The 72,089-nt window shown below is 40.9% G+C and overlaps 1 protein-coding gene across 1 annotated transcript; it reads right to left on the bottom strand.

The window, feature by feature from the left end:
* Window positions 1-25,425: 25,425 nt before the first annotated feature.
* Vsx1 (Visual system homeobox 1) lies at window positions 25,426-52,383 on the bottom strand. The gene is made up of 3 exons (XM_089473842.1): window positions 51,018-52,383; window positions 33,879-34,648; window positions 25,426-27,386 (listed from the first exon to the last, which is right to left on the bottom strand). The coding sequence occupies exons 1-3, from the start codon at window positions 51,613-51,615 to the stop codon at window positions 26,205-26,207; spliced, it is 2,550 nt and encodes an 849-aa protein (XP_089329968.1). The 5' UTR covers window positions 51,616-52,383; the 3' UTR covers window positions 25,426-26,204.
* Window positions 52,384-72,089: the final 19,706 nt, after the last annotated feature.

Below are 72,089 nucleotides of genomic sequence, written 5' to 3'. Positions count from 1 at the left end.
ATGGGATTATTAAATATGTATGAGTATGCGAGCAGTAAAAATAAAAAAATATCTATAGAATGTAAAATATTTTGTATAGAAAATCTAAACTTTTTAAATATTTGTATTGACGTATACTTTTTTTAATGTTTGCAATTTAGAAAAAAAAAAAAAATGATTCAATTCGGATATTTACCATATTTACTAGATTTGACATATATATTGTTTCCTTAGTCATATAATCTGTTCTATTAATCAATCTATCAATCTTTTGTTTTATACTATACATATACTTCTACAATTCCAAGTTATGTGATACATGCTTTATAGTTTGGTTTATATGCCTATATATATAGTTATATTTAGTTGGGACAGTATCTCTCTGATAAGTTGAGTGTAATTGCTGACTGTTGGATGGGTTTAGCCAGTTAAGAGTTCGTGTTGTATCACAGGGTATCAATGAGCTTTGTGGGTCGCCTTTGATGCGCCTAACAGTAGGCAGTAGTGGCAGCGCTCCCTCTCACACCCCCCTCCCTGCCTGCAGCACATGATGAGACCCGCTCGCCCCACGCTCTCTGCGCTCCCAAGCAAGCGTTCGCTAAATAGGCGGCTATAATTTTTAATAGCTTTTGTTACTCATACGCCTGGTTGGACAGCGAACAAAAATCAACCCAGCCCCTGCCCCTGCCCCTTCCCCTGCCCATCGTGCAATTTGCTGCGTTTCACTGCAATAAATTTTCAGCTATATATATATATATATATATATATATATATATATATATATATGTTTATATATATAGACATATATATTTATAGGTATATATTCTATCGGTATATGTGTATATCTGTTTCTGTTTCGGTTTCTGTTTGACTTTGTGGGCAATAATTAGTTACAAATTGAAATAGTGTCACATAAAATGCAAAAAAAGAGAGAGAGAGAGGGAGAAAAAATACAACTATGCAATAATAATAATAATATATTACCATGAATTTGCATTCGCATTTGCATATAGATCTATTCGCTTCGCTTAGGTCAAAACTAGTGGCGCAGTCGATTCACCGCGCTGTAGGGCATGAGCGCATCCGGAAATGCCGAGTGATCTAATTGAAGTAGCGATCAGCAACGAACAGATTCTATCTATATATATGCTAACTGCAGAGTTGGAGGATCTATTCTAAAGAAGGTGTCTGATCGATTCCTAGTTGCGCCTTGAGTGGAGCAAGTGATCATGATGATGATCCTGATCTTGATCATGGATGCTCAATCTTTTATAAAAGAGACTCCATAACATTTCTCTTGCACAAATTGTGTAATAGAGTTGAGTGAACATACTTTAGTTACATATGATTGATGGAGTGATCTTGAAGTCTACCTATTTAACTTCTTTTTTATCCTACATCCAAGCTCAATTTTTTTTTTTTTTTAGATAAGCCAGCTTATTATATCTATTGCACAATTTATATTCCATTTCAAGTTATGTTATGGTTGCATATGATTGATAGGTTGGTTTATGCATTACTGATCCATCAGTATACAATCTTAGGCTTTTACAAGAGGAGCACTTTTATCAAAACTTTACTAGATCTGAACTTGAGTTCCAATCAAAGCTTCTCTAGATCTGAGCTACGGCGCCCTTTGAACTAGTTTAACGATTTAGATTATATATATCTATCTATTAATAGACAGATATATTTGCATTTTAAAAATGAAATATTTAATATGACTGAGCTGAGATTTATCTAGTCAAGTCTTCTCTTCTGTCTCTCTCCATCTCCCGTTCTTTGGAATGAACAATTATCTAGAAAACGCTTAGGTGAGCTAAAACTGATCTACATGCGAAATGATCAAAATGCAAAATCTGATCTACATATATACATATATAGTACTAAATACTAAATATAAACATATATGTTTAAGTGGATCTCGATAAAATTCACTTCAAGTTTAAATTGCCTACAAAATGAGCTACAACAAGTTCACATAAAGATGGCTTAGCCCTAAAAATTTTCCACAAACTAGTCCATGGCTCGATCGGCCCTCGCTTAAGACCATATATTGGAATGTTTCCAATTTGTTTGCCATGTAGCGCTCAATGCCAAATGTTGTGACCCAACCCAGGCTAGTGTCTGAACCAAGTGCCGCCCAGCTGGATAGTTAATGAATGGGACAGACAGTGAGTGGGAGAGGAAGAGAAAGAGGGCGAAGGAGAGAGAACCACACACGTAGTTCAACTATTGAGCAAGGGGTGAAGGTGGGTCACATTACGTATGCGCACTGTGGACAGTGCCGAAATTTTTGACAGATCGCCGTGTCAACAGTTGTCGTTGTCATTGTTGCCGTTGTTGCTGTTGCTGTTGTTGCTGCTGCTCGAACTGAGCTTGTTGTTTACATTGGAAACGTATTTGTTGCTTGTTCATGGCACAAAGAATCAAGCGATCTGCACCGCTACCAAATTGCGCCGTCCGCACGCTCAAGCCCGATTCGAAAACAATGCCAGATTCTTGTCCAATATATATGTATATATATAAGTAAACAATGTATATACAGTCACTCTTCTCATACATTATGTCTCGCATATTTCGACTATTTTCTATGATCGAGAGCTTAAGTGATTTTGTCACGGTTGTCTGCTGACCCGCTAGCTACTGGACTTTAAGTGTTTGTCACGGCAATACCCTGTACGGATTGCACTGCTGAAATGGTGTTGATTGATGTTAATATATAAATGAACGACAAATTTGGGGCTATTCCTATGACTAGAAGCTAACTAACTATGTGAACTCGGCGAGTGGCGCAGTTGAAGCGATCAAATTAGGTATATAACTCATAGATTATATAAATCGACTAATTTTATTATATTTAAGTCATTGGCTATTCCAGTTTGTATCATATGCAGACATATATGTATAATATGTAGTAGTATCATGTCTAAAGGATTAATTCTGAATAACTTACAATCTAACAGCAAAGAAAATGGTGTATGTAAAGAAGTATAGCGAGCAGGGTCAATATAAGTCTTTCAGTTTTGTTATATCTCCCTATATCATGCTGTACTATAGGAACCCGGCAAGTAGAGTAGTTGGAGCTCTGAAATTTGGTGTAAACCTTCCTTAGACAAATTGAAGTAATCTGATAAAGTTACAGTCTTTGGCTATTCCAATTTCAGCCTATGTGAAATTTTATTATATATGTCATATATGATATCAGCGATTCCTACTGTAAGCAAACTTGGGAGAGATACTATTATATTAGTATTATAGTACATAGATAATGAATCTATCATGTAACTACTAGTTAACTATATGTATATCTAAAACTCTTAAAGATGACTTTCCGTTTTCCACAGGGTATATTCCAGCTGGACAACTTGTTATCAGTTGGCACACACATTAGCTTGTTTTTCGTTTGGTGTTTGTTTTTGTTTGTCGTTTCTTTTGTCGTTTTCCGCATGCCAATCGAGCATTGGGAGTCGATCTGCTAGCCAGCTGTAGAAATTGAAAAGCTATGTTCGATAGATTAACACATTGAAAGGGAGACAAGAGACAAGTGACAAACGACAAACGATAAACGAGGCCTGGCTGCGGGGCCAAATTTGCTTGTCAAATGACTCGCAGCGGGTTGGCCCGGGTTAAATGCCACGGCCGACGGTCAACCTGTCTCAGTATATATATGTATACATATGTATATATGTATATGTATATGTATATGTATATGTATATGCTGCTGCTAGAATGGTCAAATCAAATTCTAAGGTGGCAAAGGCATTAATCACCCCGATTAGCTTGTCAATGCGTCCAATCATCCGATCAAGCCATTTGTTATGCAAATCTCAACAAATATCGCGTATACGACGCGTTAACAGCTAAGCCAGCATAGGCAAAGCTGAGGCCAGTTCAAAGGTTATCTGCTGTGATATCTCAGATCTCTGCCCCCCGTTGTGTGCCACGCACACGCACACACACACACACACACACACATTGTGCCACATTGTAAGTGAAATTGAAAATTGTATTCGCTCAACACCCAACTCCCAACACACACACATACACGCCCATCTTTATGGTGGCCATGCAAAAGATGCACGCGACGTTTTTATGGCACATGCAAAGCCATAAAATTTCAAAATTGTTCGAAAGCTATGCGAAATGACTATGCCGAACTATGTATAGAATATCTATTAGGAATGGCCAGGAAATTGCTGTGACCCGCCATACAATGTTGAGTCGCCCCGTGCCAAATGCTCAGCTCAAAGCGCCACCTGTCGACATGTGTGCGCAGCTGGCCACGCCATGCATACTGCATGCTAGCATAGTATTTATAACATCTATTTATATATAGAAGAACTGCTCGACTTCTGCTCAGATAGTGCATGGGAAATGCTCTGACCTAAGCACAAGCAAACGCTTTAATCAAATGAGCTTGTCGATTCTGCGAAACAGTAGGCAGTATTATAATGACATGCACTTTCATATATGTATATACTTAACTCATGGGCTATATATACTCGAGAGATTCATTTCGCTTACCCAGGCAATCGAAACGCCTTCTTTTCTATAGTCTATGGGCTGCTAGCTGAGCTGGGAGATTTGAGCTCAGCTAAATTGACCTCCTAATTTTACGCTAATCTTGATTAGTCATCGCTCTTGGGCACTCGTTACTCTTTGCCACTCTTTACTGTATACTAATATTGATTAATCTTGATCAGTTAGCTTGAATACCTTTCACTCTGGATTACTCTATAGTCTGGACTACTATCAACTCTTGATTACTTGCTACTCGTTACAATATCAATAGCCTAAAATAGTTCTATATTTATTTAGTTACTAATTTCTAGTCACGTTCGTCCTGTCACTCTGACTATCTCTCGCTACCTCTCGCTATCGTTGCCTCCCATCTATCTTTCTCTATCTCTGTCTCTTTCTCGTCATCTCTTGTCATCTCTCGTCATCTCTTGCTCTCGCTATCTCTCTCTTTCTCTCTCCATATATTTCTTGGGCTTATAAGATTGCAGTCGCTCGTTAGCTCTACCATTAGATACTCCTGAGCTCTACTTGCTATCAGTACTTAATTAGCTTACTCGCTAGTTCTAACTAATCGCTACCCTTAGATATTCCTGAGCTCTACTTGCTATCAGTACTTAATTAGCTTACTCGCTAGTTCTAACTAATCGCTACACTTTCCAATTTTTGCTTTACTCACTCTCAACTTCCAGGTATATTTCCAGGCCCAGTCGCCCCCATACTCCACCCACTTGGGCTATTTTTGTCAAACTTTCCTAAATTTACTTCTGTTTAACTTTCCTTCTGTAACTGTCTTTAGCTACCTCATTCTCTTCTGTTTTTAACAAGCTTCTCTGGGGTTTTCACTACATTTAAAAAGCTGATATAGCTATTCCAGTTGCTAAGACTGCTCACTCGTTGCATTCACTCGGTGCTTGATGTGATGCTTCTCTTCTGATTAATTTCTTCTGCTTAGCTCTTACGTCAGCCTAACTACTCTCTAGCTTCCTCAAGGCGTCACCGACATTTGCAATTAGAAGTCAACGAGTGGGAGCTACCCTCTACACTATCTTCTCACACTCGCCGTTCTTGTTCCTTCCTTTTTTTCACCTACTTCAAGCGCAAAGTGGTGTCGCTTCCCACACGTAGCCACAGCGATAAGAGCTACTTGTGCAGTTGTGGCTCTGCGGTGGTTTTCGATGGTGCAGATATCAGCCGCAGTTGCAGCAACAAATTGTAATCGTTGAGCATTTCCATTCATAACGAGCGCTGCTCGATAGCTGCTGCGGCCCTATCGCTGCTGTTGCCAACTGCTTTATATGTTTGAAGCCGCCATTCAGCAGCGGAAGAGTCAAAAGTTGCTAATGCAATTGCAACTGCCGCTGCAGCGTTACGAATCGCTGTGCTATGCAAACACTATTGGCTGTGGACAGACGGAAAGAGAGACAGACGGACAAACGGACGGACAGGCAAACGGATAGCAATACGCAACTAAAAAGCTTCCGGCCTTGCACACACAGCTAGCTCTACTCTGTGTATGTGTGTGTGTGTGTGTGTGTTACTTCAACTGGATCAATAACACGAAGGCGCCAGCAAAAATATATCGAGTCAGACGCCAGAGGAGCCGCCAAGGGCGCATGTCAAACAGCCAAGCAGTCAGCCAGTCAGTCAGTCAGTCGCCCTGTATAAACTACAATTACAATTTAAGCGCCACGAAGCCCAACAGACAAACAACAACAGCAACAACAGCCACAACAATTGAAACAACAAGACAAGCTGCAACTAGTGACCCATTTCCCTTCATTCTTTTCTTTTCTTTACTTTTTTTTTGGCAATCGCACTTTCTCAGCGCGCGCTATCTATCTCTCTCTTTCTCCTTCTCTCTCTCTCTCTCTCTCTCTCTGAGTTGAACTTTGTTAGGGGTTAACTCGTTCCCAAGTAAAGCACTTATAATAGTCGAGTTCATTGCCCAAAAACAAATGAAACAGCTGAGCCGTAGGTGCCTAGGCAAATGCGCTGTATCATTCGGAAAATGAAGCAATTTACTATCGACTCTTTAAGCTTGCATTAAACATTCAAATGAAGCTCGAATTAGTGACTTTATATGTGCTGGGGCAGCAATATACTTATATTGGTATAAGAGTTATACATTATGTGTAATGGAACATTACTCTACTCGCTCATGCACTTTAACTGCAATCATAGCAGAGTTATAGGCATACTAACATTGAATCCATGCTCCATTCGTTCTATTTTTGTAGCAGTTGAGCCAGAGTTAGCCGTTAGCTAATCTTAAAGTGAACGAAATCTTACTTTACTTAAGTAAAATATTCGTTAGATTGTGGTGGAGTTACTTGTCGCAATTCGTTACTCGTTAGTTATAAAGAGAGCTCGCTTGATTCGATAGGCAATCTCGCTACTCTCGTGCCTTGTAGCTCGTACCATTTACCTACTCTCAACTCTCAACTAGTCATGGCTTTCATCTATCGTTAGTCGTTAGTCGTTACTAATCGTTGCTTTTGCCTTCTCGCTACTTTGAACTAGTCGTAACATACTCTTTACACTCTACCACTCGTTGTTTTCATCTACTCGTTACTAGTCGTTGCTTTCATTTACTCGTTGCTTTTACTTATTCGCTACTCCCAGCTGCTCGTAGCTTTTACCAACTCACTACTTTTTACTACTCATAACTCATTGCTTTCATCTATTCCGTACCCTTAGTTACTCGCTGCTCTTAGACGGTCTCAATTATTGTTAGCTATTCGTTACTCTTTATGAATGGTTGCCTTCCGGCACTCGTTACTCTTAGCTACTCGGTACTTTAGGTGAGTGTTCACCCAGCTACTAATCGCTCTTACTTACTTACCCAGCCGTTATTTCGTTACTTTCTAGCATTCATTACTCGTTGCTCTTAGTTGTTTGTTGCTCTAGGTTTTCGCCTTTTTAGCCCTCCCATCACTCTTCACTCCTACATTCTCTCTGATTGATCCTTGCTTTCGGCTACTCCCAACTGCATGCGCTACAAATGATCTTAAATTATGGTACAATATGTTGGCTCTGTTTGGAGCTTCTGGCCTTTCCATTTCTGCTGGAACTCACCCGCATTTTCAATGCTTTCAGCTGAAGCGTTAAACGAATCCTTGCCATACAGCTACGTATATATTTAATGAATCTAAACGCTGTTGATTAACGCCTCGAATCGTTCAATCTGTTCGTATCGAATGTTTAACAAGTCTCTGCTTTGCCTCCCCAAAAACCCTGGGCCGTCTCTGCTGGGCGCAAGTCGAGGGAGAGAGAGAGAGAGAGAGAGAGAGAGTGGGAGAGAGTAGGTGGAGACGAAGGCGGGAACGGGCATGGACAGCGACTGAGGTCCTGCACGCAACACGAAAACTTTCTTCGGCATTTTTTTGCCTCCCGCTTTTACGATACGAAATTACGATTGTATAATAAAGCGGCAGGCGGTTGCGTGGCAGGGCGAGACGGGTCGGTACGGGCCGGGCCGATGGGTTAGCAGGAGCAGCGGGAACTGCCTAAGCGCTGGCTCTGACTGTGGCTCTGGCTCTGGCTGTATTGCTCCCCATCCCGGCCAAGTGGTCCGCCATTTTGTGTGCAGACTTGTGGCGCCAGTTTTATGTACTCGAAAAGCAACACGCGTTTCAACGAACGCCGAGCACTCTGTGTGGATGGCAAGGACTCGGGACTAGGGCGCACAGGCCAACGGGACGGATGTGCCAGCGGCGACGCCAGCGCTGGACTAGGACATAAAATCATTTATTGTGTGGAGCGTAGGTAGTTGGCAATGGACAGGCGTTGCTCTAAAGAGCGCGAGAGAGTGAGAGAGAACGAGAGAGAGATAGAGAGAGAGAGAGTGGGCGCTAGATAGGGGGTGCTGGCAGGCCGGGGGACTGGGCCTGGGAGGGGGAGGTCGCCAGCCGGGCGTGCGCTACGCAATTAATTCAAACACTCGAAGGACGGCACAGGACATCCATTCCACATCCACACGCCTTTTTATTAAAGGTGAACCGAAAGGAAGAAACCAAAATGAAAATGAAAGAAAACTTTTCCTTTTCGTTTTTATCGCTTGACGATTTGCGAGGGCTGCTCAAACGTTAAAGGGATAGGGATAGGGAGAGGCAGAGGAAGAGGGAGTGGGAGTGGGTCCGAGACTGGGCCTGGTCTATTGCATATTTGCGTATGTGATTTGGCCCTCGGCATGTGGCTAATGGCGTCAACAAATGCGTGGGATGCCACTTAAAAGCCAAGCAACTCCTGCCGACCCACACCCGCTCTACCCGCTCTACCCGTACTACCCAAGCTCAGTTCTTTTTTTCACGAAACGTCCAAGCCGATCGGCTCGTTTGATATTCGCACACACATCCATATAGTATGTATGTGCGTATGTGTGTGTGTGTGCATTTAATACTTACGCGCTTCTGTGTGCTGTGCTTATAGCAGCTGATAAGGCTTGAAGTGCCACGCGGCCAGAGGCGTAGTCCAAGACGGGGCACAGCCGTAGAAACAGCTCTGCATAGACTTCAGCAATTTCGAGAGGTTTTTAAAGTGAACAAAATTTGTGAATATCTTAAATATGACTTGACAGCTCTGTCAAGTCTTAGTTGTATTTTTGAATGGTATTTTGGAAATACGAAAGGCTTCCAATTTGATTAGTTAGCTAACTAGATTATCTATAGAGCTTACTGATTTTATATATGTATAGTTCTTTATTTTGTACTACATATACTACTACTACAATATAAATTGTTTATTCTAGTATAAAACTCAATCAGATAGTCTTGCTAGACTATCTATATATATAATTTGCTTCGATTCATTGCTTCAATCTCAATCGACCCCCTTTTGGTCAAGTGAGCCACAGCCAGTTGTTGTTTCAGTTGTTGCTGTTGTTGCAGCAGTTCTGAAAATGCTCTGGAATGTTCTCAATTAAAATGAATCATATCCTCAACCTATAAGTGAACTTTAAATTAAATAAAGATTACATTTTGTGTGCACGGCAACAACAACAACAACAACAACAACAGCAACGACAACGCTGGCAACATTGAATGACAGGGCATGCAGTTCCACATAAACAGAGAGAGAGAGAGAGAGAGGGATAGAGAGTGGGGGACTCGCGCGGAGGGGGCGAGCGAGAAAGCAGCTGAGTCAATTAGACAGCAACAATAAGGCCATAAATTGGAGTTGCTAAAAGGATTTATGTAATACGAAGCTTCGTTTCAGGTTGGATAGATTAATTTAGTTTAATTAAAGGATGCCGATGTAAGTAGTACAGATGCTAAGGCAACCGAAGGATACTTGATACTTTATTCAACTACATAATAGATACAAGATTGGGATAAAGATAGAGAGGCCAAATTCTTGACTTGAGTTCACTTGTGGCTAATTTTGCAACTGAAAGATACAAGCTGCACTAAGAGATACATTTGTATCTTAAAGAAACTGCAGATAGCATGATGCTTGATATCGCTATTATAGTTTCTGAAATATATAGATAGATAAGTTATTTGAGTTGCTCTGAGATAGTTAAGTATCAAATACTAGAGTAACTCAAAGATACATTTATATCTACTTTAAGGGAAAAATGTCAGCCCAAAGATACATACATAGTTAACTAAAACATGAATTGAACATGGCCCAAAGATACTTGACTCTTTTCATATGAACAAAGATGCTTATTGCATTGTTCTGTGTTGCCAACTAAGATACTAAGATATAATATACTTGAGACTCTTTAATCTTAAAGCTATGCCTAGTTAGAAGCTACTTTAGTATCCCAGAGATACTTTACCATTTAAAAAACGAATGAGCATCTGCTGATAGATTGATTAGGCAGCTAAACGATAATGTCTATCATTTGGCATATAACTTTAAGAATACTTCATCATTTGATTGTTAAAATGTACCTTGATTATGTTAGAGATAGATGTCAAAGCTTTGTTTTATTTCAAAGATACAAATCGTAATGTTCTTAGAAAAACTGGCTTTAAGAGATAAATAGCTGAAATACACTCATTAAAAAGATAATATCTATATCAATACCTGAGCAGCGTTAATATACTCGTAATATACTTGAGTATCTGCCCGATAGTTGTAGTTGAGTATCTATCTAGTTGGAGTAACTGACTCTCCATTTAGTAAATACCTATAGCTTACATATGGATATTAATACGGAAGACTTTCTAAAGGTGTCGCTATAGAATTTCTCGTCTCCATTACCTCACACTTATCGATTCGATTTAATTATGACAACTTTGCCCAGCTTCTTGAGCAACCTACTTCCAGAGTGTTGACTAAGAGATATGTAAATGACGTCTTATGACTAGATAAATGCTTACAAGGCTGACAGCTTGATGAGTCTGAGATTGCCTATAGCACATGAAGTCAGGGTCCACATCAATTGCGCTAGATAAACTCTGCAATTGCAGTGAGTCAGCTATGTGTGCAAACTAGTTCATGGTGGAATCGAATACTACGAAAGGCAAGGATCTTTATGCTATGTAAATTAACCTTAAATGATGCTAAAATGATCATAATAAATCAAGGATCGGCATCTGGTACTAACATCTTCTAAGACCAATGATTAAAGAACTTCAAGGATGACATTTTTTAGGAAATGCGCAATTTAGCAAATCAAATCTTGGTAGTAAAGGTGAACTGTATCATATAATAGAAAATTTATATTTTGAAGATTTTGCTCAACTAATAACATTTTTATTAGTAGTATTAAAGCTTGCTAAAAAATAAAGAAAATGATCATATAATAATGGCAGTGATCAAGACATAACATAAATGTCTTTCATAGATCACTCCGAAAGGAAAAAAACAGCTCATAATCTAGTTTTGTGATCAGCAAAAAGATTTGACTGCAAAACAGAATATAATTTTAATAATGATCTAGTTTCGTGATCGGCACAAACATAATATTAATAATAACAAAAGCAGATCGTAGCACGCTGATACGCTGATCTAGCTGAGCATATTTATGGATCTGTGAGTCAGATCATGTCAGTGATTTATTTGTAGGATCAACTACGTTTTATCGATGCATGAGAGTTACTATGGACTGAGTCACAGCGATCAGTTGGCTCCACCCACCGCAAATGCTAGTTGGCCAATGGGATTGACAGCGATCGGTCAAGCGGAGCGATCGACGAGCTTCATGCGGCTGGCGCTCGGCTAACGATGTTGTGAAGTCATTTGTTGAAAATAGCCATAATTACTTAATTCAATTAACTAATAAATTCAAGATACTTGCTCGCGATCGCCAGCACTACTTGGGGGCAATAAATTAAAAGCGCCCCATGTAGAGATAACGGAAATCAATGTCGGCGCCGTTGGCAAATAAAAACTTGTAATTGCTAATAATAACAGTGCGATAAACTGGCCAAGTGCCCACCCAAACAGAGCCCTCTAAAGCCCTATTGTAGCGACTCACCCGCTCTCCCCTTTGCCGCCCCAGCGCCCCCACTTTGCGCTGCTCGGCTATCGGGCTCACAGCATTGGCTGTGGCACGGCTTATCGCCGGCCAATGGCAATTGGGCCTCTACATATTTGCGATTCACTCGTTGACAATCGCACCGCTGGAATGGGCCCTATTCAAGGGACGGGGGACTGCGTGCGAAAGTCCATGTTGATTAGATTGCATTCGCATTAAATCATGATCTTTTTTAATAATAGTTCCGTTTGTTTGGGCATTTTCCATGCCGCGTCATATCAGCGTCGGTCAAACGCGTCGTATGCGCGATAAACGATCGACTCGAAGTCTAGATCGATAAAGGCATGCAGAGCTTCTGTTTATCTGCCGATTTTACAGTCCATTTATGGGATAAGCCATCTTTATGGGATCTATAAAATGAGCAGTATATTAATAATGGACAAGACGCCACAATTGACATGAGTTCATTGGATTCTGATCGGTATTAAAGAGTCGGGAATGGCCATTGAGATAGAGAAAGAGAGAGAGCGAGAGAGAGAGAGGGAGAGAGAGACCTAAAATAATACAATAAGTAAGACTATAAATCCTATATTTAGTAATAACTGAGAATCACAGAGAAGGACAGCATCGAAACAGAAAATTAGCTCTGCATAAAGCTAATAATTTTGCATGTGAGTTACATGAAATATCATATAATATCATATTATATGTGTGTATATACACACACACATATACATTAACCAGTGATAAATGTTGAAATTTATGAGAATCGCATAGTAGGGTTTTATAGCACAAGACAAGTTTGACTGCATTTGAGTTGTTTCTTTTAATATGTATAAAAGAGATTATCCATGAATAAATACATATGTGCACTCATGCATATTTGTAGTCATAAATACATACATTCATTCATACATTCCAGCATTCATACATATTTATATTCACACATGCAAAACAAATTTGTTAAATTTGTATTCATGGGAATCGCAGAGTAGGGCAATATTCCTAATAAAATTTGAATTTAGCACAAATAGAATTTTAAATTCTAGAATATACATATGTGGAAATACGAGAAATATACGTAAATACATATGTATATATATTTATATATATTTTATGATTTAGACTAATATAAGTACTATTAAGCACTCATCTGTTTGTATATGTCAAGGCGTATAAGAGTGTCTTATAATAAATGTATAAATATATATATTGTTTAATTTATACTAATATATTTAAGTACTACTAAATTCTCATCCGTTTGTATAAGTCAAAGCGTATAAGAGTGTCTTATAATGCCCGCTAAGCCCACATTTAGAGTCTGCGCTTCAATTCATTAAGTTTTTACGTATATTGAAACAAAATCTAGAAACTTTCACGCCAACTAATGCACAAACACGTTTGCTTAGGTGAAATTTAAGTAGATACATAAATCTACGTGTGTATAAACGTATATGTAGAGAGAGACACATACATATGTATTCATGTATTTCGAGCTTCTGCAACGCCCACGCCTCGGAAGTTTGCCTTAAAGGCGATGCAAATGAGCTGCGACTTTTGTTTTTATGAATTTTGTGCGCAAATTAAAGAAAAAAAAAATAAAACAATTTTTGGCAGTGTACAAAATAAAAAATCAATTTTTTCAACAAATAAAAATCTAAGCTGATTATTATTGTTTTTGTTTTTTTTTTTGTTTTTTTTTTTCTCTCTTAATTTATTTGTATTTTTTGGGTTTTGGGTTTTGGGTCTTGTTTTTGCTGTGCACATAGAAATTGTTGAAAGGCAACAAAAACGAATGATAATTTATATGCAAATGCAAATGTTTTGTGATTAAACTGTTTTGCTTTTTTCATTAGCACCCCGCCACGCCCCGAACGAGTGGCCCCCTTGGAGCCGTCAGCCGCTGCCCTCCAGCCTCGCTGCTTTCGTGTGCTGTGGCCTGGTCTTGGCTAAAAGCCGTTCAACAGTTGGCAGCTCTGTTTTTGATTAAGCTCATTTGCATGTGAATGGTCCCTGGCCGGCGACAGACCCCTGCATCCTCGGCCCCCGTCGAAGGCCCTACCCCTGCGCAGTGAGCACAGTGCCTGGTCGAGGGGCAGCCGAAAACTGACGCAGGTTTCATGTTACTCCAAGCCTTCGAAGCGTGGGACAGGGGCGAAGGGAGGGGGCGCTTGCCTACTGGAGGTTATGTGAAGGTGCGACAGAGGCTTTTCTGAGGGGCAAAGGGGGTGCGGTTCGCGTTTAGAGGCGAACAGCTTTGAATTTCTAATAAGCCAAGTTATTTGCGCATGAGTCAACGCCGCGTCGTCAATAATATCCATGACAGCCGGTTAGTTGGACAAATATTTATAGAAGCACTGGCTAGCTGCCTCTATCGGTCTGTCCGACTGACTGTCTGACTGTCTGACTGCCTCTCTGTCTCAGTGTGTCCGCGTTGGTGTGTGTGTGTGTGTGTGCACACTTGTTTGATCTTTCAGTTAGTGCGACAGCCAATTGCCATTTCAATTACAACAGCCAAATGAAAAAACAAGAATAGATATATAAATAAATAGCTATTCCCGCCATCTATGCAACTATTGTCGACTCTGTCGATGGGGCCACACGGGGCTCTATCCATGCATGCGCCCCCCCCCCCCCCCCCCAAGCACCTCTCCAGTGCCTTGGCCCGCGCCCATTTAGCTGGCAGCTATTAATAGCCGCTGAATCTCCAGCCAATCAGTCTGGCAGCGTCGCGCGCTTGGCCCGAGCCACTCTGCGACTGCGACTGCGACTGCCTCTCTTTTGCCCAATGGCCGATGCTAATGGCAATGTTAATGCTAATGCTCTCGCATGCTCGCCGCATTAGTCACTTTATGCTAAGTGTGCTCTCGCTGAGGTTACACCAGCTGCAGCTGACTCAATTAGCTAGATGTGAACTGCAATGGGTCTATTGATCGATCTATTGATAAATATACCGATAGATCTTACGATTTTTATTTTCAAAGTACTCTTTATGAAGATCTCTGATCTGTTGTCAGATAGTTTAATAGTGTTCTTGTTGGATAGCTTAATTATTTGGTTGACAAATCTCGGGTGTGCCTCGATATAAGTAATAGACATCTCTTGATGGATCTCTTGATGTCATTCTTATTAGAATTCTCAACTGATCTCTTGATAGATCTATCGATAGTTTTTTTTTTATAGACTACTTGATAAATCTTTTGGCGCGAGTCTACACAGATCCATCGACTGAGTTCTATAACTCTCGATCTTTCGATAAATCTCTTCAAAGAGTTCTCTATGAATCTCTTCATAGCTCTCTTTATATATCTCTCAATAGATATCTTCATATATCTCCTTATGTATCTCTTCATAGATCTCTCATTTGAGCTCTTCATAGATCTCTTTATAGATCTTTGAAGAGATCCTTTTATAGATCTTTGAAGAGATCTCTTTATAGATCTTTGAAGAGATCTCTCGACAGATCTTTAGATAAATCGCTCGACAGTTCTCTCGATAGATATCTGTTACGATCCCGTGGAAATATATAGCAGGGGTATGTGAGTCATTTCAGCTACCATATTTACTCTTTATTAGGATTACTGATTGACTGACTGACTGACTGACTGATTGAGCTTTACCTTGATCAGTTGGAAGACTTTACTTTGCCATACAAACATCTATATCTCTATACAGCCTTCCCGTTCCGCTTCGCCTTCAGCCATCCCCCTCTCTCTCACTGAAATGTATTTGCTCTCTAACAATATGTAGCCTAGTGATTAGCGGATTGTTCTACAAAACAAACAACGTAAGCTATGGATACGTCTTTCACACATGAGTTTCGTCAAGCGCTCTCACTTTTGTTAGATGCCACGCCTCCCCCTTGACCACCGCCCACCTTCAGCCCCTTGCTGGAAGCACATGATTGTTAATAACCTTTACGCATTAGCCCACCCCACGCATTTCAGATGTTTTTATGGCCACTAATGAAGTTACTTAGAGCTCAGAAAAAAACAAAAATAAATATATGTATGTATACACTGCGCGTCATCAGGTTAGCGCCCCCCTTTACACTCAACCTCAAAGCTAAATAAAATCTAAACTATCAGAGCTCCATCTTTGAAATTTTTTTACATTATACTCCATTTATTTATCTTTAAAATACAAAAAGAATGGCTACTGTAACAATAAGGATTATTTTTAAATAATTTTTTTTTGTAAAATGTACAAAAAACATGTAACAAAAATTTGGTCATCAGATTAGCGCCCCCTGCGCTAAATTCAATTTATTTAAGTTAATGACCAAAAATAACACCGTATTTTAAGATATTATTATTTTTAAGTAATATTAGTAGTGCGTAGTGCCGTTTTTTGTTTGAAATTACTTCAAAAATTCGATTAGGAGTGGAATTATAAAGTTGTTCAATATTATTCAAGGATATGGTTGGCCAAGCGTGTTCAGTACCTTCGATTAACTCTGTCTTTGAACTATAATGCTTTCCGGACTCATATACTTTCCTGACCAACCATCCCCAGACGTTTCCAATGATATTAAGGTCGAGTGAATATGGTGGCCAGTCCATGAGATAAATTTTTTGGCCCTGAATCCAGGACTTCAGGGATTTGGATTTGGATTTGGAGCATTATCATGCTGGGAAATCTAATGCCGGTTTTCAGACAGGTTATAGAAATGCGGAACAGCAGTTTTAAACACGGTGTTGTAGTCCTATGCGTTCATGCGCGATGTCAAAAATTGAAGCTTACAAGCGCTGTAGTAAGATATTGCACCCTACATCAATGCCACACCACCCCCCCGCCGCAACGGCTTGGAAACCGTTCCAAATTATGTTCTTCTATGCGTAGGTCATGGATATAATAAATTTAGCCATCAGTTCATTCCAAATTCAATTTTTCTCATCAGAAAAGCCAACATGCTGCCATTGGATAGACCACGTCATGTTCGCCCGGCCAAAATTAATGCGTATTTCTTTTCTCAGCATATCGACTGGTGTCTTTTTTTTTACATTCTGTTTCTTTAGGTAATTAACTTTCCTTATTGCTCTTTGGACCGTTGATAAGCTCGTCTTAACACCGATTTTATCCCTAATCTTGGTGGTCGATTCATGGAAATTCGAAGCTTCCCGAACTAATGCTCTTCTATTTCCTTCTGAAATCGCTTGATTATTGCCGCTTATATAGTTTTTTTCCATAGTTTTCCCTATTTGTAAGAAAATTGCCACTTAGTTTTCTGTTTTTTCCTGTTTTTTCAGCTATTTTATGGTTGCATAGTCTAGATTCGAAGTATGCCTCAATCTTTGATTTTCAACCAAAGATAAAACTGTTTCTTTACCCATACTATAAATATATTGAATGCTTTGAGCTTCACAAAAAATTTGGTGAGTGTAATTGCCAAAATAAGCAAGATAATTACAATTGCATTTGGGGGCGCTAATCTGATGACGCAAAATAAGTGCACACATTTTTTGCGAAAATAGAAAAGAATAGAAAATAAAACATAACGGGTTTTCACTCGCGCTTTTTTTTGGTATGAGAGACATCTCATATGATGATAATGAAATAAAAAAAAAACCAAGAAGTTGCGTGCAATAGGCAAAGAGAAAAACGTAAAAGAAAATGAGTGTAAGGGGGGGCGCTAACCTGATGACGCGAAGTGTATATAAATATAATGAAAAAAAAAAATTGCTTTTTGCTGTGAATTTCGTGAAACGCAAAATGCCAAAAACCTAAAAATGCGAATCGCCATAGAAAACATTTTGCAATTTATTCGCGATTCTCTCGCGCTTTTTCTCTCCGTCTCTCTTTCGCCTATAGAGTATGCCATATCTGCTGGTCTCTTCTCTCTAAACTTTTTTTTTTTTTTTTTTTGCACATTTGCGGCTCCAGCGAGTCGCGAATTGTGCAGGAATTAGTCAGGAAATTAATTAATCAAAACTATAGCGAGAGCAACAACAACAACAACAACAACAATGAGTGCCAGCATCACGAGCAGTGCTCTATATAAGCCATGCTCGATACACAGATACCCTGTACATTGTCCAGATATATAATGAACTGCATAGAAGCAGTCACATAAGTCAGTATAGGGTATGCCACAAGACATATACCCATTCAATCTACATATGTGAATCGAGATATTTATATAAATACATATATATGTAGATCTTAAGCCACCTGTTCTGTTACATACATAGTCACACGTCGTGCACACCCCATGGCAGATATTTGATTTACAGGGTACAACGAGAACAACAGACAGAGCACAAAACAAATGACGATGCTCTACAATTTGTTGCCTGTCATTTGTTTAGTTTTGTCTCTGAGAGCCCCTAGCCTCCAGAGACGGCCCCTCCATGGACAGCCGCCCACCGCCCCCCGCCCTAGCCCGAGAGTTTGCCCTGACCCAGGCAGCTTTTTATTATTGTTTAATTTGTTGCGCTCGTTGTTGTTGTTACTGTTGCTTTTGCTTTTGTTGTTCTCTGTTCGTGTAGCTCGGACTCCAGTTATGGTCATTGTAGCGCATTTGTCTGCCAGCCATAGCCAACCAGCCAACCAACCACCCACCCACCCGGCACGCCCACAATTAGCAGCGCTCCTCAGCCCACTTGAACCCCCCTTTGACTTGACTGGTCAGCCTTGAGAGGCGCTTAAAATGTTTTGATTATTGTTTCATTATATTTTTATTTCATTCTCATACCCTACATTGCACAGGTGGACATGGGTAATTAGGAATCAATGTAGAAAATTTCATGGAAATCCGTTAAAAAATACCGAAGCTATTAAAGAAAATGTTTAGTCAATAGGCTGCAAAGCTGCCAAAGCCTTCACATTATCCCATCGCTAAGCGCGTGCTCACATTTACTCTCACCTCACAGATGCATTCAAATGGGAACACTTAGTTTTTGGAATTCTATAAATAGAATCACAATGCGTTTCAATTGTGTTTACATTTCAGCTGCTGTTGTAGCTTAGCACTTAACAGTGGCGGGATAGTAGAGATGTTGATCGCGGTGCTTGTGTGCTCGGGTTCAAATACAGGCGGGGACGGGTTTTTTTTTTCTTCAATTTTGCAATAATTTTATTTTATTATTTATTTTTATTTTTAATTTATTATACATATTAAATTTAGAATTAATTTTATAACAATACTAAATATTAATATATGTATACATTTGATTGTTTATGGCATCTGCTAGTCGTGCATGCTCGACCAGAGCATTTGCATTGGTTTCTTCATTCCGTTTACCAATTTCTGTCCCGCGATAATTACAGTGACCTAGCCGAAGTGCCAAAATAAATTCAATAGAGAAAAAATTCGGAATTTGGGCTTACAAAAACCGATGAAAAATGCTCATAAAATCAGGAAACAGGCTTGGAATACCCTAGAAATATGGCATTTGTGTGACAGAGTTGTCGAGAGCGGTGCTGATGGATGGACAGGTTCAATGGGCGCAGCGTTGCCACCCGATGCGAACTGACAGCTGACAGATGTCAGATGCCATATGGCGGCATTTCCTTCAAATTGCTCGATAATCGAGCCCATTTAAATGCATTAAATGACTCCTTGACGGGCAGATCGAAACCCCCCACACCTCACACCCAGTACCATACACCACACACATCCCTCCCCTGCCACACGTCTCAAGTGTCCTTAGCCAATGCACTTGCCAGCTGTGTGTGTGTGTGTGTGTGTGTGTGTGCATTGGAGCGTCAAGTGCCAAGGCAAACGTACAAAGACAACAGCTAACCACGTGTGTGTGTGTGTGTGTGTGTGTGGGGCTGGTGGGAGGTGCGGTGAAAGCATTTCACTTTTGAAGGAAGCTTGCGTGTGTGTGTGTGTGTGTATGCTTCTGCATCGGACATATGGCAACAGCAGGCAGCAAAGATTTCTTGCACAAACACAAATTGCAAATTTGTAAGAAAACCAAAAAAGAAAAAATCGAAACAAATAACATGAATATTAAAGACGAATTCAAAATATCCTAACCATCTCCATGCAACATTGTCACAATTTATTTAAAGCGGATTTCTGTTCGTCTTTTTTATTCCAATTAATTTTTTTGTTATAATATAATTTATAATGTTATATTTTAGTATTTTTTAAAATTTTTGTAATACATAAATATTATCTTAAATAGATCGACAGTAAAAATTAATATAATATAAAAAAGATAATATACATAAAAAGATAATAAAATAAAGGATATACCAAAAATAAAATAATTAAATATTATACATATAAATGAAAAGAAAAAAAATATATATATGAAAAAATATATAAAATATTAAATAAAAATAAAAAAATATAAAAATATAAAAAAATTAAAAGTAGAAAATAAAATAAATATTATAAAAAAAAGTTACATAATAATATTAAATTAAAATAAAATATAAAAAAAAAAAATAAATTAAGTAAAATGAAATGACTCAAATTTCTAAAGAGTTAAAAAATGCTGCAAATTTGTCGATAATTTCATTGAACGTTGCTCAAAGCAACATTTTGAATCAACCAGGGAATTATAATTGTTGATGATGTTTAGATAACAAAATTACATTTTATAATTTAAAGGAGGCAAAACATTAATTGCGTGCAAAGAAATTCTTTGAATTAACGAGTATGGAAATCAAATGAATTAACGAATGACTCGACGGCACTTAAAATAAAATGTAAAAAATAAATAGGTAAATTAAATATAGATAATAATAAGAGTGAAAATCGTATGAAATTATTGATTTGCTTGCTTTGGCCTCAAAGAGCAAAGACCCAAGCGAGAAGCTTGAGCATGAAAATGTGAGCGTAGTGGCAAGCATATGTGAAATAGGTTGGGTGTTACCGACTGCAGCATACCCATTCAAGTGTCAGCTAGATTCCCTTTCCGAGTTGCCACGCCTACATGCACCCATATACCCGCCATATCTTTAAAGCCTTCAGACGGCAGGACAGACGGACGGAGAGCAATATGGACATTGCACAAAACCAATATACTCATTTCCCAAACATGAATGAGCATGGATATATGGTGTGCGCGTGTGTTTGTGTGTATGGCCAATTTATCGTTGCATTTGCCAACTGGCGGTGAAATTTGTAGCTCGCTTTGATCTTGACGCATTTTTTGACACTTTGCGGGGCATTTTGTCGATTTTGCTCGGTTTTTGGTTTTGGTTTTTGCTTTTGATTTTTTTTTCGATTTTCGATGAATTTTTGGCTTTTATTTTTATGAGCGGTTTCTTGTACTATTTGGCGTGAATAAGCGGCATGTGCCGCGCATTTTTCATTTCATTTTTGCTCTGCTCTAAAATGTTTTCATTTCTTTTTAAGAAAAAAGCGATTTTTCTCACATTTCGGCGCATTAGTCAGCCTGCAGCAGCAGCAGCAGCCGCACCAGTCGTTGCAAGTGTCGAGCGTTGATGGCTCAAATCGCATTTTATTTTTAGGCAATTCGAATAGCGCAATTGTGTTCAACACATGTTCGAGATTTGTCCAACTCTCGACGCCCCGCTGCGAATTGAACTGGGAGCTGTGTTGTTCCGAACGAATTAGTGACATGATTTTGCCTAAACAATTAACATAAAAGTCAGTCGAACGGGCATGCGTGCGCAGATATGCCCGATTGACCCATAAACAAGCTGAAGTTATAATCTGGTTGGAAACTGAACTAAGGCAGTCGTATAAGACAGTGTAATACAAATCTTATATGTAGTTTGAATCACTCTTTAAATTTATGAATTGGTTGGAAACCTGACTACTAAGGAGCACATAATTATAACACAGTCTTATAAGATAAACTTATGCATATGTATGTAAGAGTCTTCTGTCCTCTGTCTGCTGATTGACTGCTCTGTTTATTTTTATTCCCCCTCACAACATACTATGTAGACTTATAAAAGCGTTTTTGCCGACTGACCCAATGGTTGCATGGTGTTTCTGCTCTAACACAAGCTGAGGCTATGAGTCGCGTTTGGTGGTTCAAAACTTGACTAAGCACCGCACAAATACAACATTTTTATTAACATAGCACAGAGATTATGCACAAGTATAAGTGTACGCGTAGACGGTTTGCAGCTGCTCTGCTGTGGGCTGTCATGAGACAGCGCCTGCAAAGCTCTCATATAAAATTACACATATATTAATTAAATGATTACTGGTCTTCCTCCCCAATCCACAGTGGTTGAAAGCTTGACTAAGCTGCGCATTATGTGGTTGTGTAAGCTGATGTTATATTAACATCAAATGCAAATGCAAATGTGTGGCTCTATGTATATAATTCTGAAAAGAACAGTATGAGCTAGCTATTTGATTCTGCACACAAGCTGAACTCTGCAGTGGTTTGAAACTTGACTAACTCACGCATAATGCGGCTGTTATATTAAGACACTGACCTAACTCTACTACACATGTGCCGAAGATCTTATATACGAGTTTCTGCATATCATACATACATATGTATATAACAGCTTAAATAAGAGTTTATACAGAGCTCTTTTAGTTGGTGATCAAACCAAACGCATTTTCAGGCCTGTAAATCATAAGTATAAGACTTCAGCTAACATATGCTGGATTTATTTTATAAAAGTATCTAAATTTATATACATCATATCATATATCATATATGTATGTACGCAGTGAGTGTTTGTGAAATGTTTTCATTTCGATTTCAAACCAATTATGAAATATTTCAAGTTCGTTTTCGCGTATTGTTTTTCACTTGCTTTGCCCTTGCCCTCCAAACTGGCGTATAAATTATGGCACGCAACCAAATCGGTTCAATTTATAATGCCGCCCAGATTAGCGACACACGGCCGCAGACAGACAGACACCCTGCCCGCCCACCTCCCTCGCCGCCCTGTCTCTCTCTCTCTCTCTCTCTCTCCCACTCTGCATTCGAATTGGCAGCTGGCCAAAGAGGTCCAGGCCCACGCACTTGACTCTTGGCGCACGCACGCATCTGTGTCACAGGAGAGAGCGAGAGAGCCTTCCCTGTCCCCCCTCTCTCTCGCTCTTTATAAATATAGGTTTGTATAGTGCGTCAGCAGCACGGAAGTATCCCACGTCCCATCGTTTTTTGATTTATGCCTCGTTTTCCCAAAGTCAACAAATGGAAATGACATTCGCTTTTTTATTTAATTTTTTAATTTTTAATTCTTAATTTGTTTTTACTAACTTATCGCCGCAGTCTTTTCGCATTCAAGGCTGCTTTCGGCCATCGCAACGCTCGTCTGACAAACGTATGAAAATAAATACATGAAAATGCATGTATATTTCAAAAATATTATAATAATAAAGATTTAACAATATGAATATGAATGAATTTTCACTTTACAAAACAAACAAAAAAAAAAAAAGAGGAAAAATATATGTGCCTACATATTAAAAAAAAAAAAAAAAATTAAATAAAAAAAAAATAAATTAAAAAAAATATATATATACTTGGCGTCTTACTTACTAATTTTAAACATATATTTTAAAATAAAAAATTATTTCTTATTTTATTATTATTACTTTTCTAACAGGCTTTTGCAAATTTCGAAATTATTATAATCATTAAAAAAAAAAAAAAAAAAAAAAAACGAAATAGATTTAATTTTAAAAGTTTCATTTTACATAACAAATAAATAAATAAATAATAATAATAATAAATTGTATGAAATACAAATTTATAAAAATATTTTTGAAATAATTGTATATGATTATATTATATATTTTTAACTATTAATAATATTAATAAAACAAAAAAAAATTAAAAAAAAAAAACGAAAAAGATTTTAAAATTGTTTCTCAGACTTTTGGCACCGGAAGTCTAGAAATGAAATTCAACGACATTTACCGGCTTCCTGCGGAGAAGAAACTCTTAATATCCCCCCTACAATGTATATTTTATACACTGGCACGCTCATTTTGCAATTGATGAACAAACGGCGCGTGGCGATGGGGGTTTTGTTTTAAAGGCAAAGTGCGTGGTGGTGAGAGTGAGAAGAGGCAAATACAAGAGAACAGAGAGGATAGAAGAAACAACACACACCTCTTACACCATAACACAGTCTAACCAAACACATCTTACAACAAACTCGGGTGGGATTAGAACTCGAAGCTATACAGCCGCGCTAACATGTCTGTATAAATATGACATTGGCACTATACACGCAGTCTAACGTTCAGCACCAAAGTCAGCTTCAGGTTTGGGGCAACAACTGCAGTACCTCATTCAACAAATGCTGTTTGGGGTTGTGGTTCGAACCTCAGCGTAGACAAGTCAAATGGTTCATTATCAAATATTTTAATTTATGTAGTATTTTGTTTAATTTTTTTTTTTTTAATTTCGTACAGCAAATTAGTCTATTTTTATTATCAAAATAATTACAGATAAGTTAAATTGACTAGTTTGTTTATTAATGAGGCACAACTGGCGACAGCTGTGCGTCACTTTGTTTGCCTTTAGGGCGCCATCTATGTCTTATAAATGCCAAATGTGTCAAGTGCTGCCAGCATTTCTAAAGCAAGCTAACACATAGATGGCGCTGTAAAACTGTTATACTCGCGCCAAACACCAATTTCAAATGCAAAATTCAAATTTATGTTTAAAAAATAATAATAATAGAGTATAGGAAATGTCAAAACAATAATACAAATATCATTCGACATATTTGTCCATTACATGCTTGTAAGAGCTCAGCATATTTTAGCCATTTTTACTGGGCATTTATTATGTATTCCATGAAGTGAAACCAATTTTTTATGTTTTTAATTAAATTGCATTTATTTTCTTCAAACTTTCATATATATATTTATCATTTGTATTTTATGTGTTTGCTTGTTATTGCTGTTTATAATTGATAAAAAGGATAAGAATTCAAAACTCGGCTAATTTGGTTCTCCAATTTCCGTTTTCTCTGTTTCTCTGTTGCCTGATTCAGACTCAGAATCAAATGATATATGGTATTAATTTAATGGATGTGTTTTTCTCAATTTCTTTCACACTCACGAAATAGCTGAAAGAACTGTTTTGAAATATTTCAAGAGATGAGCGAAGAAATTGTTTCAATATTTATGACATTTTTGGAGCTAAAAACAAGTCCAAATTTTAACTATTTAACATTATTGTAGAATCCATAAGCCGACGATTTTCGAAGATGAATCAGATTGAAGAGGAAAAGAAAAACTAGTCTAGGGATCGATAACTATCGATCGATAAATATGAATTAAAGAAGATGCAGAAAGTGGTGTATACATTGATAATTATCGACACCATTTGAAGAAGGCAGAAGCAGTAGTATATCGATATAATCGATAACAATCGATAAATCGTAAATGCTGGCATTTCTTGCAGCAAAAACATGTAACTATGCGTTGCTTATTGACGTATCCCATATACATATATGTATTCATATATACATACATACATACACACCATACATACATATACATATTCTCAATTCGATCAGGACTCGCGCTGAGTTCACTCGACTCGCCTTTGGGTGCAATGAAAAATGCGTTGATCGATGATCGATTCTAATTTGATTCAATTTAATTTCATTTAATTTGAGTTTTAATTTCTCTGAACTACATTTTACATTTTGGACACATTTTAATAATTACAAAAAAAAAAAAAAAAAATTGAATAATAATAATATTATTTACTTTAATACTAATTTTGTGCAAAAAAAAAATAAAGATTTCGTTTTTCTTTTCGTTTTTGCTTAAATAATAAAAAGCCTTGTTTGTTCTTCCTCGTCCCCTTCCGCCCTTGCCACGCCTGCGTCTGGTGCATTTGCAATCGATTCGAAAACTAAATTAAATCACATTTAGCATATTTTTGTGTTGTTTTTTTTTTCTCTCTTTTTTGTGTAACTTTTGCTTAAATTTACTTTTTTGCTTTTTCTTTTTCGATTCCTTTTTTTTTTTTTGTTGAATAATTTAATATTTACATGATGTCAAAAAAAAATTAATTTATTAATAATATTTTTATGTATATTTGTTAGATGAATGTATTTTTTTTTATTATTTTGTCTTTTTTTGTTTTTAATTTTTTTTTAGTTGTTGCGTTTCTTAGGTATATGAAAAAAATTTGTTATCGAGTTAAATATATCGATATACATATGTATATATATAGATTTAATTAAATTATTTAGATTTATGCTTAGAAAATTAACATTGCCGACTGCTCCTGCGCCTCCTCCTGCTGCTCAATAAATACTTCTCGCTCTCCCTCTCCTTCTCCCTTTCTCGCTTTCTCTCTCGCCGTTTCTCGCTTTAGAACAAGACATCGATGTACATATTTCATCTGCTGCCGCCCTCCATGCCACCTGCCCCGCCCACCGCGCCGCCGCCGCCGCCGCTCAGGTGCTCCTGCTTGACCTTGAGCAGCAGCTGCTGATGCGCCAGCGTCTGCGCCTCGTCCTCGTCGTCGCAGATGTCGATTTCGCCATCGGCGTCCGCATCCCCATCGACATCCGCATCGTTGTCGGCCTCCGCATCCACATCCGCATCGACATCCGCGTCGCAGTCCTTCTCCATGTCCTCGTCCTCGTCGATCTCCTCGTCCGGCTCCGACTCGGCCACAGCAACGGCAGCAACAGCAGCAGCGGCCGCCGCATTGCGAGCGTTCGCGGCAGCAGCAACGGCCGCAGCAGCAGCAGCCGCAGCCACGGCCGCCTCGGCATAGCCAGCGGTGCCATGGTGGTGCATGTGCATCGCATGCTGCACCACCGCCGCCTGCTGCTGCTGCTCGGCCATCTGCTGCTGCTGCTGCTGCTGTTGCTGTTGCTGCTGTTGCTGCTGCTGCTGTTGCTGCTGCTGCTGCTGTAGCTGCTGCAGATGGTGCAGATGCTGCTGCTGGTTGTATGGATGGTGCTGCTGCCCAGTGGCTGCTGCGGCGGCCACTGCCGCCTGCCCATGGTGATGATGGTGATGGTGCATGCCCGCGTGCATTGCTGCTGCGGCGGCGGCAGCGGCTGCTGCATCGCCGTGGTGCTGGTGGGCCGCGGCGGCGGCCGCTGCAGCCGCGTTCGCCGCTGCGATGTGGGCGTGTGCGTGGGCATGGGCGTGCGCATGGGCAGCGGCCGCATGGGCGTGGGCATGGGCGTGCTTCGACTGCTTGTTGCCGCCCGCTGACGGCGGCGGCGGCGCATCGAACAGCAGACGCGATATCGAGAAGCTGGAGATGGGCGAGTTATGGGTGCTGCCCGCCGAGTAGGAGGTGTTCGTATCATCCGAGGTGGGCGTCTCCCTGTCGCTCTCGTCGCTCTTCAGCAGCTCGGCGGCCTCCAGCGACTTCTTGTGCATGCCCAGCAGCCAGGGCGCCACGGACTCGTCCTCCTTGGCCGACTTGATGATTGTCTCCGGCAGCGGCAGCGAATGCCTCACCATCGCCCCGTACAGCCCATACTCGGCCATCTTTGTGCTGTGGCCCCAGCACTTCTCGGTCTTGCGCCACTTGGCCCGACGGTTCTGGTACCACACCTGCAATGATGAAAGAGAGAGAAGAGCAAAGTGAATTTATTAGCAAACGGATTCTCCAGTGTGTGAAAGAGATGCAAGACTATAGCTTGAAACATACGAGACTTATCGAGTTGATTTAGGTATGAGCTAGGCTAAGAGCCACGGCTGAGAATGGATTTTAAGTTGATGCGTCAATCAGTCAATCATTAGTCAAGAACGTAATGAATCTGATAAAGACATTCAGTCAGTTGATCAGTCTGTCTATGAACTAGCTAGTGAATTAGTCAATCAATCAGTCGATCGGTCAATCATGCATCAATCAGTATGAGTTGATCAATTAGCTAGTCAATCACTGTCAATCAATCAGTCGATCGGTCAATCATGCATCAATCAGTGTGAGTTAATCAATTAGCTAGTCAATCACTGTCAATCAATCAGTCGATCGGTCAATCATGCATCAATCAGTGTGAGTTGATCAATTAGCTAGTCCATCACTGTCAATCAATCAGTCATGTATTTAATGTGCTAGTCAATTAGCTCGTCAATTACATGTAGTTTGTCAATCAATTCAGTCAGTCAACCACATAGTAGCTCAATCACAGTCAGTCAACCAAACTTTTAGGCCGTTTAACAGTTACGCATAGTCAACTCATCAATCTAGCAGCATATCAATCACAGTCAGCCAATCAATTAAATAGGAAGTATGTCAATCAGTGAGTACTTCAATCTTTCAGCCAGTCAATCAATCTATTAATCAATAAATCTCAATAAGCTGTTTAATCAGTCATTAGCTAACCAGATGGCATTTAAATCACAGTCAATCCGTAGAGAGTTCATCAATCACATTCAAATAGTTAAGCAGTCAACCAATTAAAGTCACTTAAGCAATCTTGTAGAACATCAATCAGAGTCCTTCAATCAATTGTTCTGGTAGTCTATCAATCACAGTCAGTCAATCAGTCAATCAGCCAATTTATGGCATGTCAATAATAACCATTCGAGCAGTTCAGTCCATCAGTCAATCCGTTGGCTACCTAGCCAACTTTGACTCTATCAATCAGTCAGTCTGTGCTTCAATCATTCCCATTGCACATTGCGCGCTCTGCTCAACTGCGAACTTCAGCTAATCCTTTCTGGGATTATCCCAACTCTCAGCCAAACAAATAGCAAAAATTTCATTAGTGCAAATGCGATAATTAAGCATAAATAGCAAGAGCTAAGCCGCTCTCACAAATGCTGATATATATGTATATACTTTATATATATACACACACACACTACAACTCGCTCGCTCGCTGGCTAAAGTGCAGCAAAGCAGCCAAAACTAATTAAATTAAATGTAACAACAACTAGAACAACATCTATTAGCTCTCGAGGGCTGCCAGGGGAGGTGGCTGGGCAGTTAGATGGGGAGCGGGGGCAGGGGGCGTGGCAGTGTCTATTTTGTTGTTTGTTTGCGCGCAACTGTAACGAGGCCTCCAGCCTGAGTGTGAGCCGCTGCCACTTGTCACGCAGCAGCTCGCTCAGCCCTCGCTGGGGCGTGGCACCAGCAGCAACACGCGCTGATTTTATCCACTCTGCTCCTGCTGCTGCTGCTGCTGCTGCTGCTGCTCCTGCTCAAGTACTTATTAGTGCCACGAAATGTTGCAAGCAGCTTTGCTTTCGTTTTGCTTTGCTGCTGTTAAACGGTCAATTTTCAATTTTCACAGACAACTTGTAAAGTGGGCGTGTGTGCTGTGTGTATGTGAGCTGCGTGTGTATATGTGTGTGTGTGTGTGTGTGTCCCTTGGGACAACTTAATCTTCTGTTGTGAAATGTTCAAGCTTTCCCAGGGTAGATAGCAACGCTCTAACTCTTGTACACTCTCTCTCTCTCTCCATCCCCCTCCACCCCCCTCTCTCCCTCACCCTCTCTCTGTCTGTGTCCTGCTGCAATTCTCTGTGGACCATAAAAATAGAAGTCGACGGCGGTCGCATTAAATCCGCCTGCCACGCGGCTCGCTGTCTAACCGAAAGCGAGGGTATTCCTATTTCAATTGCTACAGTTGTTGTTGTTGTTGTTATTGTTGTTCTTGCTGTTGCTGTTGGTGTGATGTCAACATTTGCATTTACAGTTGTTTAGCCGTGTTTGCCGGCTGCACTTGAGAGTTCGGGCAGCAGCGGCAAACATGGCAAATTAAATCTGCTTGAGTTGACAACACTTAACACCAAACCGAACCCAAACTGAGCCCAGCCAACCAACCCCACCGCCCGCCGCCCTCAGCCTGTGGGCGGGGTGGAACTCAATCAGTGTGGCTAATGCGCTGATAAATGTCTTTTTAAAATGCGCCTAGTTCGCGCAACTTGTTTTTGTGTTGCCACAATGTAAAAAGAGGAGAACAAAACAGTGGAATAAGTGGGCGGGGGGCGGGGGCGGGGTTGGTCGATTGGTAATGATATAATGCGTTTGGGATTGGGACAAATGCTAACAAGTGCGGCAAGCTTTTTATTTAATCATCTGTTAGTTTTGCCATGCAATGAGATACCCTGTAAAGGGCGCAGCTGGGGTAGCTTGAAATGAAACTGGGCGGGGGCAAAGGAAATGAATGGAAATGAGCTATACTGAAACTATTCTATTTACTGATTGAATAATTGTATTACACAAACTATTTGTAATACCCTGTAATTTATGCATATATATATATGCATATGCATATGCATACTTACAGAGAGTTTCACCCACTTTTAGTTCAATAATAGCCTACATATATAATTCGAATCTTGTCTATAAGCACATTTCACATATTCGAAGCAGTTACGCAGTATCTGTTAGTCGTGCTGCCGTTTCAATGGAACGCGCGCAAACTGAGAGGGACAACAAATAAGGGAATGCAAATAGCAATTTGTGTAATGCTTTTGTTTCACAGCCATAACCTCCTTTGTTTAAATGTTAATTACATAATTATGCATAATCATTTTTAGCACACACTATTTCGCGCAGTGTATGTGCGAGAGGGTGTGTATTAACAGCTCATTAAAAACGCAGCGAAAATGCAAAAATTACGGGACGGACAGTGTAAAGTGTATAATTAATGTACAAACGCGGCTGAGCACTGCAAATTATGCAAAAAATCTACAACAGCAGAAATAGGAGCAAGAAAAAAAAAAAATAAATGAAATGCAAAACATTTGTAACACTTTTGATTGGAAAGGGCGACAGCATAATCAAGGAAAGCCAGCAGCAGCAGCAGCCAAATGAAGGGAAAGCCAATGCAAATGTGAAATGAGAGAGCGAGCTTTGCTCTCTTATCGATCATAACAGATCGATAACTGCTTGAACAGCTCATTTCTTAATCAATAGAGCTGCAAGGAGTGCGTGCTTCTCTCTGTGTGTGTGTGTGTGTATTTATTAGAGTAGGCGAAATTGTTGGTGCTTGAGCGATTTGTTTTGAGAGTTGCCTCATTGTGCCTCAGCTGGGCAATTGCAACAGGCGGTTGAGTGCATGGCTGAATGCAATTTGCGGCTTTAATGCATTTGCAATTTGTTTGCATTGTTGTATTTTTTTTTTTTTTTTGGTTTTTGTTTTAATGTTTTTCATACGCTTCTGCTAAAGTGTACTTAAAACTGTGGACGAGAGCGTGTTGAAATTAGCAAAAAGAAACAATGAGCCAGCCAGTCAGCTAGCCAGCCAGCAACGGCACAAATGGAGCAGTCGAACGGAACTGAGTCACTGAGCCTGAGAGCCAATTGCAGAGTATGTGTGCGTGTGTGTGTGAAACAATGATGTGGTGTCATGCATCTGCCATCCTTGTCGTGCCATCCATTTCGTGCACACACGCTGACACTAGCCGAGCGAGCAGGCGACGAGCGAGGCGCAGACGAACTGAGCGCTGCACCCGGACAGAGTGGCTAATCGACGATGCAAAGCTCATTAGCAGCAGTTAGCTAAAAACATTCTCGCCACTATTGTCGCCTGTCAGTTTCGTTCACTTTTGACAGCGCGCAAATTTCGTTAATTCCCGTTACACACAGGCAGAGGCCAGCCGGCCATTGCCGAAACGAGGGCCAGACAGAGAGAGGCTGAGTGCGAGAGAGCAATGAGAGAGGCGAGAGATTGCATGCGAGCGAGCGAGAAAGCATGCTTCGCTCGGCCATGCTTCTTGCTTTTTTACAGCTATGAGCAAAAATAAGCTGACAGCGACACAGAAAGGCAGAAAAAGAAAACAACAGCAACAGCAACAGCAACAACAAGAACAAGCACAGGGGCGAAAATGCACACACGCATAGTGAGAGTGGCAGCGGAACGCACATACAAAATGGAATGCAATTAAAAACGGCAGGCAAAAAAACAAAAACAATCCACAACGAGGACGAGAACGAGAACGAGAACGAGCGCCGCGAAAGCGAAGCGAACTTTTAATGGTGGCTTCGATTTGTTGTTGTTGCTGTTGTTGCTGCTGCAGTTGTCTGCATGTATTTGCATGGCTGCCATTGTCGACATTGTGAGCCGCGCCTCCCTCCCGCCTCGCCGTCACAGCAGCCCCTTCAAAATTGCACTCATCGTGAGTCGCATTTCGCATTTCGCATTCGTATCCTTGGCTCTTGTCGTCGTGTCGTCGCGCTGTTGCTAATGATTGCCTCGCCGCTGAGTGCCAAAGACCCAAAAATCCCCTCTCCCTCGCTCTTCCTATCTTTCGGCTCTCTCTCTCCCTCACTCTCCTCGCTCGCACACATTGTGCTTGCAGCGGCAGTCACTCAACAATCTCCCGTTGCCATTCCCGAACGCTTTTTTTTTCAAGCTGTGCGCAGACTGCGCCATATTTGCACTTAATTGAAGTGCGTATGTGTGTGTGAGTGAGCGTGCATGTGTGTGTGTGCATGTGCTTCATGTTACTTGCGCGCGTATTACGTATTATTTTTTAAGCCAATTGTGCTTGTTAATTTGATTTGCGCATACAAACACAGGCACACACACACACACACAAAGCAATGCACTCACTCTACAGGCGAAAAAGTGAACGTCAGCCATTTGGCCACTGACTTGTTGGGCTTTCATTTGATGCTTCTGCTGCTGCTGCTGAGTGCTGCATGCCTCTTCCTCCTCCTCCTTCTCCTGCTTTTCCTCCTCTCCCTGCAGCAGCCGTCTCCCTACCACAGACTCTGTCACTTCTTTTATCATTGCCCTGTTCGCCCGCCCAGCCTCCAAGTTTGCCTCGCCCCTTAAGTGGGCCTCACAAGCAGCCGCAGCCGCAGCAGCAGCAACAGCTGCCATTACCCCCCTCTAACCTAACGAAGTCGCCTCGCTTGGCGCCATCTTGCGGCTTATCAAGTGGCCCAAAATGTATGTGGAGAAGGCAGGACGAGCGCGAGAGAGAGGGAGATGGCATGCAACTTCAGATTAGAGCTTAAACTAATAAAGAGATTTGTATTATTATTATTATTATTATTATTATTATCATCTTATTATTTATTTATATTACTTTAATTTTAATTTTATTTCATTATTATTATTATTATTATCATCTTATTATTTATTTCTATTATTTTAATTTTAGTTTTATTTCATTATTATTATTATTATTATTATTCTTTTTCATTAATATATTTTGGCTATTATCAAGTCATATTCTTATAAGTGAACCACAATCGAGTAATTTACTTCATAAGGTCCTGTAAAGGCTTCTGAATAGAATTAAGATGGGCATATTGAGATTATTTCTGATATGATATGTATGTAGATTATCTTTGTAGGCATACATGGGTAGATTAATCTGCAGTCTGTAATTAAATTCTATTCGAATTGGAATGCAGATTCGTAATACTATATAAATTTGAAAGTAAAACTCTTCTGAGAAGAGTGTGCCTTGAGTACTTTTGTATATGGATATGGACAATCTTGAATGGCTCTCCCCCTCTTCCTCCCTCTTCCTATTTATATACATATGTATATGCATATATACAAGATTCTTAACTGCCTTTCAAGCAACCCTTTTGAAGAGGCTGCCGGGCCGCAATTACTCGCGTTGCAAGCTCATCGCAAGTGTTGCAAAGTGAAAGTGTTGCAAGGAGCCTGAAGTTGTGGGGTTTCTGTTCGTTTGCACTTCGCTCGATCGCTGTCGCATTTTTCCAATTTGCGAATACTTTTGATGCATTTGGAGTGTCGACGGGTGCCGATGGCCACGTTTTCTTACTTCATTTCGAATTGTTCGCGCGAGTGTGTGTGCACTCGTAATTATGTAATCAGTGTGCCTCATTATGTGCCCCGCTCTCTCCCTCTCTCTCTCTCTCTCTCCCGCGCTCGTCCCACTGTTGCCACACTGGCAACAAATCGAAACAGCAGCTGCCTCTGATTGCTCCGGCCGTGTCTCCGGCCGTAAAATGAATAACAGAACAGAAACCAGAACCAGAACCAGAATTTTACGAGCGCCCATCAAATCGAACGCCATTGGCGCCAATCACACGTGCCACGTGCCGCACTGCAGCTGCAACGTGCTACGTGCTACATGCTACATGCTACCTGCTCAGCTCTCTCACCTGTATACGATCCTCGGCCAGTCCCGTTTTCATGGACAGCAGCTCCCGTGCACTGACATCCGGATAGTGGGCCTCCTTGAAGGCCTTCTCCAGCTCCTCCAGCTGGCTGCTGGTGAATATGGTGCGTCCGTGTCGCCGCTTGTTCTTCTTCTTGCCGCCGGGTCCGCTGCCGCCGGGGCCGACGAGCACGTCGCCGCCGCCATGGCCAGCGAGCAGGCCATTCGGATTGGCCGCCGCGCCAGCTGCCGCGCCCAGGAAGGCTGCCTCATGCCCGTGATGCACATGACCGTGGCCATGGCCATGCCCATGTACGTGGGCGTGGGCGTGCACATGATGCGCCGCATGAGCGTGATGCGCATGATGAGCGGCCGCTGCGGCAGCGGCATGATGATGTGCCGCTGCTGCAGCCGCTGCCGCATGCTGATGGGCGGCCAAAGCGGCATGATGATGCGGCTGCTGCTGCTGCTGTTGCTGCTGTTGCTGCTGCTGCTGCAGCGCATTCGATGTGGAGGAGGAGGATGTGGCGCTCGAAGCGGAGCTAGCTGTGGCAGCATTGCTGCTGTTGTTGTTGTTGTTGCTGCTGCTGCTATTGTTGTTGTTGTTGTTGCTGCTGCTAGCGCTGCCATTGCCATTCGCCTGGCCATTGCTGTGCCCCGCGGACAGCTCGACGGCAGCAACAGCTGCAGCATTCGATTTACTAGGCGACTGCTCATCGCCGCTGGCATTGGCCAAGCTGTTGGCATACTCCTGACCACGTGCGGCCGCTTGTTCTGCAAGAGAAGTGCAAGGGGAAGAAGAAGAAGAAGAGAAGCAAAGAGTTAGCGATAAGTAAGATAGATTGCATGCAGCTAGCAGACATTCCGAACACATGTTTAATCACACAATCGCAATTCACAAGCCACAATAAACACGCCAATGGCAATGGCAATGGCAATGCCAATGCTAATGCCAATGCCAATCCCATTTCCTTTAAATGCTTGACAATAGAGCATGTCATACGAGCATACGAGCGCTCATCCTGGCTTCAATAGAAAAATGAAAGAGAAACTATGCGTGTGTGTGTGTGTGTGTGTATCTGGAGACTATTCCTCGGCAGCTAGATTTTTTGCACACGATATGCGACAGCTGGAAAATTGTTCCATGCTCGCTTGCCTCTCATTCAAAGGCGCGCAGATTTTGACAAGTTGCCAGGATTTATTCAAATGTCAGCGAAGGGTTAAGCGCACGTCCTCGTGTCCTTTTGCCTCTCCCTCTCCCTCTCCCGCTCCCCCCTGCTCTAGCTCTCTTGTTGGGCTTCTTAGAAAATGTTGCCACAAAATATTTTCTTTAGCCAGTTTTGTTTTTGGCTTTTCATGCTGCTCAAGGGAAACGCTAAGGGCGCAACTGCAATCGGGTCTAGCGAATCATCAAGATGGTCTCATGTTTTCTCTTTCTCTCCACTCTCACTCCCTCCCTCTCTCTCTCTCTCTCTATCGCTCTCAATGTGTGTTGTGTTTCGTGTGCGCTTTGTTTTGACAATTAGGGTGTTAGGGTGTTAAGTGGTTTAGCCCTTTTTTCGTCTTTCTTTCGTTTTAGGTCTCAAATTAAACGGGAATCGGCTTAGGCGTGTCGCACGGGGCGTTCTATTGTGATAACATATATACATCGACACACACACACATACATATGCTCTCTGGCAATGTTGGTCTCACTTTTCACCATCAGCGAAATTAGTTTCCGGGCCACTCGACTCAATTGCTGGCGACTTATCTCAGCTAAACTTTGGCCAACAATTAAAATGATTCTAATAATATCTAAAAGTTCTTAAATTACTAAGCCTTATATAGATATAGATGTAGAAGAGATACCTATTGATTATTAGCTATGGGTCTAGACACTAGAGACTAGAGACTAGAGACTAGAGACTAGAGACTAGAGACTAGAGACTAGAGACTAGAGACTAGAGACTAGAGACTAGAGACTAGAGACTAGAGACTAGAGACTAGAGACTAGAGACTAGACTAGAGACTAGAGACTAGAGACTAGAGACTAGAGACTAGAGACTAGAGACTAGAGACTAGAGACTAGAGACTAGAGACTAGAGACTAGAGACTAGAGACTAGAGACTAAAAGCTAGAGAATTGTAGCTTCAGACTTGAGATTTGAGACTAGGACCTAGAACAGTCTAGATCAGTCTAGATGATCATTCATCTCAGCTGTTGGCAATATTCTCTAGTTTGTATAGATTCATAATCTCACTAAACTGTTAGCTATGTAGTTTGGCTTCAGAGGATTATACAGATTTTTCTTCCAGCTGATGTATCTGAGATATAGAGCTAAATCCTGGCAAAGTCTACGTTTGATAAATTCTATATATTATACTAGATATACAAATTGGAGTTTTTAGCTCGTATCACTAGCTCATTTCACTTAAAAGCAACTATATCATATAGTACCATGATAGATCCGACTCAATAGCTGCTATATATTATAGCATTCCTATACAGTTTCAGTATATATATAGACAGCCAAATTGTAAGCAAAGCTTCATTAGGTTCAAGTAGTTCAGCTCAGAAGATCATATATACAAATATATATATAACGTGCTTATATATATTCTCCATTAAAGCTTAAAACTTTACTAAAAATATTATAATAAGCTACACAAGGCTTTTAAAAAAATGAGGCAAAAAAAAAATTGTTTGTCTAGCGCTCAAGGGGGGCCTCGAGGCTGCGAGAACTTTGCTCAGTTGTAGTCAATGTTGTTGTTGCTGTTGTTGTTGCTATTGTAGCTGCTGTTGTTGCTGTTGTCATGCGGCTGTGATTGTTTTTTATTGCCTGGCTACTTTGGCGGGCACAATTAGACACACATCAATTAACAATTAGCTAAACGACAGCTGCCCAATGTCCAGTTGTTGTTGGCCCCGCACACACACGCACACACACACACACACATATATATACACACACATACTTATAAATAGCTGAGCAATAATAATGCCTCCGCCCACTTGTTGAGCATAGCATGGAGGGTGTGCATGTGTGTCCATGTCTATGTGTGTGTGTGTGTGTGTGACCAGCACAGACGCGAGACCAGCCTAGTTGAGGAGGGCCTGCTTTGCACGGTTAGCCACTTTGGTCAGCTATCGATGTCGGCTGCTGTTCCCCTTGTTGAGTTTTGTTCGCGACCTGTCCCGTCCGCTCGCTCCCTCCTGCTCGCTCTCTCCCACTCTGCAGCTGTCTCTCTCTCTCTCCCTCTGGGCGACTAATTCAATTTGCTGCTGTTGCTGCTGCTGTTGTTCGGTCTGCCGTTTGCTCAATGAATCGGCGCCATGAGTTGCTTGATTTTCTGTCATGCGATATTTTTTTGCGGTATCCCCTTGCGGCTTTTGCCCCTCTCCCACTCACAGTCTCTACCTCTCTCTCTCTCTCTCTCTCTCCTTCTGTACATTTGCTGCTTTGCTGGCTTTCCTTTCACTTCATTTTCATTTCCATTTTCATTTTCCGCCTAAATTAATTTGATATTGAAGTTCGCATCTTTTTCGCTCAACGATTGTAATCTATACCTAGCTGCAGACAGTCCGTCTCCTGCCTCCCTCTCTCTCTCTCTCTTTCTCTCTCTCTCTCTGTGTGCATTCCTGCCAGTTCGTCCTGTCCAGTTTTGGCCACTTCAGTGGCTCCTTTGTGCGTTAATTAAATGTTCAATTAAGCAATTTTCCTGCTGCCGTAGCTGGCTTTGTTCTGCTCGGTTATCGATATCTTTCTCCCTACTTTATGAATTTACATTAACTGCCTGACCCATGGGCGTCTATAATGGGATAATTTGCCAATTTGTTTTGGGGGAAGAGGGAGCGGCAGGATGGAGTGTTGGGGTAGGGGCTGTATGTGTGGCATTCTTAGGAAACTATTTACTCTTAAATTGTATCGATAATTGCTTCCTTAAGTGTCAAGCATATAGATATATAGATCTGTTTTACGAGCGATTCATTGACATCGCATTAATTCAAATGTTTATATTGAATTTCAAAAATTTCAATGATTACTAAGCGTTATATCCAAGTAAATTTCCTATTGTTATCTATAAATATCTATATCTAGCATATTATCGATTTCGATTAATAATTCCTAAAGTGAACAAGAATATTTCTTTACTGCTGTAATTGGAATTACTATATATTACTCATTATAATAAAAACTTGCTATCGATATTTATCGATCAATCAAACTTCGCATTTTGGATGCATACCGATAACAATTTAAATACCCTCATCGATACCTACGCAATACACACAATGCTATGCTCAGCCTCTTTCCTTATCCGTATATCGATACATATCGATAAATTGATTATGTTGTATATATATATATATATATATATATACCATCTATTGCTAATTTCTTCATATTTCACATTGAAAGATTCTTACCATTCAGTCCAACTGCCTATCGATAATTATCGATATTGGCAATTTTGTATGCTTAGCACTCAATGTATAGAATCTGTCGCTCACTACTCAATTACATTTAAGAGTAGCTAGCTAAGCCAGCACATTTCGCTTGTTATTTTGTTATTGGCCTTGCTACTCGCATTTGTCAGTCAGGCGGAAGGCGAGGCCCCACACCCCCAGCACACCGCCTGTACACCCCATTGTACAGCCACTTCAGACGGCAGCTTAGCTTAGCTGGCAATGTGCCACAAAGCTGCGCCTAGTTGCGACTCGTTTAGAGATGACGACGACGACGACGACGACGAAATGTAAAATTACCAATAAAGTCAAATTGAAATTGCCAGACATATTAATAAAAGCCACGACCAGGAAGGCGCTGCTTGGCGCTCGCGGGGGGCGTGGCTGGGGAGGAGTGTTGCGTAGACAACGCGATTTAACAAATGGGCCGCGCGGGTGCCACAAACTCCCCCAAAAAAAAGGAAAAAAAAAAACGAAAAAAAAAAAAGTAAAACGTAAACTAGACCAAACTCGACGGGAGGTGGAGTCAGAGCAAAAGCAAGAAAATAAAATAAAAGCGCGAATTTCACTTGGCAATGCTCAGCGAGGATATTTTTGCTTTTAATTTTATATCGCTGAATACCTTGAGGGGGTGGCTAGGGCTGGCTTAGGGAGGCGGGAGGGAGAACGACGGCGAACGGTGCTGCAAAGTGGTAGAAGGAAATTTCTGTTGACAGGAAATACACTCGAAATTGGCAATTTTGCATTTACGTTAATAATACTCGAGCGTATTTACTACTTACATTTAGTAGGGGTAGTGCTAGGGACGGGAGGAGGTGTGTGTATGTATGTGCGTGTGTGTGTGTGTGTGCGTGGGCGTTGCCAAGCTGCTGTCTAGGCGAAAAATGGGGCCACATTTGTAGCAGCTCCAGCACCAGTTCCAGCTTGGCGTATTTCTTGGCTAGGGGTGGGCTGCGGGGGTAGGGCCAGTGGCAGGGGCTGTGCTTTCACAAGCATAGCTGAGCCAATATGACGCGCAATTATTTGTAATGGAGACGTAAATAAGTTGAAGAAGCAAAGTGGCAACAACGACAAAGTGGGCAAAGGCAACGGCAACGGCAACGGCAACGGCAACGAATTGTGGAGTGGGTGGGGGTTGGGGGGTTGTTAGCTTGGCTTGAGATGGGGGATGGGGTTTCTATATATGTAGTCAGTCTGTGCGTCTGGCGGGTGGTTAAGTTTTTTAGTTGTTACTGCTTGGGGGTTGCTTGCGTGTGCGTGCGAGTGGGTGGCTGGCTGTGTGGCTGGGTGGTTCTCTGCTTTTGGGGTTGGCCGGAGACAATTTTCGGGTCTTCGAGCTGGGGCAGGGGCATGGCCGCCCCCCTGCTGTTAGCTCGTTAACTCAATTTGCGCGCTCTCTGTCTGAGTGTGTGTGTGTTTTTCTTGTTTTTTTTTTTTGCGCTTGTAATAAATACGAAAAAGCGGCGGGCGGTTGGAGGTGGGCGTTGGGCTGATATTCCCGTTGTTTTTTCCAAGATGGCGGGCGAACGCCGTAAGACTCGGCCAGCAGGAGAGAGAGAGAGAGAGAGAGAGAGAGAAAGGGGGCGAGAGACAGCGTTGGGTGAAATGAAATTTGCTTTTTTGGCAACTTTTTGGGGAAGCTGACAGGAAGAAGAAGCAGAAAAACGAAAAAAGTAATACAGAGAGAACTTTTTGCTGCTGGCCATTTGTAAGGGCTAAATTTAAATGGGGGATTATTTTAAGATAGTTGGCAGCTAGACGGTTTTTGTTTTATTTTTGGCAGCGCCCTGCCAGGGTTGCCATACTTCTTTAATTTGACATTTTCAGCACTTTTCAGGAAGTAAGTTTAGACTGAAATGATATTGTTGCTTGGAGCTGATTCTCTTCTAGTTGAAGAAAAGTTGAAGATTTTTCTCGAATTGATTTCCTTCTAGTAAAAGAAAAGTTAAGGCTTTTCTTATTTACAAGGTTGTAGCTGTCTCCTATGTTTTTGTTGTTGTGGTTTTTTTATTACAACACTTTTTAGGAATTAATTTTAGACTGAACTGATATTTTTCCTTGGAGCGGATTCTCTTCTAGTCAAAGAAAAGTTGATTTCTATTTCCAGGTTAGTTTTTCAGTTGTCTCTTATGCTTTCAATTAGACAGAGTTGCCATATATTGCAAAATGTGGCATTGTAAGTCAGAAATAAGCTTCTGTAAGAAGTTGCAGAGTTGCCAAACTAGCTGAACTTTCACTCATTGGCAGGAAAGAGTACAAGAGATCATTTGATATGCCTTAAGGTACATATATCATTTGTCTACTCTCTATGAATATATTTAGATAAATGTTTAGGGTTGTCGCACACTCTCTAGACTGCACCAGTTTGAAGCGCTGAATGATATAAGTAACTTCCAGACGAAAGACGATGAGCAAGTCCATAGTTGGCATTAACAGATTTGCCTGAGTTGCCATATTTGCATCATTTTTATGTCCATCTCTCTCTCTCTCTATTTCCCTATCCCCCTCTCCCTCCTATTTGTCCTTCATCTTATCCAATCACTAATTTGCCTAGGAAACAATTGTTTGCATTTCCCCTTAAGGAAACTAGACAATTGATGCAAAGTAGGGTTGCCACACAGCCTCATTAAAACACACCTTCACTCAACCACTCGGCACTCGAATGGAGAAAGAAAACTGAACACAATGTGAATCTAGTTAATCATAGTCCCTAAGAAGCAAATATGTATTGTTTAGCTACGTATGAATAGGCAGATGCTGTTCAAAGTCTGTCGCGGCGTTGCCAGACTGCCGCTGGAGCATCCTTTTTGCAGCGATACAAAACAGACAGTTCGGTATAAAATATCATTCGCCTGGCATTTGCCAATCCCCATTGTTGCTGCCACTCAGCTAACAACAACAGCAACAACAACAACAACAACAATATAAATGGCAACAATCAGACAACTGTTTGCTGTTGCTGTTGTTGCTGCTGCTGCTGGTTCGTCTTTATGGGGCCGCGAGCTACACTTTTCCTGGGGTTTTGTGTTACGCTTATTTTCCAATTTCACTTTTTGCCATTGTCGTTGTTGTTGCCCTCGTTGTTGTTGTTGTTTGGTTGTTGCCTGCACAAAGATTTTTGCTTGCCATTGATTTTCTGCTGTGCTTAAATTTGCTTACAGCTAACAAACAGCCCCTAGCCCACCCCAGGCCACCCCTCGAGCCCCGCTCGCTCAACCACTTGACCAGGCTTGGCAGCTAGTTGTTGTTGTTGTTGTTGTTGTTGTTGCTATTGCTTTTTGTATTGTATTCGAGTTTTTATGCGCTTTCGTTTTGCTCGCATTTCTTCAACCATTTTGCGATTTGCTTTGCGCCGCTCAGCGACGGCGACGTCGACAGCGACGTCGACTGCGAGGCAGTGAAGCTTAAATGAAATAATTGGGTAGTTAGTGAGCTTTTCTGCCTCTCAATGCGTCCCGCCCCCCGTCCGCGCCACAGCCGTCCCTCTGGGCTCTGCTCGTGCAGCCTAATCTGCGGCTGCCTTTGCTCGTTGTTGTTGCTGCACATTTTTCTTTACTTTCGCATTCTTTTGCCTATTCAATTATTTATTTGCACTCGGGCGCTTGAGGAAGTGGGAGAGAAAGAGACAGAGACAACGAGAGAGAGAGAGAGATGGAGAGGCGGTGCGTCAGAGCGAGATGGCTGTTGTCGCGGCAGGTGCTTAGCGAGCGCCAAAAAGGAAAAACAATTTTCTCATTTTCCAATTTCCCTTTTATTTTCATTTTTTTTTCTTTATTATAATTAGACTTTATTTTGCTTTCAGTTGTCTCGTTGTCGTTGTTGTTATTGTTGTTGTTGTTGTTGCGGGGCTTAGTGTGAAGTGGGCGTGGCAGAGCTGAAAAGGCGCCGTGAAGCTTGTACAAACAATGTGAGCCGCACTTATCGATACAACAGCAGAAAACTGTAGATTTGTAAGTTATCGTTGATCGATTATATTATTATATTGCAGGAAATCGATAGGTTTAGTTATTTAACGAAAAACAGTAGTTGATTAATCAATATATAAGATGTTCTTACGGTTTGGCATGAAAATTGCTTAAAAATTGACACAATAAACATTTATCGATACTTTGATCGATTAATTAGTTTTATTTTCTTTATCAGCATTAAATTTGATCTACGTCTCGATTACTGTCATAACGATATCATTAGCACAATGATATGAAACAAAAGTTATGGGTCGATAAATCGATTAACGATATCATTACTTTAGCCAGCATTGAAATGAATAGCAAATGAGCTGCCACGTAATCTATTTGTATCAATAAATGTTCGGCTATTAAACGTACAACGTACGGGCCATTTTCTTCGGCTTTTAGCATTCAGAGCCAGGAATCACAAACCAGGCCAAAAATTGTCTGTATTTGTTGCTGGTGTAAAATTCATTTGGCCATAAAACTGCTTGCCCATCCCCTTTGGCAATTCGTTGAAAAAACAACAAACGTGATCCCCATTCAAACGGGGCAACTAACTTGCAACATAGCAATAGAGAGAGAGAGAGAGAGAGAGAGAGAGAGAGAGAGATAGACAGGGAGTGAGGGGAAGAGGAAGAGGGCGAGGCTGAATGGAGTGGAGTGAGTTAAGCAAGCAACAACCCTTTTGTGGTCTTTGTCCACTTTGGGGCGCGCAACGTTTTACAACACTGCAAATGGTGGCACGGAAATAGCGGTAAATATAAAAATACACAAACACACTCACACACACACACAGTTTAATGTGTCAGCTGTGACTGTATGTGTGTGTGTGTGTGTGTGTGCTCAAATATTTATTAACCCATCAACACATGCGGAAGTTTTTCGGCCGTTTCGTTTCGCATAACATTCAGAGCCAAGGCCCAGTTACCAGTTAACAGTTACATGCTCAGACCCAGTTACGCCCCCCGCCCCTTTTTTGCACACTGCATGTGTGTGCTTGGTGGTAACAAATTCGTGTAGCGTTGCAAATTGCTGTCAACAGGGAAATTAATAAAAAGTCAAACGCTTTTTAAAAGGCAACGCCTCGCCTTTGCCCAGGACTCGAGCTCGACTCGCTGCCTCTTCGAGTCGACTCGTTGCTCTGCAGCACGCTGCTCTCGCCAGTTACTCGGCCGCACAAATAAAATAAAGTTCCCAAAAATAGATTAACTTGTTTAATATTCAATTTGCGCACGCAACACGCTGCAAGTCCTGGCGAGTCCCTGCCTCGTCCTCACCCGGACTCGGGCCAGCCACTCGAAGCACAAGATTTTGGTGACTCGATTATCATACGCCAAATTAGTCGTGGTAATTGCGAAAATAAGAACTTGCGGTAGATGCGTGGTTAATGCGTGATTAAGACTCAAAAGTCATTTTCCTGATGACTTTTACTTCATATTGAATATAGAGTTAAGCTCATGGAAATAGTAGTAAAAGCAAAGGAGAAAGGAAACTTAGCATGGAAAAATATTTATGGCAAAGATGAAAATGGCGGAAATATCAGTTTACTTTCGATGGAAATTTATTTCTTTTTCACCATTTTCATCATCAATGCATCTCTCTCACGTTTATTGGAATCGTAGTGCTGCTTGTACGAAATTTGATCTATGTTACTAGATTACATACTACTCTAATTTATATCTACTACATACTACTATGTATCTACTACATATGTAAATAGCTGATGTATATATGTACATATATAATACTAATATATATATTCAAATATATAGATTTTTGCTCTTCGTGGGCATTCAGGGAGGTCAAGTCGGCTTTCAGCTAATTTAATTCCCTAGAGACGTATTTGAATACGTTTTTCGCATAATATCTACCATATAACACTTTTAACATTGCTGTGAATATAGGGAGTGAGTTATCTGAATATATTTGAGTACATTTCATTTCAAAGTATTGAGAAACGCATTTAATTGTTTTTAAGAATCTTTTCTATAAAATTGTCCAGCACTTTTTTTGCTTTCTAATCTAAAAACATTCAATTCATTGAACATTCTCATCTATCGAAGCTCTCAAATTTCTTTTCACTTTACATGTCGAACCTGTAGCTGCTTTCGATTCATTTGAATATATTCACTCCTTCGCATTATTTCAAAAAGTTTCATCAATCCCCTTGCCTATGAGTCTATATTCATTTCAGTTTAATATTCACATTTGATTCACTTTAATGATTCATATTTGTTGACATCTCTCTCCTTGCCTATGCCGTGCCTAGAGCTCTTCTCTATTCATTTCAGTGCTCTGCTAATATTCACATTCGATTTACTTCAATGATATTTGTTGTTTTTCAGCTAACTGCTTTCGGTTAATTTGAATATATTCACTCCTTCGCATTATTTCAAAAAGTTTCATCAATCCCCTTGCCTATGAGTCTATATTCATTTCAGTTTAATATTCACATTTGATTCACTTTAATGATTCATATTTGTTGACATCTCTCTCCTTGCCTATGCCGTGCCTAGAGCTCTTCTCTATTCATTTCAGTGCTCTGCTCATATTGACATTCGATTTACTTCAATGATTCATATTTGTTTTTCAGCTAACTGCTTTCGATTCATTTTAATATATTAACTCATACGCCTCATTTCTAACATATTCATATCTCCCCTTGCCTATGAGTCGATATTCATATTCAATTCACTCGAATGATTCATATTTGTTGCTTTTCAGCTTAGTTTTTCCTTTGCCTTCATATTGATTCAGCTCTTGAAGCAAGTGTAACTTGTTCAGTGTCTTCTTCTATTTGCGCTTCGTCTCCTCCGCTTCGACTGCATTAATTGCCCTCATTTTTCGCAGCGATGCAAAAAGTGGCGAAAACTCGTTTCGGCCAGGTCTTTCGCCTTCTTTCGCCGTCTTCGCTGTTGCAGTTAGCCTGTTGCATCAAGTGGCGCCCATTGGCGATGCGAGGCAATGCCAAAGCGCAGCTTGGACTCAAGTTTGGGCACTTTCCCAAAAAGCCAGGCACTCGTGGAGCTGCAGCTCTGGGATCAGGGCTCTAAGACTGTTTGCTACAAGGCTTTTAAATGCAAATCATGCAGAAATCATCTCGAGGCTTTCATCGAGTCTGGGCCGTCGAGGCTTAGGCCTAGGCTTGGGAACAAAGCCACTTAGAGAGAGCCGAGCCGAGCCAAGCCGAGTTGAGTCGAGTCGAGCCTAGCCTAGCCTGGCCTAGGCCAACGAGTTGCCAGCGCGAGCTGTTTACACGCTCAGCAACGAGCAGCACTGAGCACTGAGCACTGAGTGCTTCCTAGAAAAAAATGACGACGACGAATCTGCAGCTGAAGTGGCTGCAACCTTTGGCTGATCATGCAGCGTTGCCGGCAGCGAGGCAGGCAATTGTTGGGTAAAAGTCTGAAACGTAGTCGCACTCGAGGACGCTTGCCACTTGTTGTCATCAATTTGTTTCGGGCTCTTTCTTTCTCTGCCTCTGCCTCTGCCTCGGCCTCGGCCACTGCTCCTCCCGATGCCCAATTCCAATTTCAATTCCAATTGCCACAGCCGAGGCAACTGCAACTGTTTATGCAGCAGTTGAGTTCCCCGGTTTCGGGGAAATTCTCTTCGTTTCAATTTTTTTTTTTGTGCGCCTCATTCTCATTTTTCCCGAGTTTGTTTACGTTTCGGTTGTTTGCTTTGGTCCGGTTTTTCATGAAAACTGAACTTGCAGTTTTCCAATTAAAAACAAATTATTATCAAAATACCAAATGTTGCCTCTTAACCTCGGTCTCTCCTTCTGTCTCATTCTTTCTGTATTACTCTCTCTCTCTCCCTCTCTAGTTTGGGCAACTCATTGTCACATAATTAACACTTGATATAGCAATTTTCTATACCAATTTTCCCAACAAATGTGCGAAAAACTATCAAATTACCTTTCTCCAAGCTGGCAGGAAATGCGCACTAGTTTCTAATATACTCTACTCTCTCTCTCTCTCTCTCTCTCTCTCTCCCATTCTCTCTCTCTCACTGTGTGTTTCGGAAGTGCGGCTGGACGATAATATCACAAATATCTCCGCCCTCTTACCACCCGATGCTTATCGCAACATTTTCATTTAAGATTTTTGAGGTTTTCCTTTCAGTATTTTCCCAATTTTCTTTTCTTTTTTTTGCAAAATTGGTGCGATTGATTTTTTGTGCGGTTCGCTTTTGTGTTCTTTTTTTATGTTGTGAACACGCGTGGCAGATGCTAAAATATAATTGCAAAAGGACAAAAAAGGAGAAGCAAAAGGTAAGAAACCTGAAGAGCGTAGCAAAAGGCAAAGATAAAGAGATTTAGAAAAAGATATTTTATAAATACAAGATTTTCTTAATTTAATAATTTTATTAATTAAGCTAATGGAGATTTTGCAATAAGTGGGTGAGTACTATAAAAAAAGAGAGTTTATATGCAGTCAAAAAAATAAAAATAAAAAATTAAGGGCTATAATAGAGAGTTGAATATATGGTTGATAAATAAATTGTAATATGGACAGATATATGGCTAGAGAGATAAGAGATATATAGGTGGATAGAAAAGTGATAAGGAGTAGAAAGGATAAATATAAAATATATAAATAGATGGTAAATAGATAGATAATAGATAGATGGTAAATAGATAGGGTCGATAGGTGTATGGATAGAGAGATAGGAGATATAGTAAAAGTAGTAAGAATATATATAAAATATATGTATGGATGGTAAATAGTTGGATTTATAGATAGAGAGAAGGAACGATAGATAGATATGGATGGATAGAGGGAATGTATGAGTGGATGAAAAGCTCGACAAATAGATAGGCGAAAGGTAACAAGATAAATTGATAGATAGATAGATGATAGATGATTTGTGGACTTATAAATTTGAATACAGATTGATAAGTAATTTAATCTCAATTAGAATATGCATTGCATGAAGTAGGGAATTATAGATCTATATGTAGAGATTTCTATAGTTAGGCCGATAAATAGATGTATAAGTCATTTATTCTTTTAATTGAATAAAGTCCTCAAAATGAAAAATCGATTAGAAAGGCCAGAGCACATGTTTAGGCACGTCTAATTGTATACTATATATACATATATACAGTCATACACATATGCATAATTATATATATATATATCTACAGTTATATACACTACATTTGCGATCGGGAAAAAAGCCCAATTACAGAACCAATTAGGGCGCAATTATGGGCCATTAAGCCAAATCCACTTACAATTTAAGCCTGAAAAAGAGAAAAAAAAAAAAAAAAAACTGACTCAGGCAAAACAAAGACCAACAACAGCAGCAACAACAACAACAATGACAACGACAACGAGTCGAGTGTGTTAGCCAGTTAGCCATTGCCTATTGCCCTTTTATTTCGTTCGTTTTCTTCTCTTTTTTTTTGTATACTTTTTCTCAAGCTGTTTGTCGTCTTGGCCAAGCACAAATGTGTGAAAAATAGTTGCGGCCATTACATAAACAGCAGCAGTGGCAGCGGCAGCGGCAGCTGCTGACAGCGATCCTCAGGTGAAGAGGCCAAGGTGCCCAGGCACAAGTGTGAAGGAAAGCAGAAAAGAACAACATTGACGCAGCAAAGGACACACGCAGGCTACACACACACTGAGAGAGAGAGAGAGAGAGAGAGAGTGAGAGAGTGAGAGAGTGAGAGAGAGTGACAGCTACAGGATATATATATAGATATAGATATAGTTGTTGTAGGGGTCTCGCACTGGCATGACTTTCAAGTAAATATTTATTAAAATAAGCAGAAGCAGAAGAAAAACGACAACAGCTGCTGCTGCTGCTGCTACTCCTGTTGCTGCTGCTACTCCTGCTGCTGCTGCTGCAAAGTATGCTCCACATTGTGCCGCTGGCATCGAGCTGCGTCCTGCTCAATGGCCACTCAAATTAAGGATAACAACGTGACAGACAGCAGCGAGCAGCCAGCAGTCAGCTGAAAGTGGAAAGTAGAATGTGGAAAGTGGCAATTTTACAGTTAAAGGATATGCCAAAGCCACAGCTCCTTTGGCTGCCTTTAGATGCGGCCTGCTGCTGCTGCGGCTTGCCACTCGACTCGATTTATTTTGTACACAACTAGCGGCTGCTCCTGCTCCTGCTCCTGCTGCTGCTGCTGCCCATTGTGCCAGCCATAGAAATAGGACAAGACTTTTGCCTTTTTTTTTATTTTGCTTGCTCCGTCTCCTGCTTCTTCTGCTTCTTGCAGCTCAGCTTGGCTCGCAGCGTTGGCAACACAACTACACTGAGCGAAACTGTGTTGTGCAAACACTGAAAATGTGACCCGAGAGCAAATAGCTGTAGCAGCAGGCGCTGCAAGCCAACTGCGGAAAGGTCAACAACAACAACAACATCGAGGGAAGCAGCAAAACAGTTGTAAAGTGTGAAAACTTAACAAATTAAATGTGCCTCGATGTGTGAGTGTGTTTGTGTGTGTGAGGTAGCTGCGGTCAGAGGCAATTCAAATAAATGAGTGTGCAAGTATATAGAAGTGTGCGTGAGTGTGTGTGTGTGTGGGCGTGAGCGAATAAACTAACAAATGATATGGCCCAAAAAAAAAAGGTGAACTTCATAAAATTGAATAGCAAATTAGATAGAAATTGAGAATGACGGCAAAGATAGCCCAAAATTAAAGTTAACAACCCATGCGAGAGTGTGGGAGAGAGGGGGAGAGAGGAAGAGACTAAGTGCTTATAATAGAGATACTAAACACGTAATTGTAGAGGTAGCGAGGGAGAAAGAGAGAGAGAGAGACAGCTATAAGGGAAACGGGCTACGAATCGCGTTGGGAGAACGTCAAGCTTGCCTTAGTCAGAGCTATTCTGGTATTAATTATAATGATTATGAATAATAATAATTCATAACAATATTAACTATAAAATATTATAGCGTTAATGATTTAAATTCAAATTTCTTATATTTATTTTATTTTGTTATGGAGCGAGCATAATTTCATTTCTTGGCTAACAAAATTGGCTATTATTTTCAGGATTCAACATGAGACTACCCTAATGCATTGCATTTGCAATAATGAGGTTACCTTAATAGATTTAAATTTTCAATTCTAAATTTTCAATTCATTTTTATGCATATTTTTACTTGCATCTATAAAATAAATGTATTTTTTATAAACTTTATACGATTCACTATACAAAAGAAATTGACTGCTTAGAGAAGATAATTTTCTTTTAATTGACAAACAAATTTATTATTTTTAATATAAAATATATTTGCAACTTTTAATTACCAAGTAAATGCATATTATTTGAAGCTTTAGTCAACAATCTGTCAGCTAGCAATTGTCTAGTATTTTTAAGACATATCAAAATAGTTTTTAAGAAAAATTAAATATTTAAAGATTATTATTATTGAAAGATTAACTGTATTACAATTATTTGCTTTTAATAAAACTTCAATAGATAAAAAAAAAACATTTCTGTTTAAGTTAGGGCAGAGTAAAAATTTTTAGGCTATCCTCCATTTGCATTCTTATATATAAAATATATTTCCCCAAGCAAGAAATAAATGTAATATAAAAACTATAAAATATATCATTTGATATAACATATAAATTAATATATATTATAAATCTGCTATACCTTAAGACGGTGGAAAAAATAGATAAAAATTGATAATGATCCTAAAGTGTCTGACTCTAAAATATGTAAGTCTCTAAGGCTTTCAGAAAATATATTCTAAGAAAAACAGTTAGCTCTCTAGTGACGAAAATAATGAAATTCATTATTTGAATTGATTGATTTGATTGATTTATCTATCCATATTTCTATCTAATATCAAACAATAATAACATTATTCTTATAATAATATCTGTCCATTAATATAGACATAATGTGATTATAAATTTTCATACAAATAAATAAATAAATAACAATAAGCCTAGCAAAAACTCTGTCACACAATAAAAAATGCATGCCAAATATTTAATAAGCGCTTCAATTACTTTTTTTACACATTTATCAAATAACATTTTTGCATGCCTTTTTCTTTGGAAAAAATGCGTATTGGAAGCTTTATTGGTAAACAATTGGATAGTTGCATTTGATTCCAATTGGAATGTAATTGAGCTTGCATAATTACGCACTTAATTAGCTCGGTACACACACAAATACACACACACGCATACATTGGCAGAGCGTTTATCGATTGAAGTGCAAGATTTCACACTTCTCCTGATGAGCTACTCAACACGTGTGTGTGTGTGTGTGTGTGTGTGTGTGTGTGTGTGTGTGTGTGACTGTTTGTCGGTGTGTTATTAATAAGCTTCTGCCTTAACCCTAACTGCCTACCGCATAGCACCTGAACCAACAGCCCCCTTTCCCCGCACCCGCCCTGCACCGTTCCGTGTTTAATTTGTCGTTTTATTGTTTTAATTTTGCCTGCCCAGCGAGGCGAACAAACGCGGTCTGGCAACCCCTGTTTTTTCGCTGTGGCGAATTCAAGCTTATTAGTTGCGCCTAAAGACAAAAAGTGTGTCCCGTTCAGTTGGTTGCTTTCGTTGTGTTCGCTCACGCTCCCGCTCCCTCAACCGTTCCCTCTCCCTCTCGCACTTGCCTAAAACAAAGCTTTTTGTTCTTCGTTCTTCTTCTTGTGGTGCTTTCATTTCAATTAGCTCGAGTGTAGGACTGACTCTCTGTCACTTATAACTAACTGCAACTGCCACTGTTGCCCTCTCGCTCACTCGTTCAGTCACTTACCTGCAAACTGGGCGCCGAAATGCTGCTGAAAGTGTCCCCGAAATTCGTGATGCGTGCTGAAGCCGGGCGGCAGGAAGCCGCGCAGATAGGCGGCCGCTGCCAACGTCGTCATGTGATGGTGATGGGCGGCAGCTGCATTAGCCGGATCGGCGGCAGCGGCATAGCCGGCGGCTGCATAGAAATTCGCCGGATTGAATACGGGCAGTTGGCAGTGGGCGGCAGCGGCGGCGGCGGCAGCTGCAGCGGCCGCTGATAAACGCGTCACATCTGGCGAAATGGATCGCGAATCTCTCGAGGGCTGCTCCAGCGGTTGGCCGCTGCTCACGGCTGACTGTTGCGGCGTGTTGGCGTTCCGCGGTGGGGGCGTGGCGGCCGGTGAGAGGGGCGCCTCAATGGCGCTGGGCGTGGCAGCGGCAGCTGCCTGCGATGATTGTTGTTGTTGGTGCTGCTGCTGCTGTTGTTGTTGCTGCTGTTGTTGCTGCTGCTGTTGTTGTTGCTGCTGTTGCTGCTGGTAGGCACCGACGCCGACACCGACACCGACGCCCAGGCCGAGGATCTCCTGTATGGCAAAGGGGGTTCGCAATTTGGTCGCTTGCATTTTGCCGTCGGTAAAAAGTTTTGCTCTGTTTACGGTTTATTGCACTTGTTCAGCTAACGGCTAACGGTTAACGGTTAACGGTTAACATAACTCACTCGCATCGACAAACACAAAAAAAAATATGACAGCATACACACATGCACGCGCGCAAGCACACACACTTTCACACACACGACATGTGCGGCGACAAAAAAACGACAAAAAAATTATAATAAGCACACACTGAATGCGCGAAGATGTTCAAAATGTTTCCAATCCAATACAATCCAATTCGATTCGAGTTCGAAAAGTAGTTAGTTCGTGCGTGCGTGTGTATGGGAAACTTAACTGTTCTTTTCTTTGGGATAACACAAGTCGCGACAACACACACAAGAACAACAACGCCAGAGCAGCAGAGAGATTTGCTTAGATGGCTGTGGTACGCGAATGCGAATGTGAATGTGTGCGTTTAACTGGACATGGACGTCGTCGTCGTCTGTCGACTGTGTCTTGTTGTTCTGGTTGTGTGTGGGCGCTGACCGTTTGCGTTCGGCGTGCACAACGTACAAAAACGAACTGAAACCAAAGCGCGCGCTGCACGCGAGCAAAAGCGTCACGTCAACGTCAACGGCGCTGTCGCTGCCGCTGCCAGCGCCAGCTGCGACGTCAACGCCAACGCACGTTAAACAACACACACGCCTTTGCGTACTTCTTGTTTTGCCGTCGCTCAGGGTAGCTTCAATTGCTTCGTCGCTGCTTGCCAAGTGTCGACTGAGGGTGTCGCTGGCTGAATGCTGCGAGTGCTGCTGCCTCTGCTGTCGTTTGCTACGCCATCTTTGCGCGAAAACGAGATGGCAGCATAGTTACTGCGATAGCTGTTTCACTCACGTCTGCACCGAGCTATGCAGCCGTTCCAATTGTAGGGGTAATGCGAGCAGCACAAAAGCTTGCTATCTCGCACACACTCGCTCATGTCGCCGCTTGCTATCGCGCTCTAGCCTGGAAGTGTGTACACGTACACTGTTCATACTATATGTGTGAGCCGAACGTGTGCGTGTGTATGTGTGTGTGTGTGTTAATTATGCGACGATTGCGCGGCCTTTGCTAAATGAAATTTTAGTTTGTTTTGCGCCGCCAATTTGGCGGGCCGCACTGCACCGGCCTCCATGCGTGTCTGTGTGTGTGTGTGTGACAATGCGTGCCTGCGCGTGCCTGTCTTTTTACGTGATTTTATTTACTTTTTTTTGGAATTTTTGTTTCTGTTTATAATATTGGCCGACATGCAGTACGGACGGTCACTTGTGCGCCATTGCTTAGCAGCCACTGTTCACAAAATTATTTAAACAATTCGCAGTCGGCGATTTGCCCGGCCGATTGTTTATGCAATTCGATGCACGATAAATGCCGCCCCATCGAATTGCTGGCATTTCTGTTTATCTGTTTATCTAACGGCGAAATGTGACTGTTTGAGTGATCAAACGATCTTTAACCAGGTTATTGGGTCACTACTGAACAGCAGCAGGCAGTAAAATAGTTTCGATTGAATTTCTGAAATTCCAGAGAAAACTTGAAAGTACACCCTTAATTCAAAACTATGTGGAGTACCTGGTAGATCTAAATATACAGTCGGAAAGCAAATATTTTATTTATTTATGAAAGGAGGAAGCAATGATTTTTATTTAGGATCGCTTTGTTTGTGAACAGAAAGTTGTATATGAAACATATCATATTTCATAATTCCTACATAATGATATAAACTTTGATTAGATTACCATTTGAATTCTTACTCAATTACCTAATTTTTTCGCTCTGTGTATTCCGTTGCCTTTTGTTTTGTTCTTTTCTTTTTTGTTCCAAAAAGTTTGCTTTCGCCTTGCTTCTAAATTGCCTTTCCAGTTGTTTTCCCAGTCCTGCTTGGCATCCAATGCTTGCCTTTCCCGTTGTCTCGCTCCCACTCTCCCAATGCGCCACTGTGTCACTCCTACTCCTCGTCGCCTCGCGCCCTCTCTTTCCCGCTTGCCGAAAGTTGGCCATGTTAATTAAGCGCTTGGCAGCTTTCGCCTAGCCATATCGATTAGCTGCTACGCTCCCTCTCCCCCACTCTCCTCTCCTCTCCTCTACCTCTCTCCACAGCCTTTTCGTTGTGATTAATTAGTCGCATTGCATAACAATTGCATAATCAATATGCAATTGCCATTAACTGCTTGGCTTGCAATTAGGCTAGAGTTACGTCTAGCTACGCTCCGCCCCCACCTCCTGCCACTCACACTACCCCGCTCTCTCTCACACTCACACTCACGCTCAGCAACTGGCGTTTATGTAGCCAGTAGCAGCGTTTAATTAGCGCACTTTGACACGTCTCTCTCACTCTCCCTTTCTCTCTCTCGCTTTCGCTTGCTGTGCGCTATTTGAGCTTATGCAAAGTTTCAGGCGCTTGCATTTAGCAATTGCATTAATTGCATTAATCATACGCTGCGTTGTTCCGCTTAAATTAATTTCCCCTATTTGTTGTCTTTTCTTTTTGCTAATTAAGTATATGAAATCACAATATCGTTTGAATATATGAAAATTAAAAAGAAGTTAACCAAATGTGTATCATATATATTTGTTAATATATTTCTTTAATTTCTATATGCTGATATAAATATACAATCAATATAATTTTTATATATATGTATATACACATACTTATCTACATACTTCCATTTACTCTGCGATTCTCAAAAGTTCTGTTTAGGTAATAATTGCTTATACTTCTTCTTCTTATTTGCATATTCCTTTTCGTCTCTTAAGTTCCATTTCTGTTTCTATCAATTTTCGATTATATCTCAATTTGAATATCTTTTATGTCTTGTTCTCTACAGTTCAATATCGTTTTTAGCTCACATCTAATTCGATATTCATCGTCAAATGGTTTCTAATCAAAAAGTTTGCAACTTTTTGTTCTTCTGCTTTGATTTAGGCAATCAACTGCAATTGTTGTGCTTTGCTTAACGCTTTTTCCTAATCTCTTGGCGATATTCCTTCGTTTATTGTTGTTGTTGTATTACGAATTTCAATTTCCGTTTGGCATGTCCTCAAGGACCTGTGCGCCGACTCGTATTATTTCATATTTATAATGTAATCTGCACTTCAGCCTCAAAGAGACGTCGCATAAATCACAAATGCCACTTGCGCGGACCTCTCTTTCCCACACACTCTCTCGCTCTCTCTCTCTTGTGTATGTGACTATTTATAATACATACATATATATATATATATATATATATATATGTGTATGCAGATTCAGAGAGTTGGGCCCACTTCATAGGACTGTGGTCTAAAAGCCTTTTGCCTCGTCCTTTTCGCTACTCGCTGCCTTTTTGTTGTTGTTGTTGTTTGCTGTTCTTTGCTGTTGTTGTTGTTGTTCGCGTTGCTCTGTTGTTTTGTTTGATGTTCGGCATCCACTTGAAATGCATTTAAAAAGTTTTATCGCATTTGGCACACTTGAGCCGCCTGCTTAGGAATGGGCTACGGATAAATGCTCGCGTATGTGTTGTTTGCGCCAATGCAAATTGGAAATGGAATTCCAATTGGAATTGAATTTGAAATTGGTATTGAAATTTTCATTGCTTCTCATAATATTCACATTCACACTCACATTCACATTCGATTGATCCTTTGATCCGCCTTTGGGCGTTGCACTCGCCCACATCCAATCCGCACGCACACAAACTCTCCCAGCTCTTGACTCTCAACTTTACGCTAATTGACTCTCTGACTGGCTGAAATTCTCGCCACTCGAGTCTTTCGCTAATTGCCCGACTTTGGTCCGATGCGCATTCGACTAGAAACTAAGAATAAAACTTTCAACAAATCCCAACTTTTTTAATGAATGTCTTGAGCACGTATTCAAGTCTGTTTTAAGTCTCTCTCTCTCTCTCCCTCTCTCTCTCTCTCTCTCTCTCTCCCTCTCTCTGTCTGTCTCCATTTTTGTTTATATTATAATATTTGTATATTATTATAATATTTATATTGATAATATCAATATCTTCTTATTTTGCTTTAATTTACTTTCTGTATATCTTTCTTTTTTGCGCTTCTCTTTTTATACCCTGAACCCATTGAAAATGGGAAATCAGGGTATAATGGTTTTGTGAAAAAGTATGTAACGGGCAGAAGGAGGCGTGGCAGACCCCACAAAGTATATATATTCTTGATCAGCGTGACGAGCTGAGTCGATATAGCCCTGTCCGTCTGTCCGTCCGTCCGTCCGTCCGTCCGTCCGTCCGTCCGTCCGTCCGTCCGTCCGTCCGTCCGTCCGTCCGTCCGTCCGTCCGTCCGTATGAGTGCGTCGATCTCAGAAGTTATAAGAGCTAGAGAGCTGAAATTTGGCATGCATACTCGTGTGTACCATACGCAGTACGAGTTTGCTTTATTTTTTCGATAAATCGTCCGATAACTTTTTTATCGAGAATAATCGAAAAATTGATTTTGTTTTTTTAGCCTAACTTGAACATTTTTAGACCTGGAGTCTTCAAATTTGTGTTGTATATAAAGTTAATCGATACAAAGATTTTTTTACAGATTTTGGATACCACGCCCCCTTCTCCCCCAATTTGTAAAAAACGCATTTCAAGTACTAGAGACTTGTGCTTTGGAATGTACACACATATTTACCATATGATTACGCTCTGAAAGTTTCATTAAGATCATATGTTTACAAAAGAAATTATTCGACAAATAAATTCTCATAATATTGCCCACACTGCAGCGCAGCCCAAGCGCAGTCGCTGCTTACTGCGCAGTTAGCAGAGCGCAGGCTTATGCGTGAGTGTGGATGCATCTGTATGTATGTGTGCATAAAAGAAGTGCAGAATGATTAGAATATCAGATTAGAGGGTTCAGGGTATCTCCTAGTCGAGCAGTCTCGACTAGAGCTTTCTTACTTGTTTTCTCTTATATTCTACTTTCAGCTTCTTTCTTTCTACCTCACTTTCTTTCCAACTATTTTACTATCTGTCACAGTCTCTGTCACTCAGCTTTTTCTCTCATTTCTCTTCTGTCCCTTTTATTGGGTTTGTCTTTTCTTCTCTGTCTCTCTTTCAGACATATCTTTGTCTTTTTCTCGCACTCTCCCTCACACTCTTTCTCTCTCTATATCTCTCTCCCATCCTCTCTTTATCTCCTTTTATCACTCTTTTTCTCTTTCTCTATATTTTTCTCTTTTTCTATCTCTCTCTTCATCTTTCTCTATGTCTCCCTCTCTCTCTTTTACTATATCTTTGTAGCTTTATTGATTGCTTTGTCTGCCCATATATTCTATTTATCTATCTATTTTTGTATTCTTTCACTTCTCTTTCTCTCCATTCCATCCCATACTCCTTTTTCTGACTCCTATTGCTCGTCATTGTCAGCTTGCAGTTCTCTCACCTTTCTCCGCTCGGAACTTAATGAGATTTCTCTATGAGTTCATAGTTCTCTTTGCATCTTGATTCATTCGACCATATGCATCCATTCTCTTTCACTCTCTCCTTCCACTCTCTCTCTCTCTCTCTGTTGCCTTCCACTCAGACTGCTCTCTCTCTCTCTCCCCCTGTCGATCGATTGCCACTGCCCTGTCCCTCGGTGCGCTCATTAGTCTAAAAGCCCATTCGTACAGCATTGGCCAACTAATTAACTCCACTCGCTGCGCTCGCTTCACATCTGCACAGTTTCGGATCCATTTTGCAATTGTTTGTGCTCACATCGTGCGCCTTTGGCTCCCCGGGGACACCGAGTGCAACGGCAACGGCAATCGCATTTGGAGACCCGCTTCAGTTTCGGTTTCGGTTTTGGTTTTTGGCTTCGCTCGCATATTAGCCAGCCACATGTAGGTCTATTTTCAACTTGGCCGCGTTTCGATTACTTTTATTGGCAATGCGACGATGCGACAATGCGATGCCAGCTTTTGTTGTTGCCAAGCCATAAAAGGCGTTCAGCACAATTCGCCTTTGTTTGCAAGTTTTTTTTATATTTTGATTTTGATTTTGGTTTTGGTTTTGGTTTCGGATTTGGTTTTGCATTTCTCGTCTGGTTTGCTCCGCTCGCCTAATGGGCGCAATCTTGTCCGAAAGGCGTTTTGTCATTCGGCTAATGGACAAAAGGCGCAATCCACAATTGGGGCTGGCACTCGACATGTGGCTGAAGGCACTCAGACAGATGCCACAAGGTGTTAATTAACATCTGCCTGAGTGGAATATGCTTCAGCTTTCGTTATCCAAATGCATTCAGTCTTGGCCGAAGGGAAAGTCAGTCCGCTGGTTTGTTGGCTTATATTAGCTGAGCAGCAGTCAATCAGATCATCAATCATTATTCAGTCTGTTGGACACCGACTCAGTGAATCATCGTATGTCATGTCAGTCCATGGGTTCAATCATTTGTCTGGCTAATTATCAGTTATGACTAGTTGTGGCTATGATCAGTCAGTCAATCAGCATATATAGTCAGGCAAGCAGGTAGATTGTCAATCAGTTGAACATTGATTCAATCAATCAAACCAGATAAGTTGGTTCCTCATTCAGCTTAGTCAATCATACCTCTGTCTGCTAATCAATCACACTTCAATCAGTCAGTTATTCTACCGTCAATCAGTGGTCAGTGTTTCAATCTGTCAATAAGTCAATCAGTCAATAAGTTAGATAATCAATCAACTGAACATTCATTCAATCTGATAATCTTCATTCATTAAGTCATTCAATTAAACATGTAATCAATCGTGAATCAAGCTGTCAATCAAGCATTTTCAATCAGTCATTCAGCAGTTTATATTTAATTGACAATCAGTGTTCAGTCTGTCAATCAATTGGTGAATCATTTGCCAATCTGTCTATCAGCTATAGCTTCAGTCAGATACTAAACAGCCAATCAATCACATTGTCAATCAAGCAGTAGTGAATCAGTCCGGCAGTCAATCATTCAGTCTGTTGGCTAGCCATTCTGTTGATTCTTCAATAGTTAGACGACCAGTCAGCCGTCCATCAGTCAATCATAGGGCACTCAGTCAATCATAATGTAATCAGTGTAGTCTTGCAACTCTCAAAGTCTCAATCAATCAATGTGCTGTTCAATCATCAGTCAGTGAGTCAGTCAGCACATTAGTCAATCACTCATTCAGTTTGTCAATCATTCCATCTACAGTCTTCAGCTCGGACACAAAGCGTGCAGCCACAGTGAAGCCTCGCTTGCGTTGCATAACAAAGAACTCTGGCAACTATTTAGTTACGTTGCACTTTGTGCCTCACTTCGTGCCTCACTTGCCACTTGCTACTTGCCACGCCCCCTGCTGCAGAGAGAACGCGGCAACATTTGCTTTGAGCCACTTGGCAATCGTTAATTTCATAATTACATGTTTCATGCACACGCTCCGAGCCTCCCAAAAAAATGGGCGACAAGTGAGCGTGTGTGAGTGTGTATGTGTGCTGAGTGAGTGTGTGTGTGAGTGTGAGTGGCATATAAGTGGCAGGCAGCCAGAAAAGCCAACACCATTTTGGCCATAATTTAGTTTTTGCTCGTCCATTAGCAAGCACAGACCACAACAGCAACAACAACAACATCAACAACAACAACAACAACAGCAACAACAACAACAACATTGTAGACGACGGCCTTTTGTTGCAACACGCCACTCAGTGAGAAATCAGCACCAGCCACAGCCGCAGCCAGCGCCAAGTGGCCTCGACTCGGCACGGGGGATGGCAAGGGCAGAGGGGGGGTTGGGGGTGTGAGGGAGTAAGGGTGTGCGTTGAGGTTGTGGGGTTTAGGGCTTGGGGAGTGGAGCCACACAGGCCACAAAACGACTCAGCCAGAAGAAGGACGAGTGGATAATTATTAATAATTATCGCATTGACGTGTTTTCGTTTTCAGTTTTATTTCGCTGCTGCTGGCCTTTCTGTGTGCGTGTGTGTGTGTGTGTGTGTGTGTGTGCGTGTGTGTGTGTGTGTGCGTGTGTCTGCTGGTGGTGCTTCGCTTGACTTGGCCCGCTTCGCTGTAACTTAAGTGGTTTATATAATTGGTCAACTTCTGCTGTTGCTTCTGCTGCTTTACTTTCAGCTCCTGCTTCTCTTCCACTTGTGTTTGGTTTTCTTTTTGTGATACCCCCGCTCCCGCGGCCCCTCTGGCACCCCCCATTGATTGTAATTCGGTTGTTATTCTGTGATTTCTTACTGTTTAGGGGTAGCACTTACTGATTGCATCAAAGGGGTTGCTCACATTCATCAACAAAACTTTTCAAGTTTCCTTAAGCTCCAAAAAAAAAAAAAACAAGTCAAACAAAAAGCAAAACATATTCTTAAATATCTTCAAATATAATGTATATATATATATAAGAGCAGATGTTTTTATAGTATGCTGAAGAAGCTATATACATAGAAATTAGCAGTTTGAGAAGGGAGGAGCTATAAATAAGACTCAAATAGTTCTTAAGGTGATTCATTTTGCCTCAGAATTTCTTTAGTTGAACCTTATAATCTCTGATATATACTACACAACTGGTCTGTACATATCATACAATATATACCATATCATATATGTATATATACCATTTCAGATCAGTTCTCAATCCATTCTTGGACTACATTTTCAGCTCTCACACTTCTCTTCACATTTCTCTTCTCTATCAGCTGTGCTTTAGCCTCATGTTAAAGTACATGGTATATATGCAGCTTGAAATTGAACTAACTGTTCAGTATAATCAATTTAACTTTCAGTGGTTTCCTTGTGACAAGCACCTTAACATGATGTTAGACATAGTTCCCCCAGGTATCTAAGCACCTGTTAATTGGACATAGTTATCAGGCACTTTGACAAGCACGCTGCCGTTAAGCTACTTCCACAAGCACGTCAGTTGACAAGCACTTCAACCTGATGTCAAGCATTGTCAGCTCGTATAGCTCTACCGCTTCATAGGCAATCCGGGTACAGTCTAATCAAAAGTCGTAGCCGGCACTTACAGCTGCTTGGCTTGCATATATTTGCCTTGGCTAGGACTCGGCTCTGTTTACTTTCATAATTATCAAGGCAATCTTCGTATCGCTCGTAATCCTCGCCAGGCTCAGCCTTGGCCCGGGGCCATTTAAATGCAGAGAATTCTCCTCACTCATCATAATCACCTTCACATTCATCGAGATAAAAAGCATATTTTACAATCTTAGACAGTGGCCAACACACACACACACACATACACAACCACACACACAGAAATGGAGAGCCCAGTGCAGCCCTTAGCTCATTAAGCATTAGTCGCATTAAGCGCTCTTTTTTCCAATTATTTCGCATTGAAATATGCAAAAGCAACATTTAAATGGAATTCAAAACGCGCTTAATTCAAAATTAATCTCGAAAACCAAATGAATTGCTACATGAAAGGCGCTCCAAGAGTTTGGGGCATCGGCTGGTAGGGGTAGGGGTAGGGGTAGGGGTAGGGGTAGGGGGTGGAGAGGGGTTCTACATAGAATTATGGGGTTGTCTTCTTTGTGGCCAGGCAGCCATTGCGCCTAAATGAGCAGCTGCAGCACTTCAAAAGCGTCTACGAAAGGCGGAAGGGGGTAGGGAGGTAGAAAGAGAAAGAGAGAGAGTGAGAGAGATGGGGTGGTGGGTACGTAGGGTGCTGGGGTCGGGGGCTTAGGTCTGAAAGCTTTTCACTTTCTGTTTACGCGGCGTTTTGTTGACCAGGCACGAGGCAACTGGAGGGGCTTAGACAAATGCAAAAGTCAAAGAAAATGTATCTCAAGTCTTTCTTTTTAATATCTATATATTTCATTTTCATTTGGATTTCCCATTTTCCCATTTCTCTTCAGTTTTCGCCTGCAAATCTCGCTTAATTGCGCCGCTTGCCTTGCTGTTGTTGCTGTTGCTCTTGCTAGTCGGCAGAGGGCGCTGTCTCACAATTATGCCATTTCAGAATTTTTCAATTAAAAACACACACACACACACAGAAGAACACACATGTGCACACACACACACACACTTAAGAACTCGATGCAAACTGTCAATTTGAGTTTTTTATATTTATTTGCTTATCCCTTTCCCAGGATTAGCGATGTAGTAGAAGTAGAAGTAGAAGTAGAAGTAGAAGTAAAAGTAGAAGTAAAAGTAGAAGTAGAAGTAGAAGTAGAAGTAGAAGTAGAAGTAGAAGTAGAAGTAGAAGTAGAAGTAGAAGTAGAAGTAGAAGTAGAAGTAGAAGTAGAAGTAGAAGTAGAAGTAGAAGTAGAAGTAGAAGTAGAGTAGAAGTAGAAGTAGAAGTAGAAGTAGAAGTCGAAGTAGAAGTAGAAGTAGGAAGTAGAAGTAGAAGTAGAAGTAGAAGTAGAACGTAGAAGGTAGAAGTTAGAAGTAGAAGTTAGAGTTAGAAGTAGAAGTAGAAGGTAGACGTAGAAGTAGAAGTAGAAGTAGACAGTAGCAGTAGAAGTAGAAGTAGAAGTAGAAGTAGAAGTAGAAGTAGAAGTAGAGAGAAGTAAGAAGTGAGAAGTGAGTAAATCCAAAAAGAAGTTAAAGTAAAACTATATAATAAAAATATTAAATTACTATTTACTTATTTACTGCTATTAGTATTACCGCTTACTTATTCTAGTTTCATTTATTTCCACTTTGAATACGAAGATGAATTAAAAACAAATCGAAAATCAAATCAAATCAAACATTTAGCACTGAGCAACGGGCAATGAGCAAAGCAAGAAATTTCGATTTCTTTGTGGTGCGAAACGATTTTATGGCAGCTGCGGTTTATAGCAGCAGCATTAACTGTTGTCGCCAGATGGCGCTAGTGTGCCATCGCAATTGCTCCTGAGGCAATCGCCAATGGCTCGTAGAAGCTTTGCACAGCTTTGAGCTTTTTGTCGAAGCTGCCATAAGTGTGCAGCTTTCAAGGATTGAGACTTACTCGAAGCGAAGAGCAAAGGACATAAAATGGAAGCAAAGAGAATGTTTAATTATGATAGTTTATAATGAAATATATAATTAATTTATATATACGAGTATATTCTCTCTTGATTCATATTTAGCTTAAGGTATTTATTATGTTAAGTATGTGCTTGGTATAGATGAACGTTTCCTTGCTGTCGATATTCATATATGTTACGGCTTGGATTAGAATACTTCAAACTGATAATCATATATCTACATATATACGATTTTTTATCTATATCCTCGTTGAACTATTTATATATTTTACATGTCTAGGCGTTTTTTTCACAAACTACTTACTACATATCAAATTAAGAGTAATAATCATACTAATAACTAGAATTATTATATAAAAATAACTAAAAAGTGATAATAAATATGATAAAAATTTATCATATTAGTCTAATCATTATAATAATAATAATAAATTTTATCTTTTAGCTCCCAGCTTTATCCATTGCATTTCTCAGTAAATGTGGGACTATTCGGGACCTCTTCCCAGCTTATATAAGTGCAGTCAAAGGCAATTCTTAGCAGAGAGAATTTCTGGTAATGAGAATGGCTCAGATTGCAACAATGCTTTCTCTCTCTCTTTCTCTTTCTCTCTCTTTCTCTCTCTCACTCACTAGCTCCATATATATATAAAATTGCTTACATAGCTTTGTGTTGCAATAGTTTTTCCCATTTTTCCTGAAATTTCCCAACTAGTTTCCATTGCAGATTTAAAGTACGGCAAACTTCATGGAAATGTGACAAAAATCGCAATTCTCAAATGCCAATAAAAAAAAAAGAGAAAAATAAATAAAATTGATTCGTGATGGTTGGACTGATGGCTGCTGATGGCTATATTGGATGTATGCGTGACAGTTGCCAGCACTACAACAGTCACACACCCACACACACACAGACATCGTTTTGGCATTGCAAATGAATGTCACAGAAACTGATTGAATCAACTTTATTTCAAAATGATGCCACTTACGCTCTGTCTGTGTATGTGTGTGTGTGTGTGTGTGTGACTGCAACAGTTTTGCATGTGGCAAGCGTGTGCGTGTGTGTGTGTGTGTGCTGCACAGAGACACGTAACTGTATTTTGTAGCATACTTTTTGGCAGGCGCCAACCGAATAAACTTGATAACAAGCAATTTCTCACGTCTCTGGGGCGCGCGAAGCGTGCCAGAGTTGCCAACCATCTTCATAATGATGGCTGTCTATGTGTGTGTGTGTGTGTGTGTAGCTGTGATGCCACACAACTTTGTCACACAAATCAATGTGTGTGCGTGTGCGTGTGCGAGTGTGTGTGTTTGTCTTTCAGTCTCCTGCTTCCGGCTTTGACTGCTGCTGTTTTGACTTATCATTAGTTTAATTGGTGGCATGATGCCAGTCGTGCTGCTGCTACCAGCCCCCGCAACCCAGCCCCTCACCCCCACCGGCGATCGCACATTTGATGGCATTTAATTGGATGCTGTTCGTGCTGCCAGCAGCAGCAGCGGCAGCAGCGGCACAGCAGGTGACAGGCGCGAACGCGTTTCGGCTGCCCGTTTACCAGTTTCGTTTTGGGTTTGTTTATTTTGACATTTGACACAATTTGCGAGCACAACACAACAGTGTGAGAGAGAGAGAGAGAGAGAGAGCGAGAGAGTAGGAGAGCGGGTGTGCGAGGGCGAGGGGGTTGGGCGTGTGCTACCCTTACATCATGTTGTTGTTCAGCTGCTGCTGCTGCTTTGACTTTTAATTTGTCACTAATTTGTTCATGTCTCATCAAATTTCATCGCCCTGCCGCCCCGCCGGCAGCCCGTTGCCACTCTGCCACGCCCCGCCCTCATTTGGTGTGCTCATTAACGCCTTTTAAGCCGCGCAGACAACAAATTATGCCCCAATTTGTTTGCCGTCGCTTGACCAACTTAATGAAAGTGTCAACTTTAACGAGCCTCAAATTGTTTTTTATTTTTCCTTACTAATAAACAGCAACAACAACAGCAACAACAACAACAAACTTTGTGTTGACGACTTCCTGCCCAGGCAAACATCAATGCTATTGATTGCTTCATCAACCAATGTCTGCTGCCGCCCCCTGCCTCTACCACCTCCTGTGCTCCTCCTCCTCCTCCAACTCCTGGCCGTTGCTTTGATTGATTGGAAAAATGATTCAATCTTGCGGCACATTTTGACATTATTTCGATTATTACGTTTACTTTGGTTAGGCGCAAAATAATGGCAAATGGAAATGGAAAGCGGAGCTCCAGAGACTTGCAGCGAGCAGCTTAAATAGGCTCAATATGGTGTGCCAAACGGGGGCGAATCAGTGTTATCGATTAGTGTTATCGTGCCAAACGGAATATCGATATTGTGCTTGAAACAATTATAGATAATTACGTTATGGTAATTACTAGAGTCACAACTTAAAGTAATAAGAAATCAATGCAAATCATATCAGCGATAGATATCGATTTATAGCCAACAAGTTATCGATAGGATATATGATGAGATGCTACACAGAGGAGTAATACAAGTGATGAGTCTGTTCAGTTAATATCATTTATATAAAAATACATATTCCTAGACAAATAATTTATAACATGATATCGATATAAATAGGGTATCTTAGCGATATTTATCAAATTGTGATTGAAAAATTATTGATCACTACACCAACATTTATTTTAATATTAAAGCAAAATGACCAATTCTAGCAATATTTATCGATGTTTGCTCATTTATAGTTATCGATCTTATTTAAGATTAATAACTATGGTAAACAAGTATGCTAATTTTATATAATATTGATCAACTTATGAACAAATAAATGTCTATAAACACACTGTTATCGATCATTTTTCACATTCACATATCGATAAGCGTTTATGTATATATAATTTATAAGCCACATACTGATACGTTATTTATCGATATATAGCTAAGTAGCTACGAATACACTATCTATCGATATGTTTATATAGCAAATAGAGATAAATTATATGCACCGTTTATATTAAATCATCAGCATGTCGTCCAAAAGAGAGAAAATAATTCTACGTATACATACATATCGATATTTTTCCCAGCAAGCATATAAGGTTAGCCAATGGCACGTGCTATCGATATTTTTAACAGGCAGCAGACGAGGCTAGCCAATGGATTCGTTTTTAAGTTCTCCTCTAAAAGGCTTATTGATAATCATAATTTATTGGCAACCTTAACTTGAACTAAGTGCTCACTATTATCGATTATTGTTGTAAATAACTATTACTGATTGTCAGCTAGTTATTGCATGTCTAGCAAGTCTAGCCCACAAATTTCTCTCATTTGTTTTTAAAGAACTTTTGGTAATAACTTACAGTCTCTATTAAAGAGTGTTTTCCATCAATTGCGATATATCTATTATTTGCCACGCTAAAGCTGGCTTTATTCTTTGATCGTGCCCCTTCTCAAGGTTCAAGGTGTGTGCTTTGAGGAAAGGATGTTGCAGGACCCGATTCGTAGAAGTGGCTGACGACTAAAGGTTCGTCGAGCTGCCGTTGCCTATTTAGACAATTGCTGTCAAAATATTTTTGGTAATTGATACGGCGTAGGATATATACTTCGATATATATGTGTGTATATGGATGCTTGTGTGTGTGTGTGTGTGTGTGGAGAGGAAACGCGTCAAGTTGATTAAATTGCGCAAAGAGCCGGCGAGGCCCGAACGCAATGATGACAATGGACGAGTCAAAGGGATGACTGCGGATTGCCCGTGTCATGAATCGGGCTATCAATTACAGCCAGGCAGCGGGCCAAGGGGAAGGGCCGTGGAGCCAGCCTCCAATTGCGAGAGTGCACAAATGCGAAAAGCAGCTCCGATTCCAATTTGAAAGACCAATTCAATTGCCGTTTCCTGGCGCAAATGTCATTCGCTGTGCTGTTCTACCCGGCTGCTATTATCCTTGTTGTTGTTGTTGTTGCTGTTGTTGTCGGTTTTAATTACGTCAAGTGACTCGCTGGCTGCCAGCCGCAATAATCAAAATGGATATCAAATGCGCCATCTTGTATAGCGAACAAAAGGGTTGTGCCCCACAGGCCGGCTATACCTAAACCATAAACCCGAGGCCCTTAGCCCTTAGCGCTTGGCCCTTAGCTCAGAGGGCTTAGTCCTTAGTCCTGAGCGCTTGGCGCGTCGTCCTATTCCGCGCTCAATTTCAAGTGACATTTCGCGTATTTTGACAGCTCGTTTGATGTGCAACGCGCAATTAGAGAGCGCAGCCAGCCAGCCAGTCCGCCCCCAGCCAGGCAACCCCCAGCAGCAGCCCCAAGCAGCAGCAGCAGCAGAAGAAGAAGTGGCATCCAAAATGGCGGCCTCGTTAAATTTGCCAGGATATAATCATCCTTTAAGTGCTTTACTTTCCATTTTCCTGCATTTTTTCTCCTTTTTTTTCATGTTTTTTCATTTTTTTTTCGTGCCTCTTGGAGCCAACGAGCTCCCTCGCAAGGCAGCAACAAAGACGAAGCGGATTCAAATTCGAATCCGAATTTGTTTTCCACTCGAGTTGAGCCACAGATGAGCACACACACACACACACACACACACACACACACGAGCTGACAGCGTTCGCCACTTGAGCCTTGGCAATCGGTTCGCATCTGGCCATCAACCCCCTACCCTAAGCCCTACCCCAACCCCAAGCGCTGGCTAACGCATTATGCAATCATTATATTTTTATGCCTATTAACGTTAAATACACCAATGAATATTTGCATTCATTTGCGCAGGTGATTTGAGCACCGAAGCGTGCCAGTAAAGAAATAAAAACAACAACAACAAAAAGAAGGCAAAATATCTAAAAACAAAAAAAAATAAAATAAAAACAAAAAATTATTCGATTCGATTCATTGCTCAGTCGGCCATACGCAATGAGTGCTTAATGATTCATGAGCGTGAGTCCAATTGAAGCTGCGTTTATGCAAATGCCATGCATTACCTGTCCAACGGCCTCAAGTGGCGAGCGCTCAGCCAGAAGAATCAGTTAAGATTTATTTCGAATAAGAGATAAAAAAAAACAGCAAAAAAATGTGTGAAGCATCTCTTGATAACAATTAAATTGAACTAAATATCATTCAAATGGAACAGCCTAGTCAAGTCGTTTGTGATCTTACTTATAGGTTATGCGAGCTCAATGGATTAGTGTGGCTATTCATATACTTATTATCTCCTTCTCACTCTTCTCTGCATATAGCATTCATATATTACCTACTTCTCACTCTTATCTCCCTTTCAATTGCTAAAGTCTTAACTACTTATTGACTATTTCTATAGTCTCCTGCTCCCTCTCTCACTCTCTCACACCAGCTTCAGTGACTCGTTTATTGTGCGCTCTAATCTAGTTATATACGGTCGAGGAATATGTTTCAGACGCTCTGCTCGTGTCCATTGAGTCGAGTGGACGCTGTGCCCGATACTTGTGCGTCTCTCTATTGGGCCCACACACGCAGCAGCTGCATCTCTTTACGTTTATTTTTTCGGTTACTCTGGATGTTGTCTTGGCACATCCTGCCCAGATTGTAGCTCAATTTGTGCTACGGCCCGTAATTTGCTCATTTATTCTTGTACACTCCATTTGGCACTCAATTTTCACACTTGGCAGACACTTGCCGTAAATTGAATTCCGTACGGAGAGACGGGCGAACGAACGGATGGACGGACGAGCCAAGGGGAATCCAATTGCAGTTCATATGAGAATGGACTTTGGATTCAATTGCTAGCGCACATAGATGACAGAGAAAGAGAAGAGGACGAGTGAGAAGGAGTGGGAGGAGCGGAAGAGTTGAAAAGGACAATATTATAATCATTATATTATAGTCATTATCAACCAATCTAATAAAAGTATCCATACAAATTATTATAATTATATAAATATTATAAATTATATAAATATTAGTCTCTTTATTATCATCATATTAATTATTATTATTTTGTCATTGTCATTGTCATTATCATTGTTATTGTTATTGTTATTGTCATTGTTTTGTCATTGTCATTGTCATTGTCATTGTCATTGTCATTGTCATTGTCATTGTCATTGTCATTGTCATTGTCATTGTCATTGTCATTGTCATTGTCATTGTCATTGTCATTGTCATTGTCATTGTCATTGTCATTGTCATTGTCATTGTCATTGTCATTATCATTGTCATTGTCATTGTCATCGATAACGGGATTATTTTAATAATCTTAATCACTATCATTATCATTATCACTATCCTTATGTTATCATTATTATTATCATGCTCGTTACATTCCTCTGTCATGCCCACCATCATCATCTGTGTGATTATCATTTTCATTGCGATTATCATTATGATTATTGGTAAGTCAATGTCTTATAATCTCAACTTTTCTCGACTCGAGCGCTAATTGCGCTAATTGCTTCGCGCTCTTTGCTGTTAGGCGAAAAGTCAGCCATGAAATTTTAATGACTGGTAAATTGATATGCCTTTTGAGTGAGGAAAGCGTAGGTGGGCGGGGCATGCAAATGAAGGCGAACGCCCGGACGCCTGAACGCCTGAATGCCTTGTCAACCCACTAAAAGCGAACAACAAGATTTCTTATTAAGTATCAAAGGCGCACTAAGGAGCTCACAAGCTGAACAACAGAGGACAGCGCCAGGCGTTGCGTGGGCGCTGAGATAGAAAAAAAGTGAGGAAAAAAATGAAGGAAAAGCGAACGAATGGGCATGGGGGAAAAGAATACAAAAGGAAATAGGGGTTCGGGAAACGGCAGCGGGGTCGGGGGTAGCGCACGTCAAAAGATTATGACAATTTTCCCACCACAAATGAGCGCTAAATCTGACAGGCGACAAGGCGAAAGGAGCAGCCGCAGGACCCGGGGCCCATTGTTAGCTGTTGCTGCTGCTGCCGGTGTGTGTGTGTGAGTGTGTTGACAAGGATTAAAGGACATCAGAGCGCGACGGAGCGGCGGAACAAGAAAATTCCTTGGAAAACTGCTGAGCAACACAGCTCGAGAAAATGACAAAATTTATAAAAAGCCAACAGAAAGAAAAGAAGAAAAAAAAAACATAATAATAATAATAATAAATCAGCAGAGCAACAGACAACAGAGCGTAGATATAAGGGTGGGGGAGGGAGGAAGCGAGGAAGGGAGGGGGAAGCGAAGAAAACAGAGAATAAATGTAATCAATGTAACGAGAAAATAGCGAAAATTATGATTGATGTCGATTGTTTGATTGGGTTGCCAGCACCAGAGAGCGCAAAGAATGGGAATGCGAGTGGAATGGGAATGCTGAGGAGTAGGAGGACAACGAGCAGAAGGACGGAGACGGAGACGAAGGCGGAGCAGCAACGGGCGCCGAAAGGCGAGAAAGGTCAAAATGGCGTCGCTCGAGTGCAGGAAATGGCAATCAGACAGTGCAAGAGCAATGGGATTTAGTGCTTATTGAACTGTTGAACTAATACTAGTTCCAATGAGTCAATATGGTTCCGATTTCGTAATTATTTTTCTATTTACTCAATAACTGCGATTTGCGCCCAATCGAAAGCAGGCACTCGATTACACAGGCCAACAAGGTTCGATTAAATTATTTACCAAGAAACTGAAACTATCACATGAGAGCAGGAGCTTGGCAGTAAATTAAAGTACTTTTTAGGGGGAAGAAGGGAGGAAGGGATGGATGGAAAGGAAAAGGAAGGAATATTATAATATGAGATTAAACTAATATGAAAATATACTAATAGAATATAATAAAAGAATAATATGCTTTAATCATTTTATAAGATCTTTATAGTTTTCAATTTGAAATTTTGTACATAAATATTTTTTTTCATGTTACATATAAGAATATGCCAGAAATTAGATATATGTGGTTTGATTTTGTTTGAGATCTTTTGGCTCTTCAGTTTAAGCACATGAAAATTCTGTTAAAACATATCGAATGATTCTCGGTTGAATCTTTGTAGACCTTTGTTCTATAGCTATGTGTCTCTTTATATATGATCTCGGGATCTACCTTTTCATATACATGTATGTATGTATGTCCATGTATATTATAATGTATATAACCAGCTTTAGTAGTCTCCTGTTTTGGATCTTAAGATCTACGCCTTCTTTCCTACGTTGTCTTTCAACTATAATAACTTACGCTGCCTATGAAAACTCTATATAAAGCATTCATACGTTGGGATCTCGCAGCTTTGCAGTCATATTTCAGCTGCAGAGTTTCGTATTGAACAGAACTCTTTTCTAGATCTATAAGACTGACAATGGAATATTTAGTAATAATTCGCCAAATGGAAGAGAAATCGTCTATCTATATATATTTCGAGCTGAACGATTCTTTCACACATTGAAACATAATTTGAGAAACTTGATCAATGCGATTATTGTAGCAATTGCTTTGCATTTGTCTTTGGCCTGGTGTTTGAGGAGGGGCCGAGCTGGTGGGCTGTTGAACTGTTGAGCTGTCTGCTGGCACTTGAGCTGTGCAGTGTTGCCACCTGGGGCGTTGCCACTCGAGTCGAGGCGCTGTCGCCGCTGCCTTCTGGCTGAGCGCTTTCAACCCTTCCACTCGTCAGAAGAGCATTTAGGCAACAAAATCTTCTTCTTCTTCTTTTTTCTACTCTCTTCAACGGGGCATTCGCTAAGGGTTAGATGCCGCAGCGACGGGGGGCGTGCCATAGCGCCATTCATGCCGCCCGAAAAGGGGGCGCGCACTAGAGGACTAGGGGTCGAGTAGAGTGAATTGGAGTGGAGTACAGTGGAGTGGAGTGGAGAGAAGTGGAGAGAAGTGGAGTGCAACGCCTGCAGCCATCACGGCCTGCAGCTTCTTTTGATCGAATTAAAGACACAGCATGGCGTCTGAAATATGGCCAACTTGGCAACTTCCCATTCTCGGAACGGCACTTGCCGCACCACCTGACTAGACGCCCACGCCCACACTCACGCCCACGCCCATGCCAGAGACTCTCGGCCCACCCATGAGCCATGCTCGAGTGCAGTTTATTGTTTGATTTGAGCAACACACAGAGTGGGCGAGTGGGAGAGGGTGCGGTAGAGGCAGAGCCCTATGCATAAAAGGGGTCGTCAGCGAGTTCTGTGCATTTCTTACGCGGCCCAAGGTGCGGCCATTGTTGCTGCCCTCGCCTGCGTGGCGGTCTTCAATGGGGCCCTTTGAGATGCAAATTCAAACTCCCAATTTCCAAACTCAAAATTCAAATTAAAATGAAAACGTTTGCCATTATGGCAACTGTTTGTTCAGCGCCACTCGAGTGGTGCATTTTTTCAACCATTTTGTGTTGGTTTTTTTTTGGACTTCTTTCATAATATACCCTGTAAATTTGTAATAAAATGCTCGATTACATGCGTGACTTGCCGAGGCATGGCTTTCCTCTTGAATATAGTCAAATAAATACACGTTTTCATGCACAACCCATGATATAGCCTCAAGGAACTTAGGATATATACGAGTTAGCGTGCTCAACTTTGGTATGTGGGCTCTCTATGATAATATGAACGAATTCCAATACGATTTTTTCTATTGCTTTTTAAACTTCTCGAGTGAATCAACGAATTACCACACAGCTCAGCCAGC

Source organism: Drosophila arizonae, chromosome X (assembly GCF_054131065.1).
Source record: "Drosophila arizonae isolate 15081-1271.41 chromosome X, UAZ_ARI_1.0, whole genome shotgun sequence".
Lineage (NCBI taxonomy): Eukaryota > Metazoa > Arthropoda > Insecta > Diptera > Drosophilidae > Drosophila > Drosophila arizonae.
Note: the sequence above shows the minus strand (reverse complement) of the source record. Positions and strands in the feature narration are given on the sequence as shown.

Excerpts from the sequence above, each read along its gene's own strand:
- Vsx1 (XM_089473842.1), bottom strand. The coding sequence starts at position 51,615 with ATGCAAGCGACCAAATTGCGAACCCCCTTTGCCATACAGGAGATCCTC. Across the intron at positions 34,649-51,017 it reads TTTCGGCGCCCAGTTTGCAG|AACAAGCGGCCGCACGTGGT; the intron begins GTAAGTGACTGA and ends CTTCTCTTGCAG. Across the intron at positions 27,387-33,878 it reads TGGCCGAGGATCGTATACAG|GTGTGGTACCAGAACCGTCG; the intron begins GTGAGAGAGCTG and ends TCATCATTGCAG.